We start from the raw sequence: 72089 nt of genomic DNA on the forward strand, positions 1-72089 counted from the left end.
TTTAGTCAATTACTCAATTGCCTATAAAGCTCCCATGATACCTTTTATGACGTTTAGTTAACCAATTCTTAATAAAAATTATTTGTTAGATGAGTTTTGTAAATTAGTTAAGAAATTTTATAATCAATAAGAGATGCTAAGTGGAAAAAAATTAATACTTTGGACCAAACATGTTACATTATGAATCATATGGTAAATTCTTATAATAAAAACAAAAAGGAGTTAGTACTAGTATGATTGTATACACATATATAGGTATTATTTTCATTCAAAACGTTTTGGGTCAGAACAAAATAGACCCTTTCGAAAGTTAAAAAAATGAAAAACAAAAATTAAAAAAAAAAAACTTCTTTACTCACATTTTATGATCTTTTTGTAACCTTTTCCAATTTTTTTTATTTAGCCTGAACAAATAGACCCTTACGAAATTCCAATATTTGTAGCGAAAAAGATGGATATAATTTAAAATAAGACTCAAACAAATAAAAATATAAAAGATATAATAAATTAACGATAAAACTGTATTAAATTAATAATAACGTAATAATAATCAATTTTATTTTTATAAATAAATGACACAAAATTTGAAAAGAAAATGAAAATTCTGTAAAGAGGGAAAGATGAACGTGAATATCCATATCTTACTTCTAGTCTTTAATATAAGAGTTAGTTAGAAATTAAATTTGATTATAAATATAGGACCACAATGCCTTTTGTTCTCAAAATTTGTAATTCATTCTCTAAAGTATCAATATTAATTATACATGTTGAGGGATTTCCATTCAAAGTTAGTCATGATTAAAAGAGATAGATACTTTAGAAAAATCAACTCATATTTATTATAAATAACTAACTTAAATAATTTTTCGAATCTACTCAAATTAATTAAATTGCTCTTATAGTAAGGATATGTGGCAATTTATAAAATTGTGACGTAAATATATAACAGCCATGAAATCAAATTTTATTATGATCGATATAATGTATTGTATAAATTTTCAAACTTCTGTTTTAAACTTGCATATTTTTTTGGTGTGCTACAGTATTATTCATATGCTTAAGCAAAAAATAGCGGATTTAACCCTTTATAAGTATAATAGGTGCGTAAGTTTCTCCTGTTGAGTGAATAATGACAAAAAAAAAAAGAAAAATAATAAATATTTCATTTCTAACTTTAAAAATAGCAACAAAAAAAGGAAGAAAAAGTAAATCATTCTGACATTTTAAAACTTTTTTTTTGGGTGATTCACAGGATGACACCAAAACACGACCTTAATACTATATGGTATCGTTTCCGCCACGTGATCAGTGGAAATAAAGGCTTTAGAAGGAGAAGCTTTCAAGTTTCAGAGATAGATTGTATATGTGATGTATCGGTCTTGATTATCGTTTCATGAGAAAACGAGTTTGGTGGAATATGTAAATTATCTCTGGAATTATTTCTCTTAATTCCACATACACAGACCCATTTGACCGTAGTGTGGAGGGAATGCTCAAGAAAGAAATTTTCAAGTGGTGGCCCCTATCTATTCAATAATCCTTATTTCATGAAGAGCTCAATTTCATGAAAGTCGCAAAAAATATTGGTTTCCTCCGCCCATTTTCCTCTGTATCTATCAAGTGAGTCTTTTCAGCATTCAATGCAAATATGTTATTACAAATATATATTTAATTATTATCTTTTGTTATAAATTCTGAATTGAAGTATGAAATATCATATCTAAAGTTATCAACTTTTTCGTTATTTTACTTGGATGACAATACAAAAAAGATGAAAGAGAGCTAAAAGAAAGACTTTTTTTTTTTTTTCATTTAGTTATGCTTGCCAATATCCTATGTTTATTTTATTTCTTTGGGCTTATTTTTAGAAATTTATGTGACATTTTATTTTTTATACATGTATTATTTACATATAATATTATCTTTATTTAATTATTAGGTTGCCGATCTGACCATCGGTCTGATTGATCCAACCGTTTGGACTATGACCTGTTGACCTTTTCGGTTCAATGTCTGGTTCGGCTTTTAAAATATTGCTATCAATGCAATTACCAGGAAAATGAGTTTAGGACAATGAATTTTGGATTATATATTTTATCTCTCATATTTATTTATTTTTTTAAGGTAGTCTTTATAATAGTTACACATATCAAAGATTCCATCAAATTTTAGTTCTAGTTAATAGACATAACTAGCAAAAATATTTTTAAAAAATATTTATTTATTACAAATAACTAATTTAATAAACTATTTTAATTTATAAAAATTAGTTAACTAATTTTTATATCGAGGATAGAAAGAAGAAGTATAATGTTAATTAGAAGCCTACGTTGACCAAGCATAAGCAAGAAGAAAGAAATTTCCAAGCGGTGGGCCCCGTCTATTGAATAATCCTTGCTCCATGAAAAGCTCAATTTCATGAAAGTCGCAAAAAATGTTGGTCTCCTCCACGCCTTTTCCTCCGTATCAATCAATGCGATTACCACGAAATGAGCTTAGGACAATGAGCTTTGGACGATGTGCTCTTATATTTATTTACTTTTTAAGATAATTTTTATAATAATTATACGTATTGAAAATTTCATTAAATAATAATTCTAATTAATAGACATAATTAATAAAAATATTTTTAAAAAGATAATATTTATTTATTACAAATAACTAACTTAATAAATTATCTTAATTTACTAAAATTAGTTAACTAATTCTTATATTAAAAATAGAAAGAAGAAGTACTCCTCCTATCCTTAATAAAGGATCTAATTGTATAGTTGATTTTGATCCTAAATATAAGACCTATTTATTATATCTATCATTTTTTTTAAATCACTCCTATTGATATTCCCTCAACTAAAATCAAGTATAAAAGGTGAGAAGGATATAATGAAGATGATTAAGATATTTGAGGAAAAACATATTATATTTATTATAGTTAACTAAGTTGTCTAACTTTTTTAATCTAATCAAATTAGTTAAATAGATTTTATATTAAAGAGTAAAGGAGTATAATGTTAATTAGGAGCCTACGGTGACTGGGCACAAGGATGAAGAAAATTTCCAAGTGGTAGGCCCTATCTATTGAATAATCCTTATTTCATGAAGAACTCAATTTCATGAAAGTCACAATAACTATTGGTCTCCTCCACCCGTTTTTCTCTGTATCTGTCAATGCAATTGCCATCACGAAATTAGATGACGTTTGGAAATTGGAATACAAATTAAATAGAATAAATTTATATGAAAAATAAGGATGATTTCATTTATACTTTTAAAAATATAGCAAAAAAATATAAATCATGCTGACATTATTAAAATTATTTCATCTCATTATCAACTTTTTCGTGATGCCCCCTCTTTTTAGAGGGTCATCAAACACGGCTTTAATAATATATTGTCTCCACCGCGCAATATTTTTTTCCGAGTTTCAAACATAATTTGTTATGTGCTGTAACAGTAGTCTTGATTATTGTTTCATGAGAAAACGAGTTTTGTGGAATATGTATAATAATATAACACCCACGCACACACATATCTGTACGCGTGCTAGTGAAGGATGCACTGATTAGTCACAGATTTGTTTGGACTATATATAATGTGTACATAATGTGTACTTTTTTCTATTGGCCATGATAATCAAGCACACTCTACATGATTTTTTAGGAAATATCTGTAAAAAAATCCTTAATATAAGAGATAGTTTACTCATTTTTAGTCTATTAATAAAACTAGTTTAAGTTAGTTATTTGTAATAAATAGGCATTGTCTTTTATAAAATATCCTTATTAATCAAGTGTATTGGCTAGTACTACTATTATTATAAGAACCATTTTGAAAAAAATGAATAAATAAAAAAAAGGTGGATTTGAGTTTTATATTTAGGATCAAAATAAAAGTTAAAATAACTCTCATATTAAGGACCAGAGATAGTACTAATTTTAAAATTTCACATCAATCTTGTTTACTACACTTTAATAGTAATTGACTATATTTGAAAAGTAAATAACAATATATTTTTATAGCAATTTGTGATTTGAAATTCTAAACTTTAAGAAATATTCTTTTTTCATATTTTCTCTTTTTTTTAAAAAAAATATTCTGTAATTACTTTATGAATGGTTCTCTGTGTGGGCCTGCGGGGGACCTACCCTTTTTGGAATTAGAACAATAGAGCCCAAGCAATTATCAAAGTCTTCCAGTCCGAAAAATTTTATAGATGCTATCGAAGTGATGAAATGTCATTATAACCCTTCTATTTTTTTAACCAAGTGTATAATCCTTCTGTGTATACAATTCGAATCAATAATGTTATCTTTTATGGTATACTGTCATATTAGGAATATCAAAATATTTTGATAGAAGTATACTTTTAATCTTTTAATTTTGTACAAATTTTTATTTTAATCCCTTCATTTTATAAAATGTTCTTTATTGGAAAAATAAAATTCTAAAATCCATATACTTAAACATGTTCATATGTTTAAAATCTCTAGTTTTTCCTTAGATTTGAAATAGCTTGGTTAGGCTGATCGGGGAAAAATAGCCAGGTTAAATTGAGTATTTAAAATTCTAAAAATTCTAATAATAAAATTTTGTTTGAATTTAGATGAAATTCAAATCAATGAAATTTGAATCTAGCTACCAAAATAATGAATTCCACCCAAATTCAAAAACCCAATAATCCAAACACAACATATCCTGGCTTGATTTGTGTCCACTTGATCATAGAGCCGGCTTCTTCACTGTTGTTTTTGTCGTTAAAAAAAAGAAAAAGAAACCATTATTTGACTGCTTGCATTCAAGATTGCGTTTTAATAAAAGGCAAAAAAAAAAAACACTGAGATTATGTCCACTTCTAGTCTGTTTGTTCCTATTTCCTTCCCTTCCAAATAGATATGAAATTTCTAATTATTTGATAATAATTTATGTTAAAGAAGTCATTTTTTATTAGATAGTACATGAAGTTAATTGTGCCTAGCTAACTTTCCTTCTTTCTTTTTTTTTCTGTGCCAACAATTATACCTAGCTTACCTAAACAGAGATAGAAGAAATTTACAATCAGTTATAATACCCCTTGTGCCTTATACGTGTAGCTATATTTCCATTACGTACAATTGAAAAGGCTCTTCTTATTCCAAGTCAAGATACTGGTTTGATAAGCAGCCACAAAATTGATATGAGAGCAAGATCCCATAGGTAATAATGTTTTATCAAAAGAATTGGCGTCGATGGAGTATCATGACTCTCATTAATTTACGTAGCCTTCTCTTTTTAAGAGGATGGTTTTTGTTTTCTTTTAATTTTCATGATAGTTTGATTGGTTTTGATTTCAAGAGGGAAAACCATATTGGAGGTACTTATACTTTCTCTCAATTTTCAATTTGGTACCTATGTGTTTTTTGTTCTTAACTAAATCTTTAATTTTGCTCTATAAACATCATTAATCCTTATTTAGAGACTAAAAATATCAATAGAACAAAGTTATAAGAGCTAATGTTGTTAAAAAGATAAAATTAAATGTTTTATTAAAGGGAAAAAAACACATAGGTACCAAATTAAAAATTGAGAGAAAGTATAGGTACCTACAATATGGTTTTCCCATTTCAAGAGGCTTTACTATGATAGTCAATCCCAAGTAATATACAAGAAAATTGTGGACCCATTTGATACGAAATATTGAGAATGAGATGAGAGTATTAGAATTAGAATCAAGAAAACTCATTAAAAGAGTATTTAATATGAGTAATTACTTGTTATTTGGAATTGAGTAAACCAGTATAGATAAGATTGAGGAATACCATAGAACGAAATAGTGTTCCCCAATCTCACCTACAAGTTTATTTTATTTTATTTTTAATATCAATTCCAATCCTTACATATAATTCTCAATTCTTAGTACTTCATACTAAATGGGATTGAGAGTCTACTTTGTGGCCTGAAAGAATGGGACACCACCTACATTAACGGTGGCTATGTTGGAGTCAGATATAGGAAGAGGATATTCATAGGAAAGAAGTTCAGGACATTCAAATGGTTTTGTGGTCTTGAAATAATTCATGGTGAGGTGATTCTTACTCGAGAAGCAGCTGTTTGTGACAGCGAGATGTTTCCCAGTTGATTTGTTGTCATGTTGGGATTTAAGGACGTGGCTAATATGCTTTTTTTAAACAGTGTCAGCAATTTCTTTTGCCGCAAAGGATTTATTTATTAAATATTAAAAAAAGCTAGGGATTGAATTTTAACCCATTTAAAAGGCAAGGGATTGAGTTGCAGTGGATCATAATTGGGACCATGAATCATAACTTAGTTGAAAGTTAAAAAACTAAAAGATTAGTTTTCCCTAACATACTCAGAACTATGCTAAAACAGAAAAATATATGCATGTAAACAAGGGTGCTTCAATCATGGTCATCTATTTCAAAGAGTGGAATGGGGTTGAAGGAATCTGCCTAAAACATAGAGCATAAAAAAAAAAAATTTAAGCAGAGTAAAAGAATAGAACAACACGACTTCATTAGAATAAATAGTCTGTAATCCAATCTATTTTAACTTGGTCACTATTAACTAATCACATCCAACACCCCAATAACTTAATTGTTTTATTCATTTTTCTCTTCTATTTTCTTTAATCATTAGAAGAATTTCATACCCCTGCACTTCGCGGGGTTTGCTCCAATTTCTCTATTATCACGATGATTGATCATACGAATCAATTATCTATTTGGCGTCACAATGAGGAATCTTCAAAGATAAATAAAAGACTAACTGTTAGGAAAATGTGACTCATTTGGGTTTCTTGATTGGCTTGATTCCATTTATTCTTCCGTAATTCTCTTGTATTGCAATAAAATTCATGCCAACAAAGATTACAATAAAATTCCAGTACCAACAGACAATACGTAATTCCATAGCTAAAATAACAGACACTAGAGGATCATGGCATACCAGTCTGGATGCCATCCATCTTATTCTTCTTATATTTAATTTCCACTGCACTATGTGTCTACTTGGAGAAACTAATATTGCATCCACTCAGATATGAAACTTGCCACAGAATCTAATACACAAAAGTTGTATTTGAGCTGTTGCAGATAAAGCCCAAGCTGGCAAGCTCCAACTAATATGATGGCAATCAGTAATAATCAATTAAAATTCTTACAGCTGATATATAATTAAGAAAGAAACTCATAAGTATTAAGAAGATATTACCTGTTAGCTGCGGAGCCACCTGCGCCATCTTTCCACACGGAGGACCGTTGCAACGTAGATGGAATCCGACATCTTGCTTAGGAAATTGAAGTAGGCATTCCTCCATGATCGAATAGCTAACAATGGTCCAAACACTATCCAAAATCCAGCAGCAAATCCACGCCCAAGCTTTTGTAGAATCCTCTCATGAAAGGGTCGTCTTCATTAGCAACCTGGTTAGCTTGTGTCTCATTCCCTAATGGATGATCTCCAGAAGGACATAGCTTGTCCAGTGGCCTCCTACAAAGGTAAGGATTTCATTCATAGCTAGAGGGGTCAAAAGATTGCAGCTGTGTTCCTGTTGTAATTTCTCCTGACAAGCTATTGTTCGATAAGTACAAAATGCTCAATGAAGATATTTTAGCAAGACTCTTGAAGGAATTTTGCCTTGAAAATGATTCTCTGATAGATCCAAAACTTCTAGTGATTTTAATTGTCCTAACGCTTGTATGGTTTTTCCACTTAATTTATTTGATGATAAATTCATAAATCTCAATTCAACCAATTTTCCAGTTCCTGTTGGCGTTTCACCCACTAGTTGATTGTGAGAGAGATAAATGCTTAGAAGCCCATGCATAGCGATCATTGTACACCAATTTTCTTCCTTTCCACGCCATAGGCAAGTTCCAACCAAAAGTTGCACCTGCTAGAGATTCTCCTTTATAGTAGAATTTGATCAAACCTATGGAATCATCTGTAACATGTTTTTTGAGCCATTGCAACCAGCTTTTCGATGCAACTTTGTATTGGTACAGTAAACTTGTTCAAGGAGAGATCCAAAACTCTGATCCTTGTTAAATAACATAGATTGATGGGTAACTTGCCATCTAATTTATTCATCCATAAGCTAAGAGTTTGCAACTCTTTTAGATTGTCTTTAGTCCATGAAGGTGGTATTGGTCTTGACAAATCATTTTTTACCAAATCCAACATTCCTAGTGCAGTTGCATTTTTCAAAGGAGGGAAGGACACCACTAAAGCAATTGTTCCACAAAATTAATTGCTTGAGTTGACTTAAAGACCCTATAGACTTGGGAATCTTTTCTAGAGAGTTGATTATTGGATAAATCAGGAAATCTTAAAGATTTGAAATGATCCCAACAATCAGGAAGTTTCCCTTGTAAGTTATTATATGATAAATCTAAGATTACCAAATTTTCAACAATTGTGCTTATTCCCTAGCTACATGAAAGAACAAATTTTGAAAAATTGATTTCTTGAAATGTCTAGAGCTCTACCCTTTAGTAGAAATGGCGGAACAGAACCTTAAATTTGATTTGAAGCCAATGATATCGTTGAGACAGTAATTTCAAGTGGCAAATTTGGAATTGTACCTATTAGATTGCTGGATTTTATTTGAAGTGTATCTACTACATCTAGAAGTCTCAAAACCACTCTGGTATAGAATCATTGATTTCAGTATGAAAACACATATCTCTATTAAATTATTTTGAGTGCAAAGCCATTTGGGTAATTTAGGGCCTAACTTACATCGTGATAACAACAATGATTTTAACTGGAAAGGTGAAATCCAATTGTTGCTGAATTTGAGGGTCAACAAATTAGAAGATAAGGCTAAGGCTTGTAACTTGGTGAGATTACCAAAATGGACATCACTGATTGTTCCATTTAGGTCATTATCAGAAAGGCTGAGATCCATTACATAATTCATGTATTTTCTGAAATCATCTGGAATAGGACCACCTAAGTGATTGTTGTCCAGAAAAAGGCTTGCAAGATTGGAGCTTATATTGAAAAGCCAAGGGAAGACAGATGTGAGCGTGTTTTGACTGAGACCAAGAGACACAAGAGAAGGAGTAAAATTTAAATGGAACAGAGTAGTTGATAGAATATTAATATCAGTCAGGCTACATTTTTCTAGGTATAGCTCTCTAAGGTTTGGAAGCTTCCCAATAATTGGTAACAGATTCTTTGAGTAATTAAGATTAACAGCCCTTAGGACAAGTGAAGTTAAGGATTGAAGATTGGAAAGCCACTCAAAGCCAACCGGCTGTTGTCATCAATTTTCAAATCAGCATTGTAGGCAATCCGAAAGTATTTCCAAGTTCGAAAGATTGCCAAGTTGGCTAGGAATATTGCCCACTAAGTTATTCACTTTTAGATGGAGTTCTTGCAGACTTTAAAGGTTTGCAAGACGAAAAGTTATGTTACCAACTAAGCCATTGGAAATGAGATTTAGAACCAACAAGTTTGAAAGTTTGCAAAGTTCAATAGGTATTTTTCACCGAAAGAAGAACTAGAGAGATCGAGGTATCTTAATTTGGTGAGAGAATCAAAAAATTTGAGGATTTACATTGAAATCATTGTAACTGAGATTGAAATAATTTAAGTTATGCAACTTCATTAATGACGGGCTAATCTCACCTCTTAAAGGCTGCCAGGGCTCATCATCACCATGAAGATCGAGCACCTCAGTGTGGTAAGTATGAGGATTACAAAAAACAGCACTCCATTGGCAACAATCAGGAGAAGAACCCCATGAAGATAAAAGACCATAATTGTCCACAAAAGGCTTGCTTAGCTTGTCTTTCCTTGTTGAGGCATCTGGCGCTCGCATCTGCAATTCTCCAACATGAACCTGCCATGAACAACTCAGCCTGCAAGTGGAGCATCACTATGATTATAAAATTTAGACAACTCACTCATGATGATTGCAGCTCATGCAACATGGAACTCAACTTAAACAAGTGCACTGCGTGAACAAGCCCAAGGCCTCCATTCCATACTGATAAATCCAGTGGCGAATGGAAATCTTAGAGTGATTAGTGAATTAAAATTAAAGTACACTTGATAATCTCTATTTCTTTTTGCGCTTATTTATTATTCCATTCCTCATATTACCGCCTTTGATTTTTTCAAATAAAAAGTTTTATAATTAATTAATAATAACAGGTAAAAACAAAACGTGTTATATCATCAAAAACTTATAAATCTTTCTAAAAGTAGGTACGGGGTTTCATGGAACCATCCCATCGATCCCACTTGGATATCAAGCCGGTAAAGAAAGGGATGAATATATTTTACTGTTTGTTCATATAAGTGGGTTTTTTTTTTGAAGCAACTTTTAATGAAAAATTGTTCCCAAAAGTAGATCCATCGTCAAGTGATATGCATGCATGCTTCACGCTGGGGATTAAGTAATCTTCCTTTAGCACAATAATTGCATGCGTGTAGGCCGTATACAAGTCAAGGTCTTCGGTCAGTATAGCGCACGGCATATATAAATATGAAAAATAACACCAAAACTATGCATCATTCATGTGCTTGATGTTGACAAGAAGTTGCAACCAATTCCCAGAAACTCAGACTCCAGTGAAACATAATCCAAGTTAATTAGGGTGTTATTGCCAATTAATCTCGATCATTATTACGAATTTATGGCACTGGAATTTACAAAATATTCAAAATATTAAAACATTGCAAATTGAACGACTCCATAATTATATATGCGCCTAGTTGGGTGCGAATGGAAATCTTGGCATGACTAATCAATCACAATTTATAATAAATGAACGTACATTGTAGGCAAAAAAAAAAAAACACGCACAAATGATAATTTTCGTTTTCGATTTTATTTATTAATCTACTAGACTATTCATAATTGTAAAGATGGGTATTATTGTATTCAAGTTATAGAAAAAAGTAATATAATTTTAAAACATTAAATTAATCTAAGACTATAGTTTTTTTCTCTAATTTGTTTTTTTTAAATATGCAGCATCTATGACGTGTTAATACAAACACGCACACTAACAAACTTTCTATTTATTTGCTACCTGCATGGAAAAAATTTTTTAGCACCTTGTCAAAATGTTTCTTCTTAAATTTTTGGCAAGTCGCTTTATGCTTCTGTATATAATTCCGTTATATCTATTAAACGAGGCATAATTAGATTATTTCGATAGTGCCTGTGTGTTTGTGAGAGTAATATTTTAAAAATGAATTCAGTATATATTTTTTAAAATTTAAAATTTATTTAAAAATGATATAGAAACTAAGAACAATATTTTATAAGCAAAAAAACCCCATTTTTGGAATTCACTTGAAATAGTTATAAAAATGAGACTACAAAAAAGGAAATAAAACTTTAACGGTTTTCATTGAGATTTGAGCTGCGCACTGGCTGTTGAGCATCATGAATGTATTTTATTCATTTCATATACTTTTTTAATTAAATAATTGGAAAAAATTTTAATCAAATACACCTAATATATACATACATATATATAAATATATAAAGTAATAAATTAATATTATTTTTTATGCCATACTCCGGCATCTAGTATATGGAAAAATTTACGTTCTTTTAAAAATAACATAAATTCAGTCAAATTAATTCACCATAAAATTAATTTCCACATATTGTCTTCCCAAAACCATTTACTGGATGGAGCTGCCGGTCATTCTCGGTAATTTCTTAATAAAATTCTGTGATCCAACATTTTTAAAACGCTTCATGCTATATTTCTTAATAATTCATTATTCAGCTGTCAAAATGGACGATTTTTTTGCCAATGGGTGGTCTTGATCTAAATTCGATATTCAAATTTCTGTTAGAATAAGTGTTCATATTTAGTATTTGACAGTACCTTAAATATAATTGCTTTCAATGGGAAGGTAAAAACAGATAATTTCCTTTCACAATCAAGTTTATTTATCTCCAAATTTGTTAATCGTAGTTATTTATTTAATCATAATTATTATATTATATCCAATCGTGTTATTTATTTAATCCTAGCCACTTTTAATTAACTGATAACAACCAATAACTTTGAAATTTTCTTACTATAAATTTTTAAGTCACTGAACAAATTTTCAAACCCGCCCTAAATTGCAAGGGCCAAGAGTTGTTCCCGTTCCTTCATAATTTATTGGCGTGATGATTGATTAAGGAAATTCAGTCAACAATATGCATAAACTCATATCACACATGTTTGCATCCACTCATATATATTTGGGTTAGCAATAAAAAATAAATCTTACAGTTAATAAATAATTTAGAAAGAAGAAACAAAATGCAACTAGTCTATCTGTAAAATAAAAATGACATGCAAGCAAATGATTTGTCCCTAATAAATGATTTTCGACTCAAGGTAAGTTGGATTGATCAATGTTGTGCGTGTGATGTTTGAACTTTGAGCCAACCTAGCAATTTATAGGACCAATATAGTCATGTGAAGAAGTAATATCTATTATTCCTCCAATCATAAATATAAGACTCTTTTTATACTGTAATTTATACTACTAAAAGGGTCTTATACATGAAGAGTATCATTTATCTCAAAGAATGCTACTTGAAAGCTAAGAATAAAACAAGAACAGCAAAAGCAAAAGTAGAGATGGTTGAAGGAATCTTCTAGAAACAGAGAACATCAGGGGGGAAAAAAAATTTTTTTTGGCAATCAGAAAAGAATTTAAAGCAGAGTAAAAAAACAGAACAACACGAGTTCATTACAAGAAATTGTTTATAATCTAATATATCAAATATATATAATCCTAGTCACTATTCATTGATTTATCACATCCAACGCTACAATAACTTCTTGTTTTATTCATTTTTTTCTCTTTTAGTTTCTCTAGTTTTAGACCAGTTCTTACACATTAAGGATCGGGTGGTAACTGTTAGGAAAACGTGGCTTTTAGTGCGGGGATAGTGTGTCCAAGACTCTTCCTCATGAGAAGAAGATCTGTGAATATATCTTGGCACTTTCTGAACGAGCTAACATGACAATTAGACCTGGATAATGAGGTTTGTGACTGTTTTGGTTTATATGGAAGATAAGTAGGAATGACTTCCAAAATAAAAAGACCAGGAATTATAAAAATGACACATGTCAATGAATTAGTTTTCTAGATAACAGTGTCAGAGAACTCCTAAATGTAATTAATTATAATGACGCCATTATGGGAGCATGGGATCACCCAAAAATTATAATTAATTTTCCTGTTCCTTTTGGGCCTAAACATCTCTGTCTCCATCTGCTTTATCGCCAACCTTATCTCCATTTACAGGGTACAAGGCTGGTTGAACTTAATCAGCCATTACCCGTTTATTGACCTATAGATATTTTCTTATTCACTGAAGGTTCCCTAACTCTGATACCTCGACCGTTCGAGGATCGAGCGCAACAATGGCGGGCGAGGTAGTTCTGTTGGATACATGGGCGAGCATGTTTGGAATGAGGGTTAGGATCGCACTGGCAGAGAAAGGTGTGAATTATGAGTATAAGGAAGAGAATATGAGGGACAAGAGCCCTCTGCTTCTGCAAATGAATCCGATTCACAAGAAAATCCCAGTTCTAATCCACAACGGCAAACCCGTCTGCGAATCTGCCATTATTGTGCAGTACATCGACGAGGTGTGGAAGGACAAATCTCCTCTTTTGCCTTCAGATCCACACGAGCGAGCTCAAGCCAGATTCTGGGTTGATTTCATTGACAAAAAGGTAGATTCTATGAATTGTTCTACTCACTATGCTTTCTGTTCACCTCATGTCAGCACCAAAATCTTTTTATATGTGAAGAGGAAACCTATATTTCATCTTTATATCTCTTGTGATTTGTGAATAAAAAGAATTCGGATTGATGGGGATGCAGGTGTATGAGACAATGGGGAAATTGTGGCTTTCAAAAGGAGAAGAGCACGAGGCAGCAAAGAAAGAGCTGCTAGGCATATTTAAGCTTCTCGAAGGGACACTTGGGGACAAGCCCTTTTACGGGGGTGACTCATTTGGGTTTCTTGATGTTGGTTTGATTCCATTTTCTTGCTGGTTTTACGGCTTTGAGATTCATTGCCACTTCAAGATGGAAACAGAGTGCCCTAAACTCATGGCCTGGGTGAAGAGGTGCGTTCAGAGCAGAGAGAGTGTGTCCAAGACTCTTCCTGATGAGAAGAAGGTCCATGAATATACCTTGGCCGTAACCAAGGTGACGACTGGAGCTTGAATGAATAAAAAGCACTTTGTGAATGGGCTAATATGACAGGTTAGCCTTGGATTATCAAGTTTATAACTGTTTTGGTTTGATCTATAGTAGTGTGCTTGCTTGATTGCTAAGACTTGAGGCTGTGAGTTTGGGGCCACTTGGGTGTGTCTGCCAGCTTTAATGCCTTAATAGGAAATCAAATTATGTTCTTGTTTCTGTAAGATCCGAACTAAGTGAAGTAAATAACACCCTTTTACCATTGTGATTTTGGGGTGAATCCTTTGTGATGTTTCTGTTATTATTCTTTCATCATTTATATAATCTCTTAAAATGAACTTTGGATTCCTCACTGTATTGTGTTTCAAACGAAGTTCGGATTAAGGATTCCAAATTGATTTTGGGTGTAGTGAAGGGAGGACTCATGCCTTCCAAAATTTCAGAGTCAAGAGACATGGTAATGAATTGAAGGGGCCTCCCCGGTGTTGTCATTCGTCAAGTAGGACTTCATTAATAATAAGAGAGAAGGGAAAATGAGGTAGTGTCAATTTTTCCTTTTGAGATTTTTTTAATGGCCAACTACATGACACACATACATACTCATGAGTTGAAAATTAAAAAAAAAAAAAGAAGAAGAAGAAGAAAAACCAAGTTGATGCTTTTGGAAGCATTAGTGCGAAGCATTTTCAATTGAGAACTTATTTATTTTTATTCTTCAGTCATTCTGTTGGTTTATGTAGTTATAAAAAATAACACCAAAACTATATATCATTCATGTGCTTGATGTTTGCAACCAATTCTCAGAAACTCAGACTCCAGTGAACATAGACAGAGTTAATTAGGGTGTTGTTGCCGATTAATCTCGATCCTTATTACGAATTTATGGTATTGGAATTTACAAAACATTAAAAACAATAAAACATTACAAATCTAAGGACTCCATAATTATATATGTACCTAGTTGGGTGCAAAATATTGGAAATCTTGGGCTCTTAGCATGACTAGTCAATCATAATTTATAATAAATGAACGTGCATTGTACCCAAAAAAAACAAAAGAAGTACGTGCAAATGATAATTTTTTTTTTCGATTTTATTTATTAATTTACTAGATTATTCATAATTGCAAAGATGGGTATTATTGTTGCTGGTAAAAAGAAAAAAAAGATGGGTACTATTGTTTTTTTTTTTTTTGCCAAAGGTACTATTGTATTCAAGTTATGGAAAAAAGTAATATAATTTTAAAACGTTAAATTAATCTAGAACTATAGTTTTTCTTTTTTTCCTCTTTAGCAGAATTACAATTGAAATTTCAAAATTATCTGATTATCCGAAGGTCAGTTTGTTTTTTCAATAGACAGCGTCCATGACCTGTTATATACAGACACCCACACTGACGAACTTTCTATTTATTTGCTACCTGCTTGGAAAAACATTTTTTAGCACCTTCTCAAAATGTGTTGTTTAAATTTTTGGCAAGTGGCTTTATGCTTTTGTATATAATTCCGTTATATCTATTAAACCAAGCATAATTAGATTATTTCGATAGTGCTTGTGTGTTTGTGAGAGTAATATTTTAAAAATGAATTCAATATACACTTTACTAAATTTAATATTTATTTTAAAAATGATATAGAAATTAAGAACAATATTTTATAAGCAAAAAGACCCCATTTTCGGAATTCGCTTAAAGTAGTTATGAAAAATGAGATTACAAAAAATGAAATAAAATTTCAAGGGTTTTGATCCATACTACCTGCTGACTAATAGAGCATTATGAATATATTTTATTCATTTCATATACATTTTTATTAAATTATTGTAAGCTAAGGATAAGAACAGCAAAACTAGAGATGGTTGAAGGAATCTATCATAAACAGAAAGCATCATAAAAGAATTTAAGCAGCTTAAAGAAACAGAACAACACGAGTTCATTATAGAAATAGTCCATGATCTAATATATGAAATATGTATAATCCTAGTCACTATTAACTAACTTATCACATCCAACGCTGCAATGACTTCTTGTTTTATTCATTTTCTCTTATAGTTTCTTTAGTTTCAAGCCAGCTCTTATGTGGCTTTCAGTGCAGGGAGAGCGTGTCCAAGACTCTTCCTGATGAGAAGGTCTACGAATATAGTACCTCCAGTCCTTAATATAAGACCCTGTTTGACTTTTTATTTAGTCCTAATTATAAGACCTCAATCCATTTTTTCTTTTATATTTATGCATGTTTTTCCAAAATAGTCCTTCTAATAATGATAGTTCTAACCAATACACTTAATTAGCAAGGATATTTTAGGAATGACAACACTTATTTATTACAAATAACTAACTTAAGTTACTTCCTTAATCTCCTCAAATAAGTCAACTGGGTCTTATAATTAGGACCGAAGGTAGTATCTTACTACTTCCTTAATCTCCTCAAATAAGTCAACTGGGTCTTATAATTAGGACCGAAGGTAGTATCTTACTACTTCCTTAATCTCCTCAAATAAGTCAACTGTTTTGGTTTGTGATGGGCAGTGCGCTGCCAGAAAACCTCGACTCTGTTCCCCATTTACAACTATGAGGGCTTTCAAGATTTGGATAGCATTTTAATAGCCCTTAGCTTTAAGATCAGGTTATGTGTTCTTCCTGAAGTTTTTGTCATGTGTGATAGAGAAGAAAGAAGGGTGGTACAACAGATTTGGAGAAATGGTGCATGGATCTGATTGCGCTGAATAAGAATATGAAAATCTTTCTATGAGCACCACCCGCCTCTGTTGACTTCTCCAAATTCACAAATTGCATATAATAACTACTCGTAGTTCTGCTCATGATTCGTCATAAGGTCTAATATAATTTCTGAATATAAGTAGTATGATAATAAAATTCATCACAAAAGAAAATTCATACCGATGAAGGTTACGATAAAAGTACAATCCCAATACATGATTTCAAAGCTAAAACAACTAATAAAAAAGAACCATGAGGTACAAGTCTGGATGCTATCCTTTTTTTGATTCCTGTGTTTAATTAATTTCCATCACACTACACGTCTACTTGCACAAGCTATTGTATCACAGATAATATTGCAGCCGCTAATATATGACGCATGCGGCCGAATCTGATAAAGAAGAGTTATACTCGAGCTGCTGCAGATAAATCCCAAGCTGACAAGCTCCAACTGATATGATGACAATCAGTAACAAAACAATTAAATCTTACAACTGATATACTCCTCCGGTCTTTAATATAGGACCCAATTCTTGAGTTGGTTTTAATCCTAAATATAAGACCCATTTTTCATATTTATAAATTTTTCCTAATTTATCCCTATAAATACTCCCTCAACCATAATCAAGTAGAAAAGGGAGAAGGGGTATTAAGAAAAATGATTATGGTGTTTTAGGAAAAATGTGTCACTTTTCTTATAATTAACTAACTTATGTAACTTCCTTAATCTAATCAAATTAGTTAAATGGGTCTTACATTAAGGACCGGAGGAGTATCATTTAGAAAGAAACACAAACTAATGTAAATCTTTTTTTGATAGACAACAACCTTAATTAAGAAAATATTACCTTTTAGTTGCGGAGCCGCCTGCGCCATCTTGCCACAAGAAGCACTGTTGTCACATAGATAGAGTCTGACACCTTGTCGACCAAATTGAAGTAGGCATGCCTCCATGGTGGAATAGCCAACACTGATCCAAACACTATCCAAAATTCAACAGCAAATCCCACGCCCAAGCTTTCATAGAATCCTTTCAAAAAAGAGTTGTCTTCATCAGCACCTTGGGTAGCTTGAGTTGCATTCCCTACTGGATGATCTTCAGAAGGACAGAGCTTGTCCAACGGCCTCCCACAGAGGTAAGGATCTCCTTCATAGCTGGAGGGCTCAAAAGATTGCAATTGTGTTCCTATTGGAATTTGTCCTGTCAAGTTGTTGTTTGATAAATTTAAAGTGTTTAGGGAAGATATTTCAACAAGACTTGAAGGAATTTCTCCATCAAAATGATTTCTTGATAGGTCCAGAACTTCTAGAGATTTTAGTTGTCCTATCTCTAAAATGATTTCTCCACTCAACTTATTTGATGATAAATTCAGGAATCTCAACTCGACCAAGTTCACAATTTCTATTGGCATTTCCCCCACCAATTGATTGTGCGAGAGATCAATATTCATAAGCCCATAGCGATCACTGTACACTAATTCTCTTCCTTTCCACACCATAGGCAACTTCCAATCAAAAGATTCACTTGCTTGAAATTTTCCGTTCTCAAAGAGGTTGATGTCACATTCAGAAACATTTACAACATATTTTTGAGCCATAGCAACCAGCTTATTGAGGCAACTTGGTATTGGTCCTATAAAATTGTTAAAAAAGAGATCCAAGAATCTCATCCATGATGGTGGTATTGGTCCTAACAAGTCATTTATTTCCAAATCTAACATTTTCAGTTCAGTTGCATTTTTCAAGGATGGTAATCTACCACTAAAGCAATTGTTTTCCAAAACTAACTACTTAAGTTGACTTAAGGATCCTATAGAGTTAGGAATCCTTCCTAAGAGTTGATTATTGGATAAATCCAAAATTTTTAAAGATTGGAAATGATTCCAACAATCAAGAAGTTCCCCTAATAAGTTATTGCTTGAGAGATCTAAAGCTACCAAATTTTCAACAATTGTACTTGTTTCCTTGCCACACAATTGAACAAAATTTGAAACTTGATTTTCTGAGATGTCTAAAAATCGGCTGTTTAGTAGGAACAGTGGAATAGAGCCTTTAATTTGATTGGAAGCCAATGATATGTCATAAACATTAAATTCAAGTGGCAGATCCAGAATTACACTTGTAAGATTACTAGATTCTATTTCCGATGTGCTCCCTTTCCAAGTCTCCAAAACCACTCTGGTATAGAATCATTGATTTGAGCATCAGAAACATATAACAGTTGTAAATTAGTTTGAGTGCGAAGCCATCTAGGGAATCCAGGGCCCAACTTACAGTGTTGTAACCATAACCCTTGTAATTGAAATGGAGGAATCCAATCGGTGCTGAATTTGGGGGTCAATAAATTATCAGATAAGTCCAAGTCTTTTAACTTGGTGAGATTATCAAAATGGATGTCACTGATTGTTCCATTTAGCTCATTATCATTAAGGTAAAGAGCCACTAAAGAGTTCATGTTTTTTCCAAAATCGACCGAAATGGGACCACCCAAGTGATTGCGGGACAGAGAAAGGTATGTGAGATTGGAGCTTAGATTGAACAGCCTAGGGAATAATGATGATGTCAGCTTGTTGTCATAGAGATAAAGAGCTAAGAGAGATGCAGAAAAATTCAAATGGGATGGAGGAGTTGATAGAATATTATTGTCTGTCAGCTACAATTTGCAAGCAATAGCTCTCTTAGGTCTGGAAGCTTCCCAATAATTGGCAAAAAGTTGTTGGAGTAATTAAGATCAGAAACACAACTTAAATCAAGTGAAGTCAACAATTGAAGATTAGAAAGCCACTCAATGCTGACTAAGCGCTTGTCATCAATTTTCAAACCATCATTGTAACCAAGCCAAAGTATTTCCAAGCTTGAAAGATTACCAAGTCGGCTAGAAATATTGCCCACTAAATCATTTAAATCTAGACGCAGTTAGGTGTCGGCATACAAATTAGACAGACATGAAAGGATATTAAATTAGATGAACATAATGAATATTCCATTTTTCTACTTTTAAAAAATAGCAAAAAATGCAAATCATGATGACATCATTAAAACTATAATAGCCAAAGATATAATACGGTGTACTCCAATATTTGAATCCGGTAGGTATATAATGTATTTTTATGATTTTTCAAACTGCTGATTAATGTTACAAAGTAATTTGTGTAAGATTTTTTGTGTGTAATATGTGTGTGTGTGTGTGTGATGACTAATGGTGGATATAATCAATATGAATTAAAATTTAATAAATAGAAATACAAATTATTTTTTTTGAGAAAATAACAGAAAAATACCTGCTAAATTTTAAAAAGACAAATAGATCTTGTTGACTATTCTTGTAATAGTTTTGGCTGCTCAAAATCTATCAAAATTACTGTTTATCATTTTAAAAGTTAATAAGTATTTTTCTGTCATTTTCACTATTTTTTCTTGAAAGTCCTTAATATAAGAGCTAGTTTGAGTTTTAATTTTGTTATAAATATAATACCATAATTTATTTTATCTCTCATATTTATCTATTCTTTTAAGACAGTCTTTGTAATAGTTGCACATATTAAATATTTTATATAATTATAACTAATATATATGATTAGCAAAAATATTTTAAAAAATAATACATATTTATTATAAATAACTAATTTAATAAATTTTTATGATTTATTGTATAAGGACGTATTAAGGACAGGAAGAAGTAGTATATTGTCAGCTCGGAACCTACGGTGACCGAGCACAAGCAGGAAGAAAGAAATTACCAAGTGGTGGGCCCTATCTATTGAATAATCCTTGTTTCATGAAGAGCTCAATTTCATGAAAGTCACACAAAAAATTGGCCATCTGCACCCATTTTCCTCTGCATCTATCAGTGCAATTACCATCACGAAATTAGATGACGTTTGGAATACAAATTAAATAGAATAAATTTATATGAAAAATAAGGATTATTTCATTTATACTTTTAAAAATATCGCAAAAAATATGAATTATGCTAATATTATTAAAATTATTTGATCTCATTACCATCTTTTTCGTGATGCCCCCTCTTTTTAGAGGATCATCATTCCAAACACGGCTTTAATAATATATCATCTCCACCAAACAATTTTTTTTTTTCCAAGTTTCAAACATGGTTTGTATATGGGATGTAACAGCAGTCTTGATTATTGTTTTATGAGAAAACGAGTTTTGTGGAACATGGATTATAATCTTTCTAGTTATTTCTCTTAATTCCACATATGCAGACGCCCATATATATATATATATATATATATATATATATATGCTTAGTTAAGGATGCACTGATTAGTCAAAAGTTTGTTTGGATTATATATAATGTGTGCTTTTTTCTATTGGCCAATAATAATCAAAGCACACTCTACATAATTTTGACTTTTTAAGGAAAATCTCAAAAAAAAAAACTAATTTCAAAATTTCAAATCAGTCTCATATTAGGAATATGAAAATATTCTGATAAAAGCTTACCTTTAATCTTTTAATTTTGTACAAATTTTTATTTTAATTCCTTCATTTTATAAAGTGTTCTTTCTTGGCAAAATAAAATTCTAAAATCCACATACCCAAGCATATTCCTCGAATGACAGGAGATTGTTAATTGCCATCTTTTTAGCTAGGGTCCTTCAATCATGGTTATTCATTGAATTCCTACTCCCTTTTAATCTACTGACAATAGCAGCCAATAACCTTACATTTTTTTTTTAACTAATAGTTTGTTTGGTATGAGGGAAATGGACGGGAGGGAATGGCAGGAAAAATTTTGATGAGTTTGATATAAAAAATTGGATAAGTTAATTAATTTTTATTACTTTTTTATTTTATATTTTCCTTTTATTAAAATTTTATGACCCTACTTCTTTAATTTTCCAAATTGAGCTCATGAAAATTTTTTCTTCTCCCCCTTCCATTTCCCTCATACTATAACATAGGGTAACTCTAAATTTTTAAGTCATTAAAAATGTTTTCAAACCCGCCTTATTACATTGAAAAGTACCTTCTTGATTTATTGGCTTGACGACTGATTGAACAAATTTAGTCGATAAATAATTTAGAAAGAAAAAACAGAAAGTCACTCTTCTATTTGCAAAATAATAACGACATGCTGCTGGCAAATGATTTGTCCCCAATAAATGATTTTCCACAAAAGGTGGGTTAGATTATTAGATCATTGTCATGTGCTTGTGATATTTGAACTTTAATTGGAACCAACCTTGTACTTTATAGGACTAATATAATCATATCAAGAAGTAAATATCTATCATTTACCACAAAGAATGCCAATGCAAACTAAGGATACAACAACCCGAATTTACTAGAATAAATAGTCTGTAATCTAATATATCAAATATATATGTATATATAATCCTGGTCGCTGCTAATTAATTTATTTCATCCAACGTTGCAATATCTTGATAGATATACCCCTGTACTTTGAGGGGGTTGCTCCAGTTTCTCTATTAGCATGATGATTGATTATGCAAATATCTATTTGGCAGCATTACAATGACGAGTCTTCAAATTTTCAAAGATAAAATAAAAGAGTCAAGCGTTAGGAGGGAAATGCGACTTATTATTATCATAAGAGTTAGTTTCACAACTCATGAATCCCTTGTGAATGACTCTGCTTAGTAAAACAAAGCTTGTATCTAATGGCCGATGACTCACATGAAAATCTTTTTGCGAGCACAACCCCCTTCTGCGGACTTTTCCAAATCCATAGATTATTGCACGTAATAACTGTAAATAATTGAGAATGTCGCTGTCATCCAAAAATTTGGTGGCAGGGTTTTGTTCTGCTCATAAATCCGTTACAATTTGCCATAATTTTTGAATACTCGAAGTATGATAATGAAATTCATAACACAACCAAACTAACTACAGATTCATGCTAATAAAGATTGCAATAATATTACAGGCCCAATACAGAATACATAGTCCGATCCCAAAACTAAAAGAAGTAACAAAAGAGGATGATACAATAAAATTTCTTATTCTTCTTGCCTTCTATTAATTTCTACCACACTATATGCCCACTTGCACAGACCATTATATGACGCTCGCTACAGAATCTGATAAGCAAGAGTTGTGTTAGGGCTGTTGCAGATAAACCCCAAAATGCCAACCTCCAGCTGATATGATGGCAATCAGCAACAAAACAATTAAATCTTACAATTGAGATATAACAGAGAAAGAAACAGATGAGTAATGTAAATCTTTTGTTGATAGATAACAACCGTAATTAAGAAAATATTACCTTTTAATTGCAGAGCCACCTGTGCCATCTTGCCACCAGAAGCAATGTTGACACATAGATAGAGTCTGACACCTTCTCTATGAAATTGAAGTAGGCATGCCTCCATGATCGAGTAGCTAACAGTGATCCAAACACTATCCAAAATCCAACAGCAAATCCCACGCCCAAGCTTTCGTAGAATCCTTTCATGAAAGAATCGTCTTCATCAGCATCTTGGTTGGCTTGTGTCGCATTCCCTAATGGATGTTCTTCAGAAGGACAAAGCTTGTCCAATGGCCTCCCACAGAGGTAAGGATTTCCTTCATAGCGGTAGGGCTCAAAAGATTGCAATTGTGTTCCTGTTGGAATTTTTCCTAACAAGTTGTTGTTTGATAAATCCAAAACATTGAGTAAAGATATTTCAGCAAGAGTTGAAGGAATTTCTCCATCAAAGTGATTTCTCGATAGATCCAGAACTTCTAGAGATTGTAGTTGTCCTATCTCTGAAATAATTTTTCCACTCAAATTATTTGACGATAGATTCAGGAATCTCAACTCAACCAATTTTGAAATTCCTGTTGGTATTTCCCCCTCCAAATGATTGTGAGAGAGATCAATGTTCACAAGCCCATAGCGGTCATCATACACCAATAATCTTCCTTTCCACACCATAGGCAACTTCCAATAAAACACTACACTTCCTCGAAATGTTCCATTCTTAGAGACGCTAATAGCATAGTCGGAAACATTTCGAACATATTTCTGAGCCATTGCAACCAGCTTGTCGAGACAACTAGGTATTGGTCCAGCAAACTTGTTAAAGGAGAGATCTAAAACCCTGGCCTTCGGTAAATAACATAGATGTAAGGGCAGCTTTCCATCTAAGCTATTCATCCGCAGGCTAACAGTTTCCAACTCTTTTAGATTGTCTCTCGTCCACGAAGGTGGTATTGGTCCTGACAAGTTATTTTTTGACAAATCTAACATTCCTAGTTCAGTTGCATTTTCGAAGGAAGGCAGTCCACCACTGAAGCAATTGTTTCGCAAAACTAATTGCTTAAGTTGACTTATAGACCTCATAGAATTAGGAATCCTTCCAGACAGTTGATTATTGGATAAGTCAAGAATCTGTAATGATTTGAAATGATCCCAACAACCAAGAAGTTCCCCTGATAAGTTGTTGCTTGAGAGATTTAAAACTGCCAAATTTTCAACAATTGCACTCCTTCCCTTGGCACACGAATGAACAAATTTTGAAATTAGATTTTCTGAAATGTCTAAAATTACGCTCTTTAGTAGGAACTCTGGAACAGAGCCTTTAATTTGATTGGAAGCCAATGATATCTTAAGAACATTAAATTCAAGTGTTAGATCTGGAATTACACCTGTGAGATTGCTCGATTCTATTTGAAGACTATTTGCTCCCTTTACAACTCTCCAAAACCACTCTGGTATAGAATCATTGATTTCAGCATCATGAATGAATAAATATTGTAAATTATTTTGGGTGCGAAGCCATCTAGGGAATCCAGGGCCCAACTTACAATGCTGTAACCATAAGTACTTTAATTGAAATGGAGGAATCCAATCTGTGCTAAATTTGAAAGTCAACAAATTACAAGATAAGGCCAAGTATTTTAACTTGGTTAGATTATCAAAATGGATGTCATTGATTGTTCCATTTAGCTCATTACCATCAAGGTAAAGAGTCACTAAAGAGTTTATGTTTTTCCCAAAATCGACAGGAAAGGGACCACCCAAGTGATTGTCTGACAGAGAAAGGTATGTGAGATTGGAGCTTAGATTGAACAACCAAGGGAATAATGATGATGTTAGCTTGTTGTAATCGAGATTAACAGTTGAGAGAGATGCAGAAAAATTCAAATGGGATGGAGGAGTTCACAGAATATTATTGTCTGTCAGGCTACAATTTGCAAGCCATAGCTCTCTCAGGTTTGGAAGCTTTCCAATAATTGGCAACAAGTTGTCAGAGTAATTAAGATTGGAAACATAGCTTAAATCAAGCAAAGTTAATGACCGAAGATTGGAAAGCCACTCAATGGCAACCAAACTCTTGTCATCAATTTTCAAACCATCATTGTAGCCAATCCGGAGTATCTCCAAGCTTGAAAGATTACCAAGTTGGCTAGGAATGTTTCCCACTAAATCATTCCCATTTAGATAGAGCTCTTGCAGACTTGAAAGGTTCGCAAGATTGAAAGGTATACTACCAACTAAAGAGTTGGAGGAAAGATCTAGAACCAACAAGTTTGAAAGCTTGCAAAGTTCAATTGGTATTTTTTCACCAAAAGAAGAACGAGATAGATCAAGGTATCGTAATTTGGTGAGAGAACCAAAAAATTTTGGAATTTGACTCTGATTGAAATAATTGGAACTGAGATTCAAATAGTTTAAGTTTTGCAAGTGCATCAATGATGGGCTAATCTTACCTCTTAAAGGCTGCGAGGGCCACCCACCATAAAGATCAAGCTTCTCAACATGGCCAGTACGAGGATTACAGAGAACACCACTCCAACGGCAACAATCTGGAGAAGAGCCCCATGAAGACAGACGACCATAATCATCCACAAAGGCATTCTTCATGCTGAGAAGAGCTCGTCTTTCCTTGTGTAGGCAACTAGCGTTGGTATCTCCCATTCTCCAACATGACCCTATCATGAACAACTCAGCCTGCAAGTGCAGCATCATGAGTATGATGATCGGTTGCGGCAGTTTCACAAGGTTTAGACAACTCACGCTCATCATTATTGTAGCTAGCTCATGCAACGTGAAACTCAAACAAGTACATGAGATGAACAACCCTGGCCTCCTTATTTATAACTCAAGGTCTTCCTGATGATGTGAACAATAATTGTGTGTCTACACCAGACGTACACTATAAGTCAAGGTCTCCCACGAATAACACGATTGGAAGGAATTCAAATTGAGTTTTTGCTCTCTTTTAATGGCTTAACATTTAAAACAGTGTACTATCCTAACATTTAGCCGTTTTCCTTTTCCCTTTTCAAGTCAACTCCTAGCACCCACTTGACTCAACCACCTCCTCCTGCGCCTCATGTGGTTTCTTTTCCAGCAGGATTTAAGTCTTTGCTTTCACTTGAGCTTTTTTTTTGGGGCTTTTTTCCCTTCCGTTTTGGAAGATTGGTTGCAATGAAGCCCAAGTAATATCTATCGCTGTATCCTAATAAATTAAATAAATTTGGCTCTTTTTATCCCAAAAAAAAAAACTCCTCCTCATCATCATCATCATCTTCATCATCATGCTGCTACCGTTATTGTTATGTAAATAATCGTAAAAATGAATAAATTTTTAAGGGTTTAGAACGATTTGAGCTAGTGAGCACCATGAATATGTTTTATTCATTTCACATACGTTTTATATTATACTAATGAATAAATTGATGGCAAAATTTTAGATAATAATATTTTAAAATATATCTTAAAATAATATTATACTAACAGGCGTAATAAAAATGAAAACGAAAAATGTTAGTATTTGAAAAATTATATTTTAAAAATATTCAATATTTGATATTAATTTTATGAAAAGTATGTCGAATTCAAGCTTCATTGAAATCGGCGTCGGAATATATTTACATAATTATGCGTAATGATATTAAACAATAATTGTAATTAGTTTGGTTAACATAAAATTCTTTACAAACAGTGTCTGTGCATATAAGACTTGACGCATATTTGATGAGCCTGCAGCGAATGCTACAAAGGTTTGGGTCTAAATAAGCCCTAAATTGTCTTTGTTTACAATACACCAGAAAGCAACTGGAAGCAAAATTTCTGGATTTGTCTATTAAATGCTGTTAATCTCAATAATTGACCTTTGTTTTGCTGTCTGGATTTCACTAGCTTGTCTGTTTTTGTGAACTAAAATTACAATGAAACGAGTGGCAAAAAAAGAAAGCCAAAGCTTTGAGAAAAAAAGATGAATATCTGTGCATTCTGGTGAAAAAATTTCAGCGCATGAGTGGCATAATTAAGTCTCGTCTCGATTATATGACTTCAAATCCTGCATTCCCGTGTTAGGTGATTAAGGGTTTTTTTGGATTCACTTATAAATAGCTTTTTAAATGTGATTTATAGAATACAAGATAAATATGTAAGTAGAATTTTGTCTTAACTTATATAAATTTACTTAAAAGTTTGTTTTGAATGGAAGTGTAAATAAGCCCTAAATTGTTGACTTCTCATTGAAAAAGAAAAATATATTGAGCAGCGTGGAGTTGAAGGGAACTGCCAGAAACAGAGCAGCAGATGAACAGAGGATAGAAAAGAAGGAAAAATGAGAAAGAACGACACGTGTCTTTCAGCTGTTGAGATAGACAGCTTCTATGGCGTGCTGTGCTGTCCTCATTGCATTAAACTTCAACTTCAATGTTCAACTAAACCTTTCATTTGCTATCGGGGAAAAAATTCTTTCGCCTACGTCAAAATGTTCTCTGTCTCCTTTTTTTTATTCTTAAACATATTAGAGGCTGATCGTTCGACGATTCATTAGGTATCACAATAATCTTAAATAATTAGTACTTGTAGTTCCAGGTCTGATCGGTTCTCCCCATCATCGGCTGACCATAAAGGTAAACTTTGAAATTTTTTTATATATAAATGACATAAAATTTGAAAAGAAAATAATTTGTAAAGAGGAAAAGTGAACGTAAATATCCATATAATATATAAAAATGTGACGTAAATATATAACAACTATGAAATCAAATTTACTACGCTATAATGTATTTTATAATTTATCAAGCTTCTTTTCACTGTTACAAATGATTTATTTTATGAGTTTTTGTGTGCGTTAAAGTAGTAAAAAGGATGGATATAATTAGTGTGAATTAAAATTTAATAAATAAAAATCCAAAATGTGTTTGCTTCCCTTTGAAGAATATCGTTTAAATGGGAACCTCGTGACCTAACGTCTCAGAGCACAAGGAGGAAGAAATTTTCTACCCTGGTGGTGAGCACTATCTATTAAATATTCGTCATTTCATGAAGAGCTCGATTTTATTAATATATTAATATCACAACAGATATTAATTTTTCTGTATCTATTGGCTATTACAATCATTACCATTAAGTACTTTTATTTTTCGTATTTATAAGTAATCTTTTATATTTCACTGGGAAAAAAAAACTTAGATTACGTTAACTATGTTTTGAAATTAATAATTCTGCAACTTTACTTTTTATTTGATATATATATTTTTTAAGAAAATAATATTCCATAGGATAGTTATATACATTCATGCTAGATATTAAATTAATGATATGACTTAGAAATAAAATTAAGTAAAATGGTTTTGGTATCTAATAAATAGAACCAAAGGAATATGTAAATGATGTTTGAAATTATTCCCCTCAAATCTTCATTTCCATTATTACATTCACCCAATATGCGCCTAGTGAAGGGTGCATCGTTTAGTCAAAAGGTTATTTGGACTGTAAACGCACTAATTTTTTAATTAGCTAATTAATAACCACTTCACAGAACTTTTATTCTTTTAATTTTAATATTCTGCAATTACTTTTTAACAGTATATTTGAAGATTTAGTTTTACGTATAGCTCAATGACGTCACGCGAAACCGACCTCATCTAATAAAATACTCCCTCCGTTCCTTATTATAAGAGATAAATAATCAAATTACGTTGATAAAAAACCAGTTAAAATTAGTTGAGAACAATTAATGTGTAAAACGTATGATGTTTTTCCAACAATGCCCCCATTAACAAGGAGAGAGAGTATGAGAGAGAACAATTAAATTATTAAAAGAAAGAGAAGTGGGAGGGAGAGAGAATATGAGTTGGAGACAAAATAAACAGGGGTAAAATAGGAAATCAATACAAAAAAATAGAGACAATTTTTAAGTATCTTTTATATATGGAAACATGCTATAAGCATCAAATGTCTCTTATAATAAGAAACGGAAGGAGTAAGTCTTTATTATTATTGTTTCATTCTGCAATTACTTTATTGCCGTGGTCATCTCACTCTGCACTCGGGGCCCCGGATTTGGAATTAAATCAAGAGACTCTCCAGTCCCCATCAACAAACAAAAATCATTATTCAAACAATATATAAATATAATTAATTCGGTCAAATTAATCCAACATATAATTAATTTCCGCATGTCGCTTGCCCAAATCAATTACTGATGGAGCCGCCGAACATTCTTGGCAATTTCTTTATTATTATTTTTTTTGACCTGATTGGCAGTTTCTTTATAAAACTATATAATCCAACCTTTTTTAAACGCGTCACAGTAGCTTTTGTAATTGGAATGGAAAATCCCCATAGAAGTTTAGTAATTAGAAATTCTCCGATCTACCTTAAAATTATATTTAAATAATAATAATGATAATTACTGCTTACGAGACTTATATTAAATTATATTTCTCCTATTAACCTGTGTTGCTTTTTAGTAATTATATATGTCCAAACATACTTTGATCCTATGTATAAGGCACTTCCAATATGTTTCACAAAGATCAAGAAAAACTTTAAATTTTATTAACTTTCATTTAAAATTTAATGACTTCTCAACTTTATTCTTATTTAATATACATTATACCTCGTATAAACAAAGTCAATGCAATAATAAATGAGTGATAAAATTATACATCTATATTAAAAAAAAATTTCAGTACCCTATAAATAGGGCAAAAAAATATATTTTTTCTCTGTCCTATAAATAAGACCAAAGTAGTAATGTTCTCAAAGTCTAAAAAAAGTATTCAAGCAAGAACCACCATTAACCAACGTAATTTTTAATCATTATCACTTATAAAAATTATGACCATTTAAATCACAATTATTCACTGTTAATCCAGATAAGAACTATATTTTACAAACATATTTTTGGCCAGAAATTTTACAAACATATTTAACGCTTTCGAATGTAGACAAATTATACAACATAAATAAAATTCATTATTCAACTGTCAAAATTTCACTATCAAAAATTATTTTCAAATTATTCGCTAATACAAAGGTTATTGCAAGAATCTGTATAAACTGGATCCAACAGAACTTGGGTTTAGGTATAACAAATTATTTGATGATAGATTTAGGAATCTCAACCTATCGGCTTTTCCCCCTCCAATTTATTGTGAGAGAGATCAATGTTTATAAGCCTATAACGGTTCTTGTACTCCAATTCTCTTTCTTTCCACACATAGGAAAGTTCCAATAAAAAATTTACCTGTTTGAAATTTTCTGTTCTCCACTAGTCTGATAAAACGATCAAAATCATTTATAACATATTTCTAAGCCATTGCAACCAAGTGAGGCAACTTGGTATTGGTCCTATAAACTAGTTGAAAAAGAGATCCAAAACCTGGCCTTTGGTAAATAATACCAATGCAAGGGCAACTTTCCATCCAATTTATTTATTCGCAAGCTAAGAGTTTCCAACTCTTTTAAGTTGTCTCCTGTCCATGAAGGTGGTGTTGTTCCTGACCTATCATTTTTTTTTCCCAAATCTAACATTCCCATTTCAGTTGCATTTTTGAACGTGGGTAGTACATCACTAAAGCGATTGTTTCGCAAAACCACTTGCTTAAGTTGACTTAAAAACCCCATAAAATTAGGGATCCTTCTGAGAGTCGATTATTAGATAAATCGAGAATCCTTAAAGATTTAAAATGATCCCAACAATCAGAAAGTTTTCCTAGTAAATTATTATTTGAGAGATTGAAAACTATCAAATTTTTAACAATTGCACTCGTTCCCTTGCCATATGAATGAACAAATCTTGAAACTTGATTTTCTCAAATGTCTAAAAATCGAATCTTTAACAGGACAGGTGGAACAAAGCATTTAATTTGATTTGAAGCCAATGATATACCACAAATATTAAATTCATCAAGTGGCAGATTTGAAATTACACATGTGAGATTACTGGATTCTATTTGTGGTTACGAATAATGGTAATAAAATATACCGTGTCTATGACATACTATACTGTCGTCATTACATTTTGTTTATATTGCAAACTACGAAAATGGCAATTTAAACTTCAATGTTTTGCTGAACCTTTCGTTTATTGGGGAAAAAATAGAAAAGGAAGCCTGAAACTGTCATATCCCAATTCAAGCATGTAACACTTCAAAATGACAGATAAAAAAGTAAACCCAAATTGAGATTTTAAAATTATAAAAAATTACAAAAATGCTCCTTTATTATTCTTTAAGGAAAGTTTGGAATGCCCAAATTGAGCCTTTATTTTAATGGGGCATTTTTGTAATTTTTTTAAATTTTAAAATTTTAATTCGAGTTTACTTCCTTCCCCATCATTTTCAAGTGCTAGGTGTCTGAATTAGGATACCATAATTTCAGACTTCTATATCTATCATTTTCTTTTTACTAATTACTATTAGGGAAAAAAAATTATTTTCCCTTGTCAAAATGTCCTCTTTCTTTTTTAAATTCTTAAACACATCAGAGGCTGATCGTTCAACTGGATTGATTGGTCATTAGTTATTACAATAATGTTAAATAATTGGTACTTGTAATCGGTTCTCCCCGTCATCGGCTGACCATAAAGACAAACTTTGAAATATTTTACTCCTTGTTCAGATAAATCTGTCTTTTTCAAAAGCAACTTAAAAAAAAAAAATTGTTCACAAAAGTCAATAACTTAGCGTTTAACCTGTATACGCGTCCTTCCTCCTTATTAATTTAATCAGGAAAATTATAAATACATCCTTTTTTAGAAAAAAATACATTTCAAAATAAAACTAAAATAAAATAAAAGCCTACTTATGATAATGATGATTGAGTGACCAAAATCAAAAGTTACCTTCCGCAAAAGAAAACAAGAAAGACTAATCTAAAGTTAGCACTATCATTATAAAAAGAAGAAGAAAATATGAAAAGTAGATCCACCATTAAGTGATATACATGCATGCACGCTTCACTTTGGGAATTAAATAACTAATAACTATTTTCATGATCAGGAATATAGCATCGTTGGCCCCATAAGAATTTTTGTAATAATCTCCCTTTAGTACAATAATTGCATGTTTGCAAGACGTATATAAGTCAAGGTCTACCATTAGTAGAGTGCCCGGCATATATTTGCCCCCTGAAAAACCATTTTTTAACACCTTGTCCAAATGCTTTTTTAGGGGAAAAAATTGGGCACGTCGCTTTATGCTTTTATAAATTCGCCATATTCCTTAAATTAAGTATAATTAGATTATTTCGATTGTTCTTGTGTGTTTGTTATAGTAATATTTTAAGAATAAAATGGTACATTATGTTTTTTTAATTAAATTTCATATTTATGTGAAAATGATATAAAAAATAAGAACAATAATTTTATGAGCTAAAAGATCCCATTTTCGGAATACGCTTAAAATATATGCAGTTGTGAATTCAGCAATCATGATTTACTAGTTGATTCAAGTGTGGTTGTTAGGAACTGAGTTGAGAAAAAAGTTGCTTGTTAGAAGAGTTCATCGTTTTAAGACATTTATTAAAGCAAATTAATCTGTTTTAAGTCATAACAACCAACTTTTCTTTTTATGATTTTATTAGTTATTACAATAATACTACCCCCGGTTCTTAATATAAGAGTTCGTTTGAATTTTATTTTAATCATAAATATAAAACCCTAATCCACTTGGTCTCTCATATTTATCTATTTTTTTAAATAGTCCTTGTAATAATGATAATTCTAATCAATACACTTGATTAGTAAGGATATTTTAGGAAAGATAATACCTATTTATTATAAATAATAAATTTAACTAATTTTTTAATCTACTCAAATTAATTGATTAGTTTTTATATTAAGCATCGGAGCTAATATTAAATACTTAAATGAGTACTTGTTGTTCTAGACCTGATCTATTATTATCCCATCCATTGACCTGCGTAAAACGTGTTTCCTCCACTTTGAAATATTTTACTCCTTGTTCTCGTAAATCTATCTCTTTTTCAAAAAGCAACTTAAAAAGGAAAAAAAAAAAAAGACAAAAGTGAATCCCAATTTTCTTTCACCATCAAAATTTATTTTAAAATTTCCTAAAAACTATAATTATAAGATCCTAATCTACTTAATCTTCATATTTATCTATTTTTTTTAAAATAGTCATTGCAATAATGATAGTTCTAACTAATATACTTGATTAATAGGAATATTTCAGGAAAGATAATACTATTTATTACAAATAACTAACTTAACTAATTTTTTTAACCTACTCAAATTAGTTAATTAGTTTTTATATTAAGTACTGGAGCTAGTATTAAATACTTAATGGGTACTTGTTGTTCTAGACCTGATCTATTATTATCCCATCCATTGACCAGCATAAAACGTGTTTCCTCCGCTTTGAAATATTTTACTCCTTGTTCTCGCAAATCTATCTCTTTTTTAAAAAGCAGCTTTGAAAAAAAAAGAAGACAAAAGTGAATCCCAATTTTCTTTCACCATCAAATTTATTTTAAAATTTGCTAAAAACTATATTTATAAGATCTTAATATACTTAGTCTCTCATATTTATCTTTTTTAAAAAAAAAATAGTTTTTATAATAATAATAATTCTAACCAATATACTTGATTAGTAAGGATATTCTAGGAAGGACAATCCTATTTATTACAAATAACTAATTTAACTAGTTTTTTTAATTTACTCAAATTAATTAACTAGTTTTTATATTAAATACCGAAACTAATATTAAATACTTAATGAGTACTTGTCATTCTAGACCTGATCTATTATTATCCCATCACTTGACCAGCATAAAACGTGTTTCCTCCACTTTGAAATATTTTACTCCTTGCTCTCATAAATCTATCTGCTTTTTAAAAAGCAACTAAAAAAAAAAAAGTGAATAACCTGTGCATATAAGATTCATCGTTCACCTGTCAAAATGGACAATTTTCTTTCACAATCAAAATTTATTTTAAAATTTGGTAAAAGCTATAATTATGCAGTCACCATGAAGATGGAACATCTCAATATGTCCAGTTTGTGGCTATTTACTATTGTTATTTGAATAATCATAAAATATGAGGCTACAAAAAATGAACAAATTTTTAAAGGGTTTAGATCGATTTGAGCTCCCGAGAACCATGAATATTTTTATTCATTTCATATACATTTTTTATTATTGAGGAGATTATTGAAAAAAATTTTAAAAATATTTTGTTTAATATATTTTAAAATAATATTATACTAACAGGTGTAATAAAAATGAAGACAAAGAATATAAGTATTTGGAAGAAGTTATACTTTAAAAATATTCAATATTTTATAATCATGAAAAGCATGCCGAATTCAAGCTTCACTAAAATCCGTGTCAGAATATTTACATAATTATATGTAATGGTATGAAATAACAATTGTAACTTGTTGGTTTATATAGAATTCTAGAAAAATGACCAAAAAAAAGAATCTGAAAATTGTGAAATTTCAATTCAGGTATCTAATACTTGAAAATCTTAAGAGAAGAAGTAATGTCTGATTTAGTATTTTATAAATATAGTTAAATAACTAAAATGTTTTTGTTTCCAAACGTTTATTAATAAGTTGTGAACTGATAATGACATATGTTAAATAGCAAATGACAAAAAATTTACTAATAATAACCAATTTGAAACAAGGATGTCTTATAATTTTCAGTTTTTTTTTCTTTGGTTTTTTTTCCTAGAATTGTTTAGGCTTTTGCAGATTGAAGCCTGTTCATATAAGAATTGACATGTGATAAGCTGCACAGCTTTTTCTGTTTTTTTTTTGGGGGGGGGGAAGCAATCCCATATAGTTTGGGTTTGGGTCGAACAGAAGACACTGAACCAAATCGAACTCGTAGAGAATGGAAATGTTGGCCCAATAAGATTGGATCCTTAGAAAAATCCAAGCCCACATCAATCTCGGGGTGAGCCTCTGATTTGTTTTTTCCTTAGTTCATTTTTTAATTGTCCTTTGCTTGTCATCATTTCCCCCCTCTCATTCAAAATGGTAAGCACTAACTGTTTGAATCTATAAGGGGGATTGAACAGGCAATTTTTCGCTTACAAAAAGCTCTCATGCTACTAGATTACTCCTTCCATCTTTTATTATAAGATTTAATTTTTTGAATAGGTCTGTCTTGTTTTATAAGATCATTTTTGAGTTTACCCGAGCATTTAATACATTATTATTTATTTTATCTCTAACTTAATATATTTAATACATTTTCTTTCTTTATTTATTTCACTATTATTCTCTCACATTTACCTATTTATATATAGGGATATATTTAGAAAAAAATTGCATTTGTTGATATTAATTGTTTTTAACTAATTTTAACTATTTTCTTAAATTGTACAATTTAATTAAAAAGATCTTATAATAAAAAATGGAGAGATTACAAAGCAAGTATTTTCTATGAAACTCTTGAAAACTAGAAAATTTCACCCACAGATTAATTGCATATAAACAAAATCATAACTCAAAATCCTATATTCACGTGTTAGGTGATCAAAATCGTTGACTTTTGATTGAAAAAAGAGTAATATAGAATGAGCACCGTGGTGCTGAAGGGATCTCCCGCAAACAGGGCGGCAGATGAACGGAGAATAAATAAGAAGAAAAAAGAGAACGAAGACACGTGTCTTTCAGCTGTTGAGATCTATCGCCTGTAAAGCTCAATCACCTATAAAGCCCCCATGACACCTTTTATGACGTTTAATTAACCACTTTACGTGGCTTAATAAAATTAAATTAGTTAATAGTTAAAAATAAGTTTCTTTCCGTAAAATTTTAAAATGATTCTTAATAAAAATTATTAGTTAGATGAGTTTTGCAAATTAGTCAGGAAATTTTATAATGAATAAGAGGATACTAAGTGAAAAAAAAAATTAATACTTTGAACCAAACATGTCATGTTATGAATCATACGGTAAATTCTTATAATAAAAATAAAAGGGGAGTTAGTACTGGTGTGATTGTATACACATATATAGTTGTTATTTTCATTCAAAGTTATGAATAATAGTGAGATCACAAGCTTCAATACTGAAGAATCTGTATCCGGCAAAAAAAGAAAAAGTTACTGAACGGGAATTCAGTTTTCCTCATGGTTAATTTAAGTGAGGATTAGTGGCACATTTATAAACACATGGCAATAATTTCTTGTAAATAAAATAAAATAAAAGCCGACATAATGATAATTGAGTGAACAAATCATAAGTTACCACTATCGTTATAAAAGAAAAGAGGGAAATATAAAAAGTAGATCCACCATTTAGTGAGATACATGCATGCAGCATGCTTCCTTTAGCACAGTAATTGCGTGTTTGTTAGACGTGCATAAGTCAAGGTCTTCCATTAGTTAACGATAATAATATAATGATAATTATTTTTTTTATAAATAAATGACACAAAATTTGAAAAGAAAATGAAAATTCTGTAAAGAGGAAAAGATGAACGTGGATATCTATATGTTACCTCTAGTTCTTAGCATAAGAGTTAGTTAGAAATTAAATTTGATCATAAATATAAGACCACGATACCTTTTGTTTCTTAAATTTGTAATTTATTCTCTAAAGTATCATGATTAAAAGAGGTAGATACTTTAGAAAAATCAACTCATATTTATTATAAATAACTAACTTAAATAATTTTCTGAATCTATTCAAATTAATTAAGTTGCTCTTATAGTAAGAATATTTGACAATTTTTAAAATTGTGACGTAGATATATAACAGCCATGCAACCAAATTTTATTATGATGGATATAATGTATTTTATAATTTTTCAGACTTCTGTTTAACGTTGCAAAGTGATTTTTTCCTTTTATATATATGATTAGGCAAAAAATAGCGGATATAATAGGTGTGTAAGTTTCTCCTGTTGAGTGAATAATGACAAAAATATGAAAAATAATAAATATTGTATTCTAGCATCCTCAGTGAGAAATTTCAAACAACGAATATAGTAACAACCAAATATGTTGACCTACGTGTGAAAATCGTCATGTAAGCATCTAAAATCAAACTATAATAACTATGAATCCAAATTTATACGGATTGTAATTTATTTATAAGTTTCCAATTCTCCTGTTAAATGTAATGAAATGATTTTTTAAAATTTTTCAGCGTATTAAAGTAGTGTTTAATATATGCACTGGAAGTGGTGGATATTGCTGGTTGGCATAGTAAGAAAGAAAATGATGGATATAATGTATTTTTATGATTTTTCAAACTGCTGTTTAATGTTACAAAGTAATTTTTGTAAGATTTTCTGTCTGCAATATATGTGATGACAAATGGCGGATATGATCAATATGAATTAAAATTTAATAAATAGAAATCCAATTTATTTATCTTTTTGGGAGAAAATGACAGAAAAATATCTATTAAATTTAAAAAAAAAACAAGTAAATCTTGTTGATTATTTTTGTAATGGTTTTGACTATACTTGTGATAGCTTTCAGTACTCAAAATCTATCAAAATCACATGTTTATTGTTTTGAAATTCAATAGGCATTTTTCTGTCATGTTCGCTATTTGTTTCTTGAAGGTCCTTAATATAAGAGTTAATTTGACTTTCAATTTTATTCTAAATATAAGATTGTAATTCATTTTATCTCTCATATTTATCTATTTTTTTCCAAGACACTCCTTGTGTTTTATCAAATGGTAGTTATAATTAATACACATGATTAGCGAAGATATTTTAAGAAAGGCAACACCTATTTATTACAGATAACTAACTTAACAGTTTTTTTAATTTATTAAAATTAGTTAACTAGTTTTTATATTAACAATTGATTAGAGATAGGAAGAGGTAGTATATTGTTAACCAGGAACCTACAGTGACCGAGCACAAGAAGGAAGAAATTTCCAAGTGATGGGCCTTATCTATTGAATAATCCTTATTTTGTGAAGAGCTCAATTTCATGAAAGTTACAAAAAATAGTGGTCTCCTCCACCTATTTTCCTCAATATCTATCAATGCAATTACTATCACGAAATTAGATGATGTTTGGAAAAAAATTAAATAGAACAAATTTATATGAAAAATAAGGATGATTTCATTTATACTTTTAAAAATATAGCAAAAAAATATAAATCATGCTGACATTATTAAAATTATTCCATCTTATTGCCATCTTTTTCGTGATGCCCTCTCTTTTTAGAGGATCATCATGCCAAAAACGACTTTAATAATATATCGTCTCCACCACGTAATATTTTTTTTCAAGTTTAAAACATACTTTGTTATGTGATGTAATAGTAGTCTTGATTATTGTTTTATGAGAAAACAAGTTTTGTGGAATATGGATCATAATCTTTGGAGTTATTTCTCTTAATTCCACATATACAGACATCCATATATACATATATATGCTTAGTGAAGGAGGCACTGATTAGTCAAAAGTTTGTTTGGACTATATAAAATGTGTACTTTTTTTCTATTGGCCAATAATAATCAAAGCACACACTACATAATTTTTATTTTTAAGGAAAATCTAGAAAAAAATTAATTTTAAAGGGAAAATAGCAAATAAAGATTCTCAATATGTGAAATTGGGATTTGGGACCTTTAATTTAAAAAATAGCAAATAAAGATTGAGTCTCATATTGCAAATATAAAATCATGGTGAAATATCTTAAATACCCTTAAGCCAAATGACAAGTTGACCATGAAAAATGATAAAGTTTACTTTAGCGAATAATAACTTCAGTAGACCAAATCACAACTTGGCTGAGAGTATGCCACATGACAAATTGACTATAAAAAATAACAAATTCACTTTAATTAATGACAATTTCAACAGATCAAATCACAAAGTGTGTTTGCTTCCTTTGAAAGATATCGCTAAACAGGGACCTACAGTGTCTGAGCACTAAGGAGGAAGAAATTTCGAAGTGCGGAGCACTATCACTCTCTGTTGAATATTCGTCATTTCATGAAGAGCTCTATTTTATTAGTTAAAGTCCCCCAATTTTCTATTGCTGTATCTATCAACGCAGTTAGGTGTTGGCATACAAATTAGATAGACATGAAAGGATATTAAATTAGATGAAAATAATGAATATTCCATTTTTCTACTTTTAAAAAATAGCAAAAAATGCAAGTCATGCTGGCATTATTAAAACTATGATGGCCAAAGATATATACAAAATTTCCAAACTTCTGTTCAAAGTAATGAAGTGATTTTTTAAAAAAAAATTCAGCTTATTAAAGTAATATTCAGTATATGCATGTAATGAAAATGGTGGATATAATATGAATTAAAAATTAAGAAATAAATTCCAAAATGTGTTCCCCCGGGGGCCGGGGGACGTACATTACCGAGCACAAAGCACGGAGAATTTTCAAGGTGCCGGGCTCTATCTAGAGGCACCATGCCCAATGTCTCCAAATCAAAAAAATCACAGAGACCTTTTCTGGGGTAAACAATTACATGCACTTTAATTTGGAAAACACGAAAAAAATACCGGTTAAATTTTAAAATGATAAATAAGTAATACTGAGTCAAAATCTGTCAAAACCATTTATTTATTATTTTAAAATGCAACAAGTATTTTTTTTTTGTTTATTTCTCCATTCCTTCGTGTATAATTTCTTCAATTCAAAAAGATTGAACACCAGTGATACTTGATGTAATTGAAATGAGGATAGGTCACGAAAATGAAAAATTACAAGAAGTTGGTGAGTTGAATTATTTCTCTCAATTCCACTAATAGTCTAATACAGTTAGTCGAACGTTTATTTGGACTATAAAAATATAGATGTGTACTTTTTGACCGTGGTCATTCCCGCTCCGTGGCGCGTGGGGTTTCGAATTTGGAATTAAAACAAAACCACAAAAGACTCTAAGCGATCAGAAAAAGGTATATAATGTATTTTTATGATTTTTCAAACTGCTGTTCAATGTTACAAAGTAATTTTTGTAAGATTTTTCGTGTGCATTATATATATATGTGATGACTAAGGATGAATGTAATCAATGTGAATTAAAATTTAATAAATAGAGATCCAAATTATTTTTTTAAGAAAATGACAGAAAAATACCTTTTAAATTTTAAAAAGATAAATAGATCTTGTTAACTATTTTTGTAATGGTTTTTGACTACTCAAAATCTATCAAATCAAAATCACCTGTTTATCATTTTGAAATTTAATAAATATTTTTTATCATTTTTATACTTTTTCTGAAATTTTTTAATATAAAAACTAGTTTGATTTTTAATTTTGTCATAAATATAATATTACAATTTATTTTATCTCTCATATTTATTTATTTTTTTAATATAATTTTTGTAATAGTTACATATATTAAAAATTTTAGCAAATGGTAGTTATAACTAATATATATGATTAAAAAATATTTTAAAAAATAATATCTATTTATTATGAATAAGTAACTTAATAAATTTTTGTGATTTGTTGCATCAAGACATACTAAGGACACGAGGAAGTAGTGTATTATCAGCTAGGAACCTACGGTGAGCGAGCCCAAGCAGGAAGAGGGATATTTCCAAGTGGTGGGCCCCATCAATTGAATAATCCTTACTTCATGAAGAGCTCAATTTTGTAAAAGTCACAAAAAGAAAAAAATGGTCTCCTCCATTCATTTTCCTCTGGATCTATCATGCAATTACCATCACGAAACTAGATGACGTTAAGAATAAAAATTAAATAGAATAAATTTATATGAAAAATAAGGATTATTTCATTTATACTTTAAAAATATAGCAAAAAAAATATAAATCATGCTGACATTATTAAAAATACTTCATCTCTTTGTCATCTTTTTGGTGATGCCCCCTCTTTTTAGACGATCACCATTCCAAACACAGCTTTAATAATATATCGACTCCACCAGGTAATATTTTTTTTCCAAGTTTCAAACACACTTTGTATATGTGATGTAACAGTAGTATTGATTATTATTTTATGAGAAAACGAGTTTTGTGGAATATGGATCATAATCTTTGGAGTTATTTCTCTTAATTCCACATATACAGACGCCCATATATATATATATATATATATATATATATGCGCTCAGTGAAGGATGCACTGATTAGTCAAAAGTTTGGTTGGACTATATATAATGTGTACTTTTTCCTATTGGCCAATAATAATCAAAGCACAATCCACATAATTTTGATTTTTAAGAAAAATCTAAAAAAATACTAATTTCAAAATTTCAAATCCTTCATTTTATAAAGTGTTCTTTATTGGCAAAATAAAATTACAAAATCCATATACCCAAGCATATTCCTCGAATGACAGGAGATTGTTAATTTCCATTTTTTTTAACTAGGGTCCTTCAACCATGGTTATTTAGTTAATTCCTGCTCCCTTTTAATTTACTGACAATAACAACCAATAACCTTACTTTTTTTTTTTAAACAAATGATTTGTTTGGTATGAGGAAAATGGACGGGAGGGAATGGCAGGGAAATTTTTGATGACTTTGATATAAAAAATTGGATAAGTAAACTTAAAAGCTTTTACTTAATTTTTATTACTCTTTTATTTTATATTTTCCTTTTATTAAAAATTTTATGACCCTACTTTTTTAATTTTTCAAATTGAGCTCGTGAAAATTTTTTCTCCTCTTCCTTCCATTTCCCCCGTACTAAACATAGGGTAACTCTAAATTTTCAAGTCATTAAAAATGTTTTCAAACCCGCCTTATTACATTGAAAAGTACCTTCTTGATTTATTGGCTTGACGACTGATTGAACAAATTTAGTCGATAAATAATTTAGAAAGAAAAAACAGAAAGCAACTCTTTTATTTGTAAAATAATAACGACATGCTGCTAGCAAATGATTTGTCCCCAGTAAATGATTTTCCACAAAAGGTGGGTTAGATTATAAGATCAGTGTCATGTGCTTGTGATGTTTGAACTTTAATTGTCATAAAGAGTTAGTTTCACAACTCATGAATAACTTGTGAATGAATCTGCTTAGTAGAACAAAGCTTGTAACTAATGGCCGATGACTCACACGAAAATCTTTTTGCGAGCACAAGCCCCTTCTGCGGACTTTTCCAAATTCATAGATTATTGTACATAATAATTGAGAATGTCGCTGTCATCCAAAAATTTGGTGGCAGAGTTTTGTTCTGCTCATGAATCCCTTACCATTTGCCATAATTTTTGAATACTCGAAGTATGATAATGAAATTCATAACACAACCACACTAACAACAGATTCGTGCTAATAAAGATTGCAATAATATTACAGGCCCAATACAGAATACATAGTCCGATCCCAAAACTAAAAGAAGTAACAAAAGAGGATGATACAATAAAATTTCTTATTCTTCTTGCCTTCTATTAATTTCTACCACACTATATGCCCACTTGCACAGACCATTATATGACGCTCGCTACAGAATCTGATAAGCAAGAGTTGTGTTAGGGCTGTTGCAGATAAACCCCAAAATGCCAACCTCCAGCTGATATGATGGCAATCAGCAACAAAACAATTAAATCTTACAATTGAGATATAACAGAGAAAGAAACAGATGAGTAATGTAAATCTTTTGTTGATAGATAACAACCGTAATTAAGAAAATATTACCTTTTAATTGCAGAGCCACCTGTGCCATCTTGCCACCAGAAGCAATGTTGACACATAGATAGAGTCTGACACCTTCTCTATGAAATTGAAGTAGGCATGCCTCCATGATCGAGTAGCTAACAGTGATCCAAACACTATCCAAAATCCAACAGCAATTCCCACGCCCAAGCTTTCGTAGAATCCTTTCATGAAAGAATCGTCTTCATCAGCATCTTGGTTGGCTTGTGTCGCATTCCCTAATGGATGTTCTTCAGAAGGACAAAGCTTGTCCAATGGCCTCCCACAGAGGTAAGGATTTCCTTCATAGCGGTAGGGCTCAAAAGATTGCAATTGTGTTCCTGTTGGAATTTTTCCTAACAAGTTGTTGTTTGATAAATCCAAAACATTGAGTAAAGATATTTCAGCAAGAGTTGAAGGAATTTCTCCATCAAAGTGATTTCTCGATAGATCCAGAACTTCTAGAGATTTTAGTTGTCCTATCTCTGAAATGATTTTTCCACTCAGCCTATTTGATGATAGATTCAGGAATCTTAACTCAACCAATTTGACAATTCCTGTTGGCATTTCCCCCTCCAATTGATTGTGAGAGAGATCAATGTTCATAAGCCCATAGCGGTCATCGTAAACCAATTCTCTTCCTTTCCACACCATAGGCAACTTCCAATAAAACACTTGAAATGCTTGAAATGTTTCGTTCTCAAAGACATTGACAACATATTTGGAAACATTTATAACATATTTCTGAGTCATTGCAACCAGCTTGTCTAGACAACTTGGTATTAGTCCAGTAAACTTATTAAAAGAGAGATCTAAAACCCTGACCTTCGGTAAATAACATAAATGCAAGGGCAGCTTTCCATCTAATTTATTCATCCGTAGGCTAACAGTTTCCAACTCTTTTAGATTGTCTCTCGTCCACGAAGGTGGTATTGGTCCTGACAAGTTATTTTCTCCCAAATCTAACATTCTCAGTTTAGTTGCATTTTTGAAGGAAGGCAGTCCACCAGTGAAGCAATTATGTTGCAGAACTAACTGCTTAAGTTGACTTAAGGACCCCATAGAGTTAGGAATCCTTCCTGAGAGTTGATTATTGGATAGGTCAAGAATCTGTAATGATTTGAAATGATCCCAACAACCAAGAAGTTCCCCTGATAAGTTGTTGCTTGAGAGATTTAAAGCTGCCAAATTTTCAACAATTGCACTCCTTCCCTTGGCACATGAATGAACAAATTTTGAAATTAGATTTTTTGAAATGTCTAAAAATCGGCTCTTTAGTAGGAATGGTGGAACAGAGCCTCTAATTTGATTGGAAGCCAATGATATGTCATAAACATCAAATTCAATTTGCAGATCGGGAATTACACCTATGAGATTGCTTGATTCTATTTGAAGCCTGCGTGCTCCTTTTACAAGCCTCCAGAACCACTCTGGTATAGAATCATTGATTTCAGCATCATGAATGGATAAAACTTGTAAATTATTTTGGGTGCGAAGCCATCTAGGGAATCCAGGGCCCAACTTACATTGCCATAACCATAACCGCTGTAATTGAAATGGAGGAATCCAATCAGTGCTGAATTTGAGGGTTAAGAAATTGTCAGATAAGTCCAAACTTTCTAACTTGGTGAGATTATCAAAATGGATGTCACTGATTGTTCCATTTAGGTCATTATAGGAAAGGTCAAGAGACACTAAAGAGTTCATGTTTTTTGCAAAATCAATCGGAATGGGACCACCCAAGTGATTATTGTGTAGAGAAAGGTATGTGAGATTGGAGCTTAGATTGAACAACCAAGGGAATAATGATGATGTTAGCTTGTTGTCATCGAGAATAAGAGCTGAGAGAGATGCAGAAAAATTCAAATGGGATGGGGGAGTTGATAGAATATTATTGTCTGTCAGGCTACAGTTTGCAAGCCATAGCTTTCTCAAGTTTGGAAGCTTTCCAAGAATTGACAACAAGTTGTCAGAGTAATTAAGATTGGAAACATAGCTTAAATCAAGTGAAGTTAACAACTGAAGATTGGAAAGCCACTCAATGGCAGCCAAACTCTTGTCATCAATTTTCAAACCATTATTGTAGCCAATCCGGAGTATCTCCAAGCTTGACAGATTACCAAGTCGGCTAGGAATATTGCCCCCTAAATAATTCCCATCTAGACGGAGCTTTTGCAGACTTGAAAGGTTCGCAAGATGGAAAGGTATACTACCAACTAAATAGTTGGAGGAAAGATCTAGAACCAACAAGTTTGAAAGCTTACAAAGTTCAGTTGGTATTTTTTCACCAAAAAAAGAATGAGATAGATCAAGGTATCGCAATCTGGTGAGAGAACCAAAAAATTTTGGGATTTGACTCTTATTGAAATCATTGGAACTGAGATTCAAATAGTTTAAGTTTTGCAAGTCCATCAATGATGGGCTAATCTCACCTCTTAAAGGCCGCCAGGAGTCATAATGACCATAAAGATCGAGCATCTCAACATGGCCAGTGTGAGGATTACAGAGAACACCACTCCAGTGGCAACAATCTGGAGAAGAGCCCCATGAAGACAGACGACCATAATCGTCCACAAAGGCATTCTTCATGTCGAGAAGAGCTCGTCTTTCCTTGTGCAGGCAACTAGCGTTGGTATCTCCCATTCTCCAACATGACCCTATCATGAACAACTCAGCCTGCAAGCGCAGCATCATGAGTATGATGATTGGTTGCGGCAGTTTCACAAGGTTTAGATAACTCACGCTCATCATTATTGCAGCTAGCTCATGCAACGTGAAACTTAAACAAGTACATGAGATGAACAACCCTGGCCTCCTTATTTATAACTCAAGGTCTTCCTGATGATGTGAACAGTAATTGCGTGTCTACACCAGACGGACGCTATAAGTCAAGGTCTCCCACGAATAACACGATTGGAAGGAATTCAAATTGAGTTTTTGCTCTCTTTTAGTGGCTTATCATTTAAAACAGCGTACTATCCTAACATTCAGCCGTTTTCCTTGTCCTTTTTCAAGTCAACTCCTAACAACCACTTGACTCAACCACCTCCTCCTCCTGTTCCTTGTGGTTTCTTTTCCTGTTTTCCAGCTGGATTCTTTGCTTTCACTTGAGCTTCTTTGTTTTTTCCCCCCTTCCCTTTTCGGAAGATTGGTTGCATCGAGGCCCAAGTGATATGTACTATCGTTTTATCCTTATGAATTAAATAAATTAGGCTCTTTTTACCCAAACAAAAAAAACTTCCTCCTCCTCATCATCATCTTCATCATACTACTACTACTATTTTTGTTATGTAAATAATCGTAAAAATGAATAAATTTTCAAGGTTTTAGAACGATTTGAGCTACTGAGCACCATGAAGATGTTTTATTCATTTCACATACCGTTTTTATTATATTAATGAATAAATTGATGGCAAAATTTTAGATAATAATAATTTTAAATATATTTTTAAATAATATTATACTAACAGTATGAAAACGAAAAATTATATTTTAAAAATATTCAGCATTTGATACTACTCCGATCCTAAATATAAGATTCATTTTATAGTATAATTTATACTATAAAATAAATCTTATATTTAGAATTAGAGGAGTGTTATTTTTATACAACGTATGTTGATGATGCCTCTGTCGTTAAAGTACTCAATTAAATTAGGTTCTAATTAATTCGTAGTTTAGGATCGACCTAAGTCATTACTTCTAAGGAGCAAATTATTGGTTTCTTTAGGTAAAAATTTAGATGATGAAAAATGTAATAAAATAGACCTAAACTAAAATGTAAAATTCTAATTCTAAATGAAAGATACAAATGTCCTAAAATCTATATGAAAATTAAATTAAACCAAATGAATGCAATGCAATTTTTTTGGGGGGTTTTTTAGAAGGAAAATAAAATTAATGAATAAAGAAAATTAATCAAAAAGCAAAGAGAATTAGCAAGTAAAATTTCAGAAATTTCTCTTCAGGTACGGTAGAGGGGATAACTTAGGAGTCGTATGAATTTAACCTTCATAACCTTAATTAGTTAATTAAACCAAAGGGAGGTGATAAGAGAGTGGAATTAATAAACTTAGTTACCTACTTGAAATAAAGGGAACCCTCAACTTCAAAAACCCTTAAACTATTAGAGAACTTATAACAGTGTAAGGTTGGTTAATTAAGCTTATTAAAACCAATGAAAATAATTCAAATTAATTTTGAAAATTATGTTTGAAATTATCTCATTAAACAATCAGATAATTAACCAACTTAATTGAACAATTAAGAGGCAGAAGAACCCAAATTTTACAATTCAAACCACATTGATAATTAAACTCATAATGAAAACTCAATTATAAATTCAATTAACAATGCAAAGGTTCTAAACATAAATTCCGATAAGTGTCTCAATACAAACAAAATCCAAATATCAATCCAATCCAAGGATAAAAAAAATAACAATCTAAAACTAAATTGTCTCACAAAAATACAACTCAGAATTATTTAAAACTAAATAATCTCAAGTCCTTGAATTAAACAGATAAATAGAACATCATTCCCTTAGGGTCTTCAAGTGCTAGCCCAAGGTTCAAGTCTCCTCTATGCTCCTCCCAAGTTGCCTTCCTATAAGCTTAACCTTTCATCAAATTGTCTCCTCTTCCAAGATTGTTAGATGCTATAGCCATGAATTGATTGAAGGTGATGTTGAGGAGTTGTGCGTGTAGTGAGAAAAAAATGAATGGATGATGATGAGAGGTGATGATAATTGTTGGGTGGATATGGAATGAAAAAAAAAACCAAAAGGGAAAGGGCGTGAGGCTAGAGGAGTAGCGGTGAAAGGGGAAGATTTGACGTCGGGTTGATGATGGTGTGAATGGAGATGGAAAGAGAGTGATATTTAGGCGTGCCTCCATCCTCCAAAAATAAGGAAAATAGTATAATGGGGGGAAAGAAAATTTTTGTGGATCCAAAGCTCAAGCCTATTAGTAATTAATTGACCCACTTGATATTAGCCATTGGATTGTGCTTAGATTCCAAGAAACAATCTTGCGCAATTGGATTTCCTATGTGCCCCTTTCTTGACCTACAAGAATTTAAGTGTATCCATTAATGTAGATTATATCTAAATATAATAAAAAATTAAATATTAAGTATGCACAAAAATTAGGCAAGAGATTGCAAAACTTTCTAAAAGTAATCCTTCTAAAAATATGAGACTTGTTTCAAAAGAAATAGAAAAAATTAATTCTAAGTCAAAAATAGGAAATCACAAAATATTTATATTTTTAATCCAAAATCTCAATTTTTATGCAAAATCTAAAAACCAACCAATTAATCCAATGATGTATAAAAATCTAATTAAGCTTAAAATTATCATTTAAATTCTAATTTAATGTGGGATAAAATTTATAAAAATTAGACTTTATCATATGTCGAATTCAAGCTTCATTGAAATCAGTGTCAGAATATATTTACATAATTATGCGTAATGATATTAAATAATACTTGTAATTAGTTTGGTTAACATAAAATTCTTTATAAACAGAGTCTGCACATATAAGAATTGACGTATATTTGATGAGCCTGCAGCAAATCCTGCAAGGTTTAGGTCTAATAGAAGGAACTATTCGATGCATGTTTCCAAAACAACAACGGCTATCTCTGTTTTCAATGCACCAGAAAGCAACTGGAAGCAAAATTACTGGATTTGTCTATTAATTGTTGTTAATCTCAATAATTGACCTTTGTTTTGCCGTCCGGAATTCACTAGTTTCTCTGTTTCTGTAAACCAAAATGACAATGAAACGAGTGGCAAGAAAAGAAAGCAAAAGCTTTAAAAAGAAAATGAATATCTGTGCATTCTCCTGAAAAAATTTCAGAGCATGAGTAGCATATTTAAGTCTTGTCTCCATTATATGACCTCAGATCCTACCTTCTTCACGTGTTAGGTGATTAAAATCGTTGGCTTTTAATTGAAAAAGAGAAAAATAGATTGACCGACGTGTAGTTGAAGGGAACGGCCAGAAACAGAGCAGCGGATGAACAGAGGATAGATAAGAAGAAAAAATGAGAAAGAACGACACGTGTCTTTCAGCTGTTGAGATCTATCGCCTATAATTTCTTCCTCGTACTCATTCTGTTCTGCAGAAAGTGACAGATTCATCAGAGGTGAACAATGGCGGAACAAGAGGTAGTGTTATTGGACGAGTGGCTGAGCATGTTGGGGTCGAGAGCCAAAATAGCGTTGGCTGAGAAGGGAATCAAATACGAGTCAAGGGAAGAAGATCTGAGCAACAAGAGCCCTATGCTTCTGCAAATGAACCCACTTCACAAGAAGATCCCAGTTCTTATTCACAAAGGCAAACCCATTGGTGAAGTAAGGATATGGGCAGGGAAGAGAGAAGAACACGAAGAGGCAAAGAAGGAGATAATGGAGTGCTTGAAGCGATTGGAAGAGACGCTTGGAGACAAAACTTTCTTTGGAGGTGAAACCTTTGGGTTTGTCAATTCCACACTTTTTAGTGAACTACTATAAAATATTGTATCACACGCAATATGGTATATTATGGTATCATTAGAAAAAACATATGTACACTTCTGTGCAGAAAAACCATGCATGATGCCTCCAAACGACGAGAAGAGTTATTATGGTGTTGTTGATGGTGATATAAATAACGACGAGAAGGCCATGTGAAACTCGTATTCAGACACCAGCAAAGTAACAAGCCTCTGCCTCAACTGCAAGCTGGCATTCTTAAGATCCCACCTTCCCATTACAGAAACCAGAAGTATTGTTTTTATATCATATTTCATTTAATAATTTTTTTTATTAATATAGCCTCCCAAAAAAAAGTTCTACAAATACTTTATAAAACGGATCTGAATGTGTAATTATAAATTCCTGTATTTGATATCACTTCTTCCCAATGACTCATGATAAAACTATAACTACTTTTTTGCGTTAACAGTAAACATCTGTGATTTTATATCATCTGATTTTTATAAATAACTATTAAGAGTGATGTTATTTAATCGTTATTTAATCTCCTATCTATCGTTTTTTTTTTGAACTGATATTGAGAATGTGGATTATGTTTAGATTTCATTTATTAAAATCACTTATAAATATATAATCACCCTATAAATAATAGCATATTTATTCTAAGAACAAATTGCACTGAGATTCCATAAAAGACAAGATATTGCAAAAATATCCCTAAGAATTTAATAATTGCTTTAGAGTTTTAAAGGGACTTGACTACAATGGTGAAAAAGGTCAAAAGACCTTGTTGCCCCTAATACCAAAAAAGCGTTAAAAAGAAAGAACTTTCAATCTAGGTTGTGATAGTTATAGGTCGTAATAGTTGTCAATATTATTGATTTCTTTATCGATTTATCTGCTGATATAAGTTTAAAAAAATATGATTTCAAATTATATAATAACAAATAATATTAATATATCTTGTGAAATAATACTTTTTGATGATAATGTGGTGTAATATTATTATTAAAAGTCAATTATCACTTATAATTAGAGCTGAAAAAAAGGGCCGACCCTGTCGGGCTAGCCCGTTTAGGCCCAAAAATTACAAGGGCCGTGTTTGAAATTTTTTTCTCTCATATGAAAAACAAGCCCTACAAGGCAACCCCCGTAGGGTTGAGGGTGTAAACGGGCTGGCCTGTTTAGGTCTTTTTATAATTTTTTAATTTTTTTTGTAATTTTTATATTACTAATTTTTTACATTGTTAATGATATTTCAAATATTTAGTTATTATTATCATTTTAAAATAAAATTTCACAGAATGTTTGCTTTATTTAGTTTTAGACAATAATTTGTCTAATTAAATTTTTAAAAAATGGGTCAATTTAGACTTTAATAATGGTTTGAGTTATGTTATATGCGTTGATTTTTTAAACTATATATATTTGATGAGAGTGTTTTTAAACTTATATAACTTGTGATTTATAATTTGAATGAGAAATTTATTAGTTTCAATAACAATGTTTCTCAAACTAAAGTAAAATAATAGCTAGATTGTAAAATTTAAAAGTGAAATTCTTATAAAGAAAAAAAACTTGATATTTTTCTTACGAAACAAAAGTATACTTATAAAAAAGAGTAATTAATTATAGTGATGATGAAGTTTCAAAAGATTAATAATAGTGTTTGTTTATTACGCATTTATACTATAGATGAAACTTTTGGATGTTTTTTTCTTGTTAATGAATGTTTTAGATGTTCTTGGATGTTGATAGATATTTATATATAATGATATTTTGTATTTGTAACTTAATTTTATTCATATTTATACCTTTTATTAATAATTTTATTGGTTTATTTTCATTTTGTTGATAAAAAATGTGAGAAATATGAAAAATATTTTTTTTAATTCAATAAGCTGAAAGCCCGCGGGTCGGCCCTAAGCCCATTAGCTTAAGAGTTGGACCTAGTAAATTGAGATATTTTTAAAATTTCAGTCCTGTAGGCCCAGTCCTCTTAAGCCCGTCAGCCTTGCAGGGCCGATCCGTTTTCCCACCTCTACTTATAATGTGAAGAGTTAATTAACGCAAATTGATTTCATAATTTTATATGAGTGACAATTGACTTTTAATAATAATATTGTATATATTATTATAAAAAAAAGTATATGTCATTTGCAAATAGGTTTTATTTTGGGTCAGAACGTATAGACCACAAAATAGACCCCTTCCAAATTCGGATGTTTGCACAACCAAAAAAGAAGGATATGACTTTAATAAGGTTCAAACAACAAAAATATGGAAATAATAATAAGTTAGCAAGAGGTCACTCCCTACAAATGTAGCGGGAATTCTTATAATATCGAGCATGTTTTAATAAAAAAGGTATTAAATAAATATAATTAGTGTTATTTATATATATGATATAAAATTTGAAACCAAAAAAAATTGCAAAGAGGAAAAGTGAACATAAATATCCAGATAAGATATAAAAATTATAACAACTATGAAATCAAATTTATTACGATACAGTGTAGTTTATAATTTATCAAACTTCTTTTGTAAGATTTTGTGTGCGTTAAGGTAGTAAAACTGATGGATATAATTAATGTGAATTAAAATTTAATAAATAAAAATCCAAAATGTGTTTGCTTCCCTTTGAAGGATGTTGTTGAATGAGAACCCAGTGACTCACTGTCTCAAGAGTACAAGCAGGAAGAAATTTCCTATTCTAGTGGCGAGCGCTATCTAGTGAATTTTCGTCATTTCATGAAGCGCACAATTTTATTGATATATTAATGTCACAACAGATAGTGATCTCGTCCACTCATTCTTCTGTATCTATTGGAATCACTGGCCATATTTGGAAGAGTGATGAAAATCTCCTATAAATATGCTTTACGTAAATCGAGATAAAATTTTTCTTACATACTTGTCTCGTATTCCATAAATTACTGTTGAAAAACAGCTTAGAAGCTACTTATAAGCTGTTCCAGATGAGGCCACTATCAAGTAATTAGATGATGATTCTGAAATACTCCTTTATTTTTAATATTTATAAGTAATTTTTTCTATATGTTTAGCTGGAAAAAAACTTAAATCTTGTTAATTCTGTTTTGAAATTAATAATTTTTTAAATTTATTTTTATTTGATATATAAATTTTTTAAGAAAATAACGATCTGTGGGATAATATTACATTCATGCTAATATTAAATGATATGAGTTAAAAATAGAACTGAATAAAATCTTTTTCGTATTTTATAAATAGAATCAGAGGGTCATGCAAATAACTTTTGGAGTTATTCCTCTCAATTCCATTAGGACAGACACCCATTATGTGCGTGGGGAAGAGTGCATTGTTTGGTCAAAAGTTTATTTGGACTATAAACGTGCACTCATCTTTTAATTAGCTAATAATTAATAATCTGTAATTACTTTTATTGCCGTGGTCATCCCGTTCTGGTCGCGGGGCCACGGATTTGGAATTAATACACAAGATTCCCCAGCGACAAACAAAAGTCATTATTCAAACAATATAAATATAATTAATTCAGTCAAATTATTCCGACATATAATTAATTTCCGCACGTTGCCGACCTAAATCATTAACTGATGGAGCCGGCGAACATTCTCAGCAATTTCTTAATAGAACCATATGATCCAGCGTTTTTTAAACGCGTCATGGTAGCTTTTGTAATTGGAATATAATGGAAAAATCCCGATAGGTTTAGTAATTAAACTTCCTCCTATCTATTCTTGTTAATAATAATTATTAAATTTAAAATATATTTAAATAATAACTAACACTCATAAGAATTATATTAAATTATATTTTTTCTATTTACCTTTGTTGCTTTTTGGTAATTATATAGTCATAATTGATTTTAATAAATAAAATTCAAATATAATCAACGTTTTCAAAATCTAGGAAAAAGCATTCAAACAGTCATCACGGTTAACCGGCATGACTTTTAATCATTGTGACTTATAAAAGTTATGATAATCTAAAATTATAATTGTTCACTGTTAAATCCAACTAGACACTATATTTTACAAACATATTTTTTGGCCAGAAAATTTACAAGATATGAGTAATGATAACAAAAATACACAGCGTCCATGACGTGCTATACTGTTGTCATTGCATTATTTTTACATTGCAAACTACGAAAATGGCAATTCAAACTTCAGTGTTCAGCCGAACCTTTCATTTACTAATTGCTGTCGGGGAAAAGATTCTTTTTGCCTTGCCAATATGTTCTCTTTCTTTTCTTTTAACCCTAAATATATTAGAGGCTGATCGTTCAAATGGATTTATTAGTTAATAATCTTAAATAATTACTACTCGTAGGTCCAGATCTGATCGGTTCTCCCCATCGGCTGACCATAAACATAAACTTTGAAATAATTTACTGCTTGTTCAGATAAATCTGTTTTTTCCCCTCAAAAGCAATTTTAAATAAAAAATTGTATGTTCACAAAAGCAGATCCACCATTAAGTGATATGCATGCATGCTTCACACTGGGGATTGGAATACTGCATGCGTGTAGGACGTGTATAAGTCAAGGTCTTCGGTTAGCATGGTGCACGGCGTGTGTGCGTGTGTGTGAAAAATAACACCAAAACTATGCATCGGTCATGTGCTTGATGTTGACAAGAAGTAGCAACCAATTCTCAGAAACTCAGACTCTGGTGAACCATAATCCAAGTTAATTAGGGTGTTATTGCCAATTAATCTCGATCCTTATTACGAATTTATGGTACTGCAATTTACAAAATATTAGAAGCAATAAAACATTACAAATTTAAAGACTCCATACACTACAAAAAAAAAAAAGAAGCGACGACTTTTGATGACGACAAAAAAAATCGCTGCTAAAACTAAGACTTTCAGTGGCGACAAAAATGTCGCCGCTGAAAGTATAACTTTGAGCAAAAGGTGATATAATCCATGGATTCACTTTCAGCAGCGACATTCTACGGTAACAACTTTTTAGTCGCGACAAATCGTCACCGAAAATTTTCAGCGGTGACTTTTTGTCGCCGCTTAAAGTTAATTTTTTTGTAGTGATAGTTATATATGTAACTAGTTGGGTGCAAATATATTGGAAATCTTAGCATGACTAATCAATCACAATTTATAATAAATGAAAGTACATTGTACCCCAAAAAAAAAAACAAAGAAGTATGTACAAATGATAATTTTCGTTTTCCGATTGTATTTATTAATTTATTAAATTATTCATAATTGTAAACATGGGTATTATTGTATTCAAGTTATTGAAACAAAGTAATATAATTTTAAAACATTAAATTAATCCCAAACAATTATAATTAAAATTTCAAAGTTATCTCTTTATCCGAAGGTCAATTTGTTTTTTTAGCATACAGCGTCTATGACGTGTTATATACACACACACTGACGAACTTTCTATTTATTTGCTGCCTGCATGGAAAAACATTTTTTAACACCTTGTCAAAATGATTCTTTTTTAATTTTTGGCAAGTCGCTTTATGCTTTTGTATATAATTCCGTTATATCTATTAAAGTAAGCATAATTAGATTATTTCGATTGTGCTTGTGTGTTTGTGAGAGTAATAATTTAAAAATAAATTCAATATACATTTTATTAGATTTAATATTTATTTAAAAATGACATAGAAAGTAAGAACAAAGTATTTTATAAGCAAAGAGATCCCATTTTCGGAATTCGCCTGAAAAATGATAAAAAATGAAATAAAATTTGAAGGGTGTGATCGATTTGAGCTATGTGCTGACTGCTGAGCATCATGAATATATTTTATTCATTTCATATGCGTTTTTTGTTAAATTATTGAAAGATAAAAAAAAATAATTTGTTGTTCAATGTATTTTTACAACAGTAATTTACTCTTTGAAATTATTTCTCATAGTCCCACTAATGCGGACGCCCATAAGTGCCTGGTGCGTAGGGCGTAGCGAAGGATGCATTGTTTAGTCAAAAGTTCACTAATTATTCTAAGGAGAATTATAATTAAGTCTCACTAAAAAGAAATAATTATCAAAAAGTTCTAATAATAACTTTAACAGTTTATAATAATAAGTCTTATAATAAGAATGACAACTTCTAGTATTTATTTTTTAATTATTTTTTTTATTTAGGATTTCATTGTAATTGTCCCATTATTTTATGAAGAGTACTCTGCCGGGTCATCCCGCGCTATTGCGCGCATGGCATGAGGCTACGGATTTGGAGTTAAACCTGGAGACTCCAAGCAACCAACAAGAGTTGAAGTCTTCCACTCCGTCAGATTTTACAAATATACTTTCGAAGTCATAAAATAGTGCTCAATGTAAGATTTTCATTGAGTAAATTTTGATTTTAAATACGACATTTATTTATCATATTTATTAATTTTTTAAAATCATCCTTATATTAATAATAATCAAGCAGTAAAGGTGAGAGGATACTAAAGAAGATAATTATGGTACTCCTCCGGTCCTAATTATAAGACCCAATTGACTTATTTGAGGAGATTAAGGAAGTAAGTTAAGTTGGTTATTTATAATAAATAAGTGTTGTCATTCCTAAAATATCCTTGCTAATTAAGTATATTGGCTAAAACTATCATTATTAGAAGGATTATCTTGGAAAAAAATGCATAAATATAAGAGACAAAATGGATTGGGTCTTATAATTAGGACCAAATAAAAAGTCAAATTGGGTCTTATAATAAGGACCGGAGGAGTATTTGAGAAAAAAGATGTCATATTTCTTATAATTAACTAACTTACCTAATTTTTTTTAATTTAATTAAATCAGTTAAATAACTCTTACATTAATGATAGGAAAAGTATCATTTATATCCCTTCTGTTTATGAATTCAAGTCAAATACTCATAATATATCAATTAATAAAATAATACTCCTCCGGTCCCAAATATAAAACTCATTTTGTAATGTATGTAGTGTAAATTACATTACAAAATGCGTCTTATATTTAGGATAGGAGGGAGTATTATTTTTTTATGGCTTACTGATCCGGTATTTGGTATAAGGAAAATTTTATGTTCTTTTACAAACAGCATAAATTCAGTCAAATTAATTAACCATATAATTAATTTCCGCATATTATCTACCCAAAACCATTTATTAACAGAGCATGCATACTTTGGCTTATATGGAAGATCAGTGGGAATGACTTCTAAAATCAAAACATCAGGAATTCTGTAAAAATTGTTTGTGATGCGTCGTTTGTGCATGAAACTAAGGAGGCTACCACGTAATATTAATTAGTTATTATTATTACTACATATTCATTTTTTGGAGCTTCTGCCAGAATAAAATCTTTCTCCGTCCTCTTGCTTTGCTTGCTGTCCCTGTTTTTGATAGATAGTTGAGAGTGCAGCCGTCATAAAAATTTGGTCATAGAGGTTTGTACTACTTGTAGTTCTACTCATGATTCGTCATAGTCTAATATAATTTCTGAATATAGATACTATGATAACAAAATTCATCACAAAGTAAAATTCATACCGATGAAGTTTACAATCAAATTACAGCCCCATTACATAATTCCAAAGCTAAAAGAACTAATAAAAAAGGATCATCACATACAAGTCTGAATGCTATCCTTACCCATTACTACCTTAATCCCAAATAACAAATAATCTCTTATAGTCAATACTCTTTTAATGAGTTTTCTTAAGCTTAACCCAACACTTTTTTTTTTCTTGGTAATACTTAATCCCAACACTTTTTATTATTATTGACGCTTCATACGAAATGAAACCATAGGGTTTTGGTTTGGGTCTAACTAAAGACACCAGACACCAAGCCCAATCTCATTATAAAGAATGGCAGTGCTGGCCCAAGAACATTGGATCCACAGAAAAATGCAACCCCACGTCAATCTCTGCTGAGTCTCTGGTTTTTTTCCTCCCCCCCTGCCCCATATAGTATTCGAAGCAGAGTGTTGGCACTAAATATAAGCACAGAATCAGTTTTAGTACTTATCATCTTGATGAACACTCTATATTTATCATATCTGAACTGTTTATATTTGATTTGAATGGTTTATATTTAAAATTTTTAATTAATTATTTTTAATAGAAAAAAATATTTTTGAAAGAATGATAATCAAGAGATTATCTCTATTTTAGATTCTATACATATTAAAATAATTATTTTGAATAAATAAAAATAAAAAAAGAAATCAAATCCGAACCATTCAAATAAGATATAAACATTCTAGATCTGATAAGTTTAGAGTGCTCATCAAAGTAATGAGTATCGAGCTTTCGTTTGAGTGCCTCCCTTAGTGAGGATTCAAAGATTGGTTCTTGATGTTGTGAGACTCATCCCTTTAGTTTCCCTACGCCTGTTAATTCTTATCCTAACAGAGTCCATCATATAGTCTCTTAAAAACGCCAATGACCTTGTTGCTTATTGATACGCAAGCTTTACAGTAAGTGGGTCCTAAACACCAGGAACAAGATCCAAAAGAAGAAAGTCTATGAGTCAGCTTTGGCCTACCAGAAAGCATCTGAAAGCAAATTACTGGGTTTATCTACTTATTGTTAATCTCAATAATTGACCTTTGTTCCTCGTATGGAATTCACTAGTTTATCTGTTTCTGTTAAATTATAATGAAACATGAGTGGCAAAAAAGACAGCAATAGCTTTAAAAAAAAAAAAAACTGGATGTATGTGCGTTCTCCTAAAAAAAATTTCAGAGCATTAGTGGCATATTTAAGTCTCGTCTCAATTATAGAACTTCAAACCCTACATTGACGTGTTAAGTAATCAAAATCATTGACTTTTAATTGAAAAAAGAGAGATACAGAATGAGCAACGTGGAGTAGAAGGGATCCGTCCGAAACAGAGCAGCCGATGAACAGAGATAAGAAGAAAAAATAGAGAGAACGCCACGTGTCTTTCAGATGTGGGGATCTATTGCCTATAATTTCTTCCTTCGTACTGGTAATGTTCTGCGGAAAGTGCAAGATTCATTAGAGCTGAACAATGGCAGAACAAGAGGTAGTGTTATTGGACGAGTGGCTGAGCATGTTTGGGTCGAGAGCCAGAATAGCGTTGGCTGAGAAGGGAATCAAATACGAGTACAGGGAAGAAGATCTGAGCAACAAGAGCCCTTTGCTTCTGCAAATGAACCCAATTCACAAGAAGATTCCAGTTCTTATTCGCAAAGGCGAACCCATTTGTGAATCCCTCATAATAGTCGAATACATCGATGAAGTTTGGAAAGAAACAGCTCCTTTACTTCCCTCTGATCCTTATCTCAGAGCTCAAGCCAGATTCTGGGCTGATTTTGTGAACAAGAAGGTAATTTCCTCATTTTTCAGCTCTTCAAGATCTGAGTCTCTCTCTCTTTTAATCACGGTAATGAAATGCAGGTGGGAGATGTCGGAGGAAGGATATGGGCAGGGAAGAAAGAAGAACACGAAGAGGCAAAGAAGGAGATAATAGAGAACTTGAAGCAATTGGAAGAGACACTTGGCGACAAAACTTTCTTCGGAGGTGAAACCTTTGGGTTTGTTGACATTGCTCTGGTTCCATTCTCTCCCTGGTTTTACACTTACGAGGCATTATGCAACTTCAAGGTGGAAACACATTGTCCCAAGCTCATTTCCTGGGCTCATAGATGCATCCAGAGGCAAAGTGTTTCCAAATCCCTTGCTGCTGAGAAGGAGATCTACGATTTTGTTATTGACTTCAGAAAGAAAAGTCAATTGGACTGAAGAAACACATGAAGAATACAAAACTTGTGCCAAGAATAAACAGAAATAACAAGTGTCTCATACAAACAGTGTTTTAAAGTTTGAGTTTCGCGTGGTGGATCCTTTCGTGTGTCAGAAGGTGAAATCAACTTGGTTGTGTCTGGTGATTACGCAATAAAATAAGTTGTTTGTAACAACATGTTCTTGATGTTATTGTACAATGAAAAATCTTGGTTGTGTCTTCAACATTTGTTAACGTGTGGTTCCTCAATTGTGCGAAAAGTCAAACCATGGACTCACCCAAACCCACTGCATTCTCCATGAAATGTGTGTTGCTGATAATTTATAGTAGAAATTAATCAAATAAGCATATAAATTAATGGAAGACACACAATAACCAGTTCATACATCAAATAATTCAAAACCCCAATAAAAGACTTGTTGATAAATGTAAGAAGTCGAATAGTGCTCCTCTAATGGTATGGAATTTCTAGACTTTGTGATCTAGTATCCACAAGGTTTGTGGCTGAGCACGAAGAAAAGTACGTGTACTCGAATAACGTTTACTGCAAGAGCTACGTTGAAGAAGCAACAAGCGAGACAAGGATGGGATGGTCCCGGAATTCCGCTTCCCACAAAGAAACGATAAGAAAACATAAACTTGTGGCCTATGTTTAACTACCGACACGCAAGACTGGACTGACGGGTTGCGGATCATCCATTCTTCTTTTATATATTTTCCATTCTCTGTTCTTGAAATATCCAGTTCTTGTCTGTAACTTTTACTTCACCGTTTCATTTTTTCGTGTTTGATAATGGCAGACGAGGTCGTTTTGCTGGATGCAAAGGTGCATGTTTGGAATGAGGGCTAGGGTTGCATTGGGCGAGAAAGGAGTTGAGTATAAGGAAGAGGATCTGACCAACAAAAGCCCTCTGCCTCTGTTGAAGAGCATGGGCAAGCGAAAAAGAATTGATTTTGGATTTGAAGCAATGGGAGGAGGCTCTTGGAGACAAACCATATTTTGGAGGTGACACATTTGGGTTTGTGGGTGTTGCTTTGATTCCATTCTATGAATGGTTCTAAGTTTACGAGACAATAGGGAACTTCAAAGTGGAAGCAATGTGTCCTAATATCATTGAATGGGCAAAGAGATGCTTGCAGAGAGAAAGTGTTCGAAAATCACTTGCAGATGAGAAGGAAATCTACGAGTTTGTCTTGGGCTACAGGAAGAAGCTCCAGTTGGACTAAGCACCAAACATCTAAATGAGTATTCTGGTTGAGGAAGGTTGGGTTGATGGACAGACACTTTTTGGTCGAAATGGACAGACACTTGAGAGAACAAAGAAACTCGTTTTACTGATGAGTTTTCCATGGTCCATAGCCAAACACGTGTACTTGCTTGAAGTTATTAGCTAGGCACATCTTAGCGTCTTTGTATTGTACGATTGGACTCTGGTATATTTGTGTCTTAGTTATTATTACCCTGGCGAAAATAAAGAAACTGGTTTTACTGATATGAGACTTTCCATGGCTTTTATTAGTAGCTAAATAAGCCTTTGCATGAAGATGCGTGTTTTATGGCTCGTTCTTCAATGAACACAACTTAATAAAAATTATATTATTGTAATTTTGCATTCTTGTCATTTATATGTCTATTATATGAACTGCAGATATTTTTTTGTCTCTTGCTCATCTTATAATCCAAAAATGCGTTTAAAATTTAATTAATTTTCTTAAACTCATCTTATAATTCAATCAAATGTTGATTTGCCCAACCTAATCAAGGTGGACTTGGTCTAAAAATAAACAGGAAAGATCGGAGAAAAGTTCACATTCAAAATTTTATGGGTGGTATGACTTAAATTAGAGTACGGGTATTCTATGTGGACAAAATTTGTAAAATATTGATATTTTCTGTGCATAAATATTTATCAAGTTTTTCTTGCCAATAAAATTTCTAACAGAGGAGCTTTCCCCAATTTTCCCAAATAAATGCGGCCATAAAGCTTTAGGAAAACTAAAGAATAATATGAAAAATTACGCGAGTTATATTGTTCCTTCCTTTTCGCAAATTTCAGAACAAAATCATCTTTCTTTTGACGCAGATGAATGCCAATTCCACACTTTTTAATGAGCTGCTATAAAATTTTGTATCAGAAGTTATGGATGACTATATCGTATATTATGACATCATTTGAAAAATCATAGATATATATATTTCAGTCCTATTTATAAGATCCTATTTGTAGACTATAAACAAAGTTTTATAATTAAGACCGAGACAGTATATTTCTGTGCAGAAAAATCATACACGATTGCCTCCAAACGACGAATTATAGTGTAATTGATTATACAAATAACGACGAGAAGGCCATGTGAAGCTCGTTTTCATTCCCCAGCGAAGTAACGAGCCTGTGCTTCAACCGCAAGCTGGCATTCTTAAAATTCCACCTTCTTATTAAGGAAACCAGATGCATTATTTTTATTACATATTTCATTCAATAATTATTTATTGATAAAGATAAGTTGATAAACTCTTGTGAGTTTATGATACGACTTCACCCTCCGAGTTTACGTCCTTCCTATGAGTTCTTGTGAGTTTCACAATCTTATTCTGGACACTTCTTACGTATTCAGTCTTTAATATAAGATGTAATTAACTAATTTGAGTATATCAACAATGTTAGTTAAATTAGCTAATATGACACATTTTTTTAAAAATATTCTAAGCATCTTTCTTAATTATCTCCTTCTCTTGTCGAGGAAATATTAATATGATTAATTTAAAAAAATTAATAAATATATGAAATATATATTTTATATAGAACTAATATTAATTTTTAATTAGATCTATATTAAGAATAGGTGGAGTATTGTATACATACATGATTTTTTTCTTTTTTGGGGTGGGGGGGGGGGGGTTGTTGGGGCAACCAAATTATTCTATTCCGCAGCCGATGCCGTGCTGATGCGGTTAAGGCTGCGAACCACATCCTCAAGGGTCCCTCTCTCCATCCGCCTCAAACTCATACTTCACTCTCGCCACTTTCCGTATTCAATGCTCCCTTTTTTGTCTCAATTGCCAGGAACCCTAATTTCATTTTTCCTTCACACGGTTCAATGCACAGATTAAGACTTTCTCGCCGCCAAAACACACCATGCCACAATGATGCGAACGGCATCACGTATCTTCTGTAGTACTCCCTCCGTTCCTTATTATAAGAGACAAATAACCGAAGTACGTTGATCAAAAAAACAGTTAAAATTAGTTAAGAACAATTAATGTGTAAAAAGTATAATTTTTTTCCAAAAATGCCCTCATTAATAAAGAAAGAGAGCATGAGAGAGAACAATTAAATTATTAAAAGAAAGAGAAGTGGGGGGAGAGAGAGTGTGAGTTGGAGATAATAAATATGGGTAAAATAGTAAATCAACACAAAAAAGTAGAGACAACTTGTAAGTGTCTCTTATATATAGGAACATGTCATAAGCATCAAATGTCTCTTATAATAAGGAACGGAGGGAGTATCACACAAGGCATAGTTTGAAGAGAAAAGAATGAAACTAAGAATATTCAGCTTCCTTGATCTCTCTTGAGAATTCTGAAATATTCAGCTTCGTTGATCTCTCTTGAGAATTCTGAATCTTTTCAATCTGGTGTGATACAAAAAAGGCATGCAATGCAAGGACATTGTACTTTTTGGCTGATGGCAAAGGACACTTCTTTATAGATGGCTAGATTCAGCCCCACGTGACCGACCACTGAAAGCCGCTTGCTTCAGAAAACTCAGCAACGTTGCGCCACAATTTCACCAATCCTCATCCCTATAAATCAACCATTCTCATACCTCTCTTCTTGCATTCTTCTATCTTTCTTTCTTTCTTTTATAGTAGCTTCCTTGGGAAAGCAGAGATTGCTCTGCTTTTTTCTCCCTACCAAAATGGGCAAGTTCAAGTCTGAGAGCGTGGTGGTGACGGAGGTTGCTCCTCCTCGGTTTATCTCTGTCACGCGTCGCAGGATGAAGAAAATACTGGACACCATTGTTGAGGAAGACAAGGATTTTGGTAGTCACTTGTGTTTCTGTTCCTCCACTTGCGGTGGTTCTTCCTCTGTATTTTGTGAGGGACCAGTTTTGTCCCGCACCTTCTAGATTTTCTTCTGTGTCCAGTGTTTTTGTGGTGCTGTGAGAAGAATAAAGGAGGCATGGTTTTGCTGATTCGTTACTCGTCGGATTGATTCAAATAAAATAATAGACAGGAGACTGACATCACTTAGGTTTTGACTTTTGTGTTGTTTTTCTCATTTGTCTAACATTCTTTCATTGATATTTTCATGTTATGTGTGAGATTACTCTGTATCGGAGTTCCATGGGTGTTTGACTCTTCTTGAGGTTTTTCCCCCTTCATTTAGCAGAAGCAGATGATGTGAATCCCGTTTCACATGTACTGTTTAAGAATGAGCAAATAATGTAATAAATTCCATTTTTCTCTGCAGAATCTTCCACCGTCATTCTTTCAATACTTCAACAACATAGTTACACTAATTACGCCATGCTAAAACAAAAGTATTCATCTACGCAAGAATATCCACTTAAACATCACAGTGCTTTTATTGTCCATCACTATAGATCCTACTATTTTTACAGAACAAAATGAGACTCAGACATGCTTCAGAAGATAGAAAGAAACACGAACAGGATCCACAGAAATATGGAGACCATAATCGGATTGTTGCAACACTAGAATAATCCGACGAACTCGTAACATTTACAAGTACATGAGATTTCAGTGTTGCTGCTGAAGCTGAGGTTGAAGTTTCTTCTTGAGGTCTAAGAGGAAGTCATAAACTTTGTACTGGTCAGGCACAGATTTGGCCACACTCTCCCTCTGCATGCACCTCTTAGCCCAACCCACCAGATGGGGAAACTCGTCGGTGATGCTGAAGTTCCCGGTGGTTTCAAGTGTGAAGAACCAGCTGTAAAATGGAATCAGAGCCACGTCCACCAAACCAAACGTATCGCCACCAAAGAAAGTCTTGTCCCCTAATTCTGCTTCCAACAGCTTGAAGCACTCTCTCAGTTCATTCTTCGCTCTTTCTTGTAATTCCCCTGTAGTTGCCCACACCAATCTCCCAGTCGAATATATCTGCAATTTCAACAATTCACAACCACAAATGAATTCAACTGTTCAATCTGGATTTTATTTTTATTTTAAGATGATGATTATACGAACCTTCTTGTCGATATAGTCGGCCCAGAATCTGGCATTGGCTCGCTGGTAGGGATCAGAAGGAAGCAATTTATGATTTTGATTCCAAACCTCGTCGATGTATTGAAGAATGACGAGAGATTCAGAGATGGGTTTGCCGTTGTGAATCAGAACTGGGATTTGCTTATGAACAGGGTTCATCTTCAGAAGCAGAGGGCTCTTGTTGCTCAAGTCTTCTTCTCTTCCTTCGTACTCTATTCCCTTCTCTGCCAGGGCGATTCGGACCCTCATCCCAAATGGGCTTGGCCAGAAATCCAGAAGAATCACTTCGTCTGCCATTGTTGAACCTCAATCCCAATCTTAAAACACAGAATCTATCACAACTTCCGAGAATGTTAGAAGAAAAGTTAGCTACGGTTACATATATAGATGCAAAGAAGAAGCAGGGGAAGGTGGTTTAGAATTCTAGGGGCTTCTAGTCGTTGCTTTATTCGTCGGTTCGATTGTCATTATTGCGTCAAGATCTGCAGCAAGCATATCCAGAACCTGAGAGAAGAGAACTTCATTATTTCACTTTTTCGTTTGCCAATTGCCACGCTGCTACGTACTGTTATATTTTTTTTCTTGACAAAAAAATGGTTTGCGAATTTCCTAAAAAGGGGAGAAAAAAAACACGTAGAGCTAGAAATTAAAAAGTCAAATTATATATTCCAATTTTAGCTTATTTTGTTAGATACGTGGGAGTGAGATTGAAGAGCAACATAAATAATTTGAAATTTTTGTTGAAAATGCATACATTTGAATATTTATAAAAGATCAATGTGATTTTTTTGAAAATTTTTATTCAGATCATAGATATTTATTTTTCAAAAAGTGCACAATTTTTTATTAATATTTAAATGTGATATAAAATTTATAATAAATGACATTTTAAAAAAATGATGGCATGTACGTGACTAATTTTATTAAAATATTAGCTGAATTTATCATAAAATGAGTATTAATCTGTGTGGTGCGTGCTTTCCAGACGAAAGCAAGCTCCATGCGGCTGTAGACCAGAAATCTTATTGCAGGGGGAAAAAAAAAAAAAACACACACACACACACACAGAGATGAAATCCTATGATCTGTTTGATTTATTTTCTGTTTCTATGTTTTAAAGACAATTTTGAAAAGTAGTTTTTTTAATATAAGTTTTAAAAAAATAAAAAATATATATTTGCATTGTTATTTGGCGTTTTTGGGCTCTCTCTGTTTCTTTTTAGAGGATTTTATGGCGTCCGATCCACCTTAAAAAAACATTTTCACTTTTTGTTTTCTAAAACAAGTTGTGGAATCAAACATGCCTTTAAGTTTTGTTGCGTTGTTTGTGTGAACTCGCAGCGCCTAATTATATGCTTTGCTTTTTTCCCACCACTTTCTGCTTCACTATTCCTATGTGTGAAACCAATGATCCTCTCTTTTATTCCTAAATATTTAAGCATCTCACTCGTTCATTTAGTAAAACCCATGTTTATTATAATCCCTTGCTTACATTTATTTACAATTAAAATGAAGTTCTTCCCTCCCTATTCTACTCTCTCTGTTTATTATTATCGTACATCTTTTTGAAAAGTTCTATATTTCAATTTATATGGCGTTACATTTTACAAAATGTAAAGAGTATCAGTGTGTTTATCTTTAAAATGTCCTTTATAAATTAAAAAAAATTACTTGATAATTTCAATTATTTTGGTTCATATCTCATGAAAAGGTTTATAGTCATTTCAACATAATCTATGAAATGAAATATGTTCAATTAAGTCAGAAGCAGAAATTTTAGAAACGCCGAATAAATTTTCTCATTTGTCAAAAATATAATTGAATTTTTTTCTATATACATGTAATCAAACAATCATTTAATCATTAATCTTTCATATAATTTCACATCTGATTCATGATGATATTCAAGCAAAAAGAGCTTCTTCATTCATTCAAAAAAAAAAAAAAAGAGCTTTTTCAGTTGTTAAAACTACTACTTTTGTATCAATACTAGCCCTGAGTCAAATAAAAAATGAGAAAGAAAAAGGAGATGATATGGAAAACAAAATGGAAATGCAAAATATTTCGAATTTGAGTGATAATATTATCTCCGATTTTTTCTCTCTTTTTATTTTCTTCTCTCTCCATCCAAACGGGACGGCCATAAACGAACGGGAATAGGCTATACATTTAAGGAACATTTTAAAAAGACATTAATTAACATTATGAATCCACAAAATACCTTATAAATGAAACATAGGACTTTTCAAACCACGTATTACCTCTGGTCCTAATTATAAGAACTATTTGACTAATTTGAGGGGATTAAGGAAAGAAGTTAAGTTAGTTATTTGTAATAAATATGTGTTGTCTTTCCTAAAATATCCTTACTAATCAATTATATTGGCTAGAACTACCATTGTTAGAAGGATTAACTTGAGAAAAAATGTATAAATATGAGAGACAAAGTGGATTGGGATCTTATATTTAGAACTAAAATAAAAATCCAACAAGATCTTATATTAAGGACTAGAGGTAGTATTATATTCAAAACGGAGCTTAGGGAAATTTAAACAACCAAAATGTTAGTGGGAAAATTGTCCCCACAACAGTAAACACTGTCTCTGGTTTAGTTAGTTAATACTTTTTGTGTCTCAAAATGATTCAGGTCCCACAACGTACAAGTTTAATTTATTGTTTATTCTTTCCTAATTGCATGAGCTGCTTGTATAACTAAGTCTACAGATTTGCCTTTCCCAAACTAGACCGCTAAAAGCTGGGAGGCATGAAACACCCCTCTTCAGTGCATCATTTGGGATTGAAGGTCATGACCTCCTATTGTTAAATTAATACTGATATGCTTCATTGTGTACTTCCCTATATAAGAACTAGACAACTTAATTTGAAAATATTAAAAAAATTAGTTAATTATTTGTACCAAATGTGTTGATTTTTTTAAAATACCATTATTAATTAGGTGTATTATAACTATTCTTTGATGAAATTCCCTTGTTATGTGTAATCAATAAGAATACTTTAGGAAAAAATTATAAACTTGAAAAATAAAGTATATTAAAATCTTATATTCACAACAAAAATAACTTGTATAGCTACTTTAAAATTCAGTTTTTATGATACGGCAAACAGCTCCAGAGCCCTCCTATAAATGCCTGAAGTAATATGATTTTTCCACAAACCCACTACAAGAACCTTCTGTCCTGAGTTTAATCAGTTTCTTTTTCCAAACTTTGAGCTCATTTCAGCAATGGCTTCCTTCCAGAACTTCAACTTGGGAACCCAGATCCCGGAAGACGTTCTCATTGCTCAAATCATGCAGCTTCATGCAGACATATCAAAGCTTGAATCCCTTAGGCCTTCCAAGCAAGTGAACAGTCTCTTCACTCACCTCGTCAATCTCTGCACCCTTCCTTCCTCCATTAACATTCAATCTTTGCCCCAAGATGTGAAGAACATGAGGGAGAGTCTCATTAACCTTTGTGGACAAGCTGAAGGCCTTTTGGAGTTAGAATTCTCATCTTTTCTTGCCCAAATTCCCAAACCTTTGAACAACCTCACTCTCTTCCCATACTATGGGAATTACGTCAAACTAGCAAACCTAGAAAACAAAATCCTCAGAGACAATGGTTTGGTCCATCCCAAGAAGGTAGCTTTTGTGGGGTCTGGTCCAATGCCACTCACTTCCCTCATAATGGCCACACATCACTTGGCATCCACAAAATTTGACAACTTCGACATCGATGAGAAAGCCAACGAGGCAGCTTGTAGGATCGTTGCTACAGACTCAGAGCTTGAGAAGAGGATGAAGTTTGAGACAAAAGATATCATGCAAATTAAAGAGAAATTGGTACAATATGACTGTATCTTCTTAGCAGCTCTTGTGGGAATGAGCAGAGAAGCAAAAGTGAAGATTTTGGGACACTTGGGTGAGTATATGAAGGAGGGAGGGTTCTTGCTTGTGAGAAGTGCAAAAGGGGCAAGGGCTTTCTTGTACCCTGTTGTGGAAGAGCAAGATTTGGGCAATTTTGAGGTTCTTACGATATTTCATCCCACAAACGATGTGATCAACTCAGTTGTTCTTCTTCGCAAGCCTATGGTTTAGATTGATCGGCAAGCAAGCATTCAAGATGGTCGTCTTTATGGGTGGGAAATAATTATGCTATTGTTGTTTGTTCTTTGTTGGTTTGAGTTTTCCTCCTACATGAGCTAGTCACGTGGGTGGTGTTTAATGTTCAGGTAAATGCTTCCCTCGTTGCTCTTTACGAGCCATTTGAGAACATTCATATTAATAAAAGTGTCAGCTCAGGATTTCTCACAAAGCAATTTTAGTTTTGATGCTGAAAAAATTAATCTTTTGGCATAATTTAAATGATTTAGGCACTAAATGGGTTACACAAAATTATTCAGAGTTGATTAATGCTTAATTGATATAAAATATAACCCAAAAAAATGCACGTCCAACGCAAACACACATTTTATTTATATACTAGCCATTTTTTCACTCCCTCAACACAGTATTTATTCATTTACTTTTGTACACAGGATAGTTTTAATGCTCAACTTGGTACTGTTTCTTTTCAATAATTCTGACGAGTTCGAAGGGGATAGGTAAATATGCCACGTGCTCACACGAGCCATTCCTGAAGCCTAAGACTAGCCGAAGAGAATTCAATGAATCGCTCAAAAATCAAGATTTTTGCGGCAAGCAGGATAATTCATAAAACAAGATATTTTAGCATTTGCATGAGAACCATCATATTGGTTGAAGTATGCATGAGAACCAGCCATTGGACAGCTCGTAGGAATCGGAAGGCAGCAATAGAGACTCTCAATTCCAAACTCCGTCGATGAACTGAATCAGCAAGTGATTCTCACTTGGTGTCTTCCAATTCTCTGCTGTGGCAATTCCCAAAGGCATATCAAATACTACCCACATTTTCAATACAGAATACTGCTACAACAGATTATTTTAATTGGAAAACCTAATAATCAGGAATTAAAGAAACCGTCTAGATCTAATAAATATCAAATGCCACAACAGCCAAAAAAAAGAAACAAAAGGCATGTCACTCAGCCGGAAAAAACTACATTGGCGGGAAAGGAGGCAGAAAACTATTGGAGGCCAGGGCCACCTTTTCATAGTGAATGGTGTATTCTTACCAAAGTGTACAGTTATATTGTTAATAGAACGCATCCACAAGTTATGCACATAGCAAACCCTCATTTTCGTGGATGGAAAATTTGTTTACCAATTCTACAAGAAAAAGAGAAGGATTCCGTGCTAACACATGGCTAAACAGATATCGTACAAAATAAAATCTCCAAAATGCTCTCGAAAAAATAGTGCTGCACAGCCTCCATGAAGAAAGAGAAGTCATGGCAAGAAGACTTCATATCTGAACTGCTACATTAATATGTTGATGGAGCATCTAGAATAACAATGTCAATTTTGGGTGAAGGAAGGCTTGAATGACAACCTACTGCTGCAGCCAGCACAGGCCCGAACAGTCAGAGTATAAGGATGCCCCACTGAGCATCCCAGTAAGAATCTCACCATCACCAGGACAATAGATAATACATACTATGAACACCAAGGCCCGGTAGCAAGATATGTATGCCAACAAGCTGCACAAATGTGTCAATTATGAAAATCTGCGAGTGCCTAAGTGAAGGGCTGGAAATGATCTACAGAATATAAGAACGGGTCTCCCACACACCATGCTTCTCATCACGGTCTTCCAAGTTGTGTCTTTTCTTTGCTAAATAATCGGAGACGATCAATCAGACACTCTTTCAATGACTCAGGGATCTGTGATATAAAAGATCCCTTGGCCTCGCTTATTAGCAACTTCCTGCATTGCAATAGATCATAGATTATGTGATTAAAACAAATGCTATCTATATCTCCACCACAGCATATATAAAACAGTCAATAAAGACGGGGAAACATATTTTTACACAAGGATGCTACAGTCTTTTCATAGATTATGAAACCATAACATTGTCTAGATCTCCACCATTCACAAAACCTAAGTCTAGGAAAATGGATGTCTCCTTTTTTCTCTATAACACAAAATAAAAAAGTCAATAAAGACGGGGAAACATATTTTTACACTAGGATGCTAGTCTTTTCAAAGATTATGAAACCATAATATTGTCTAGATCTCCACCATTCACAAAACCTATAGGAAAATGGATGTCTCCTTTTTTCTCTATAACACAAAAATACTCATGATGACCACCAACAAACATGAAATCATACTCAGAGAGGGATGTGGTCCTCAGACATCACCCCCCCCCCAAAAAAAAAAAATCCTTAGATGTCACATCACAAAACAGCCAGGGAACATGCGTGCACACAGGGATATTTAATATAAACAACCCTAGAGATCCAACCCAATATACCAGAAGTATCACTCTGAGGCTTCCTAGTTTTGACTTAAATTTCCGTACCAAGATCCAGAACAGCCAGGGAACATGCGTTTCACACAGGGATATGTTGATATAAACAACTCGAGATCCAAACGCAATATACCAGAAGCATCACTGTGAGGCTTCATAGTTTTGACTTAAATTTCCGTATCAAGATCAGTCCATTTCATCTAAACCTCCTAAATACTAGAATATCTTCATGAAATATCTAAATTAGCCAAATGTCCACGCCACATTATGTCTATAAAAACTTCAAAGAAAGCACCACGTGGTGGCCTCCTACACTTTCTCCTTAAGCCTCTAGAATAATATATATTTTCCATCTATATTTTCATAAAATATTGCTTCACAAAATGCATGAAAACTTCATTTTCAAACAACTCTATAGCCCATCATTTGGCATATAGCCAAATTTTAAACACATCCCCCTGCACTGATTAGAAGATGACAGTAAAAAAATTACAGGAAAATCAACAAAGATTTTGTAAGCATGTTTGTGTATACCACAGATCCAGTGAGCAATCTAAAATCTGATTAGACTTACTTTATTTCATCCTCACTTGATGAATTCCCTACTTTTGGTGCGCACAACCTCTTTCTAGAAGACATATAGCCATACACCTTATCTGTCCAGCCGCATGATCTTAAAACTGACTTTGCCTCTTTTTCAAGCCTGAGTAATGTTTTGAAAAGACATCAGAATAAGGCATATAAAAACACTTTAAAAGGTGTGATGTACTAATTGTCTGAGCAATTAAGTAAACAGAACGAAGGCATAACAAATTGGACATGAAAAGGAATCCTACAAAACTAAGATAACCTAACACCATGTAAGAGATAACATCATAACATATTTTAGCACCCACGAGATAACTGAAAAATGAGAAACTATCAATAAAAAGAAATGGTGGAACCGCCAATGACAGAAAATGAATTCAGGACTTATTCAGAAAGAAAATGCAAACTAAGAGACCAAAAGTCATGTGCCTAGCATAAGCCCCACATTGAGTAGTATGGGTTACTCGGGGTTATTATGGTTTATTTCTTCCACCAAACTATTATGCTTTTGCGATGGGTTCTCCTCTCCACTTAGGTGCCCATCAACATCACCTTCCTAAAATCCCATTAATATAAATACCCAAACAGTTACAGTAACAAATTAAACTTCAACTGAATTACTGATTTCAAACAGCAACTAATATTTGATTGCATGACAGGCATTAAAAAAGAGTCAAAAGTGGAACATGATAAATCATCAATGCGCACCCGTATAAAAAGAATAGCCAGGTCACATCAAAACAAAATATTCATTAAATTCTAACATTACTCATGTTAGGTGAAAGAGTTCAGAAAAGGCTGAGTTAAGGCATATCATACATGTCTTTCAGTTCCTGAACTCTTGCTTCAGACTGATCATCATGGGAAAGCAAAATGCTGGTAGCCACTGGTTCCTTCCTCTTATTCTCCAATGATTTAGACTGCTTGTTGAGACCATTGCCTTCTAGCTTATAGTTAT

At 32.1% G+C, this 72089-nt stretch overlaps 8 protein-coding genes and 1 long non-coding RNA gene across 9 annotated transcripts in view; 4 read left to right on the plus strand and 5 right to left on the minus strand.

Annotated features, from left to right (window-relative positions):
* The first annotated feature begins 13295 nt into the window (after positions 1–13295).
* Positions 13296–14535, plus strand: LOC114747032 (glutathione S-transferase 3-like). The gene is made up of 2 exons (XM_028935320.1): positions 13296–13712; positions 13864–14535. Exons 1-2 carry the CDS (start codon positions 13398–13400, stop codon positions 14209–14211), a joined length of 663 nt encoding a protein of 220 aa, XP_028791153.1. The 5' UTR covers positions 13296–13397; the 3' UTR covers positions 14212–14535.
* A 10501-nt stretch (positions 14536–25036) lies between these two features.
* On the minus strand, positions 25037–25903 carry LOC114747027 (receptor-like protein EIX2). The gene has a single exon (XM_028935315.1). It carries the CDS (start codon positions 25901–25903, stop codon positions 25037–25039), a length of 867 nt encoding a protein of 288 aa, XP_028791148.1.
* Positions 25904–42341: 16438 nt separating this feature from the next.
* Positions 42342–42861, minus strand: LOC114747037 (uncharacterized). The gene is made up of 2 exons (XR_003740338.1): positions 42714–42861; positions 42342–42588 (listed from the first exon to the last, which is right to left on the minus strand). It is a non-coding gene; the product is annotated as an uncharacterized LOC114747037 (long non-coding RNA).
* Positions 42862–42949: 88 nt separating this feature from the next.
* LOC114747028 (receptor-like protein EIX2) lies at positions 42950–45473 on the minus strand. Its single transcript, XM_028935316.1, has 2 exons — positions 43098–45473; positions 42950–43012 (listed from the first exon to the last, which is right to left on the minus strand). Exons 1-2 carry the CDS (start codon positions 45459–45461, stop codon positions 42950–42952), a joined length of 2427 nt encoding a protein of 808 aa, XP_028791149.1. The 5' UTR covers positions 45462–45473.
* Positions 45474–48686: 3213 nt separating this feature from the next.
* LOC114747029 (probable glutathione S-transferase) lies at positions 48687–49227 on the plus strand. Its single transcript, XM_028935317.1, has one exon. The coding sequence runs from the start codon at positions 48868–48870 to the stop codon at positions 49225–49227; it is 360 nt and encodes a 119-aa protein (XP_028791150.1). The 5' UTR covers positions 48687–48867.
* An 8901-nt stretch (positions 49228–58128) lies between these two features.
* Positions 58129–59149, plus strand: LOC114747021 (glutathione S-transferase 3-like). The gene is made up of 2 exons (XM_028935307.1): positions 58129–58498; positions 58570–59149. Exons 1-2 carry the CDS (start codon positions 58181–58183, stop codon positions 58912–58914), a joined length of 663 nt encoding a protein of 220 aa, XP_028791140.1. The 5' UTR covers positions 58129–58180; the 3' UTR covers positions 58915–59149.
* A 4227-nt stretch (positions 59150–63376) lies between these two features.
* Positions 63377–71876, minus strand: LOC114747036 (glutathione S-transferase U19-like). The gene is made up of 3 exons (XM_028935322.1): positions 71866–71876; positions 64127–64461; positions 63377–64039 (listed from the first exon to the last, which is right to left on the minus strand). Exons 2-3 carry the CDS (start codon positions 64439–64441, stop codon positions 63680–63682), a joined length of 675 nt encoding a protein of 224 aa, XP_028791155.1. The 5' UTR covers positions 64442–64461; positions 71866–71876; the 3' UTR covers positions 63377–63679.
* Positions 67389–68243, plus strand: LOC114747030 (nicotianamine synthase-like). The gene has a single exon (XM_028935318.1). The coding sequence runs from the start codon at positions 67389–67391 to the stop codon at positions 68241–68243; it is 855 nt and encodes a 284-aa protein (XP_028791151.1).
* Positions 69237–72089, minus strand: part of LOC114747031 (ubiquitin carboxyl-terminal hydrolase 25) — a gene marked incomplete at its 5' end in the record, with an annotated part of 3687 nt that continues 834 nt past the window's right edge. Inside the window, 3 exons of the mRNA XM_028935319.1 lie at positions 69237–69993; positions 71118–71246; positions 71951–72089. The exon at positions 71951–72089 is cut by the window's right edge and continues 212 nt beyond it. Of these exons, the coding sequence (XP_028791152.1) occupies positions 69870–69993; positions 71118–71246; positions 71951–72089 (392 nt within the window). The remainder of the gene's footprint in view (positions 69994–71117; positions 71247–71950) is intronic.

Source organism: Neltuma alba, unplaced genomic scaffold (genome assembly GCF_004799145.2).
Source record: "Neltuma alba isolate B1F8T4 unplaced genomic scaffold, ASM479914v2 tig00005191_pilon, whole genome shotgun sequence".
In the NCBI taxonomy this organism is placed as follows: Eukaryota; Viridiplantae; Streptophyta; class Magnoliopsida; order Fabales; family Fabaceae; genus Neltuma; species Neltuma alba.

What these genes read in the sequence shown, in the direction of transcription:
- LOC114747021 (XM_028935307.1), top strand. Translation starts at nt 58,181, where the DNA reads ATGGCAGAACAAGAGGTAGTGTTATTGGACGAGTGGCTGAGCATGTTT. An exon ending in CTGATTTTGTGAACAAGAAG is followed by an intron (nt 58,499 to 58,569) that starts GTAATTTCCTCA and finishes AATGAAATGCAG; the next exon opens with GTGGGAGATGTCGGAGGAAG.
- LOC114747036 (XM_028935322.1), bottom strand. Translation starts at nt 64,441, where the DNA reads ATGGCAGACGAAGTGATTCTTCTGGATTTCTGGCCAAGCCCATTTGGG. An exon ending in CCGACTATATCGACAAGAAG is followed by an intron (nt 64,040 to 64,126) that starts GTTCGTATAATC and finishes TTGAAATTGCAG; the next exon opens with ATATATTCGACTGGGAGATT.
- LOC114747028 (XM_028935316.1), bottom strand. Translation starts at nt 45,461, where the DNA reads ATGATGAGCGTGAGTTATCTAAACCTTGTGAAACTGCCGCAACCAATC. An exon ending in CTGAAATATCTTTACTCAAT is followed by an intron (nt 43,013 to 43,097) that starts GTTTTGGATTTA and finishes ACCGCTATGAAG; the next exon opens with GAAATCCTTACCTCTGTGGG.
- LOC114747032 (XM_028935320.1), top strand. Translation starts at nt 13,398, where the DNA reads ATGGCGGGCGAGGTAGTTCTGTTGGATACATGGGCGAGCATGTTTGGA. An exon ending in TTGATTTCATTGACAAAAAG is followed by an intron (nt 13,713 to 13,863) that starts GTAGATTCTATG and finishes ATGGGGATGCAG; the next exon opens with GTGTATGAGACAATGGGGAA.
- LOC114747030 (XM_028935318.1), top strand. Translation starts at nt 67,389, where the DNA reads ATGGCTTCCTTCCAGAACTTCAACTTGGGAACCCAGATCCCGGAAGAC.
- LOC114747027 (XM_028935315.1), bottom strand. Translation starts at nt 25,903, where the DNA reads ATGATGAGCGTGAGTTGTCTAAACCTTGTGAAACTGCCGCAACCGATC.
- LOC114747029 (XM_028935317.1), top strand. Translation starts at nt 48,868, where the DNA reads ATGGCGGAACAAGAGGTAGTGTTATTGGACGAGTGGCTGAGCATGTTG.